The sequence below is a fragment of the Somniosus microcephalus genome, unplaced genomic scaffold (assembly GCF_052327205.1).
Source record: "Somniosus microcephalus isolate GS21.2 unplaced genomic scaffold, FLI_Smic_1.0 scaffold33, whole genome shotgun sequence".
NCBI classification, from domain to species: Eukaryota; Metazoa; Chordata; class Chondrichthyes; order Squaliformes; family Somniosidae; genus Somniosus; species Somniosus microcephalus.
Window position 1 is genome coordinate 1 of NW_028225220.1, and position 72,089 is coordinate 72,089.

Sequence of the window (72,089 nt, forward strand, 5' to 3'; positions counted from 1 at the left end):
CAAAATTCTATAAACACCATTTAAATTTCCCCTTAACCTTCTAAACTTCAGTTAATACAAGCCTAGTTCATGTCATCCCTCCTCATAATTTAACCCTTGGAGCACTGGCAGTGTTCTGGTGAATTTGCGCTGCACTCCTTCCAAGGCCAATATCTTCGTTCTGTTGTGCGGTGCCCACAACTGGACCCAGCTCTCCAGATGTGGTCTAACCAGGGCGCTGTATAGCTGTAGGAAAACCTCCTCCCGTTTACATTTTAGCCCTCTAGATATAAAGGCTAACATTCCATTAGCATTTTTTATTATGTTTTTGTAACTGACCACTGCAGTTTAGTGATCTGCGTACATGTACCCCTCAATTTCTTTGGGCCTTCAATGTTTCTACCTTTTCAGCATTTAGAAATTCACGACTCTATCTGTTTTTGATCGAGCGTAGTTCTTGGCCTTGATCCTCAAATGTCCAATCAGCGAACAACAGCAATCAGCAAACAAACCGAATGCTCAACTATGTAAGCAAAAGAGTGCAGGGCAAATCAGGGTGTCTGGATTTCACGGAACAGAGCTCCATCCAGTCACGCCTTGTGCTGTGTGTATACATCCGGTCACGAGGCACAAGAGCTCAGAGTTAAACTAGACAGTGCTCTGACCAGGCCTCGCCTTGTGCACCGTGTATAGTTCCGGTAACGAGGTACACGGGGACAATTAAACCCTGGAAGTGGTGTAGAGCCAAAACTGGAGTCAGATCTCTACAAACCGCTGTGCTGAATAATGGGCCTTGTAGCGGGATGTGATCTGCTGGAGGCAGTAAATGGGGCGAAATCGTGAATCAGATAAAAAAAACTTTAATTTGAACATGTCAATACAACAAGGTGTGAAATACTGAAGGGAGAGAAAGACAGACTTAGGACTGGTGTCCGGATATTCTTCTCACAGAGAGCGATGGAGGATTGGTCTGGAATCTGGTGTAGATTGATTGAGGAAAATAGAATCATTGACAAGGCAGATGCGAAAAGCCGTCTTTAGGGTCATTCTGGGTTAATGAGCTGTACCGGCTCCAACCGTCATCATCAAACGGATGCATCGTGTGTTGTGTAAAGGCAGGGTGTTCCTGGAGGGAGACGGGGTGGTCGGGAAATTCTCCCCTCGGTGTCCTTCAGTTACAGGGTGAAAGCGAGGGCGCCCTCTGCCGGCCCATCTCGGCCTCTACTTTCTGGAGGAGAACATGGATGCGGCCGGCAGTGGAGCCAACCCAAAGTGGGTGCAGGGAGGACAGAGATTGCTTGACTTCGATTTACTCTTCTCTCTCTATCGATACTTTGCCGCGTTCTCTCTGCTGATACAGTGCGTGTTTGTAACATCAGAGTGACGGCCACTGGGTAAGGTACCAACAACTAAAGCAATATTATAAAAAGCCAGACAGTCACATTATAACCAATAGCGTTAGAGGAAAAACAGCATCATCGGTATTGGACCAGAATGGAACCAATCTGAGAACCAATAGTGTCAGACCTGTCATTAATCAGATGTGTACTCATTTGCAAATATTTTATGGTGAATATCGTGAGTATTGTGATTATTATGATTATTCAGATCACAGATTTCCTAGACTAGTATCCGGAGACTCCCCATGCTCCGGCAGACTGGAGGTCCAGTACGGTGAAACCTGGGGAACAGTGTGCGACCTTCACTGGGATTTGAATGACGCCAATGTGGCCTGTGCTCAGCTTCAGTGTGGAGCCGCGGTGTCCGTGCCAAGAGGGGCTTATTTTGGAGAGGGCACTGGACTTCTACGGAGTGATGTCTTTGAATGTACAGGCAGCGAGACAAGTCTGGTTGGCTGCCCTCTTTCTCCAGTAAATCACCACCAGTGCACCCACAGGAACGATGCCAGTGTGATCTGCTCCGGTGAGTACAGACTTACTGAACAACAGACAACTTCCTCCTTAATATTGGGAAAACTGAGGAAGGTGACATTCCTGTGTTTCTCTCTAACAATATCATATATAAACTAGTCCTTACAGTTTACTATTATTGTTATAGGTCTGGCCGAACACGTCAAAATATCCGCAATAATTTGTCAATAGAAAGTTTCTAAACTTAAAGGTTTCTTCTGAAGTAAGCAGATTTGTTGCTAGTTTATTTACCGCCTGCACTGAACGTATTTTTCTCTTAGACAGTTGATGTCACAATCGGTGTCTAACAACTCGCTAGTCGCGCACTGTCTCATTAAACTTGTGCACACCTCATAGACCATCACGGTAGGTTCATTAATAGGACACCGCCTCATTCACTACGGGTTATCATCATTAATCACACGCTGACATCATTGACCGAGAACATCGTTCAATGTACTTTGACTCATTAACAAATTACAGACTTTATTAACTACAGGTTAACTTAAGTAACAACTCAGAACCCTTGCTAAAAATAAGCTGACTTGATGAACTGTGCATTGACGTCATTAGTTTGGTTCCTTTTTTGTTAACCATCCCTTGATTCTGACTTGATTTGTCGTGCACTGATGTTATGGGCGGTCGATTGTCCTCGTTGCCCAAACACGGACTTTCTGGTCCCTTCACTGCGCTCCTTAACCATCCGCTGACGTCATTAAACCGACACTGTCCTAAACCCCGGGCACCATTTCCATTGCTGATGCTCCTGTGTGATGGTGCCTGCACTGCGGTCATTAGCCCAACATTCACTTGATTAACAGCGCAATGATGTCACCAGCCGTGCACCGTCAACTTTACCGGTACACTGACTTAGGAGACCCGCACTGAACTTCTCAGTGTTGCAGTCACTTTAATTAGCATCAATCGTAGTAACAAGACACTGATCACTTATCTCATTAACTGTTCACTGACCTAGATAATTGACCATTGTCCCCCAAAGTCGGACATTGACTTCATAAACGCGCATTGACCTAATTAGATACTTTGATGTGAACACCAGGCCCTATTAATTGTACCACATGGCAATAGCATTTCGACCCACCCTGTCCAGAGTCACACTTACTGAACAGCGGGGTATCAGGGGGCGGCTGTACTCCCGCACTGGTCAGTACAATCAGGCCAGAGGGAGAAGATTGGGCAGTTATATTATAGAATCAATTCTCTTTACTCCCCACAGCTGATATGATGGGAAACAAATCCATATGATCAGAAATAGGAGATTCCGTACCTCTAGCCTGTTCGGTCATTCTATTAGATCATGACTGATATGTATCTCAACTCTATTTATCTGCCTTTGAGCCATATTCCTTGCTACCCTTAACAAACAAAAATCTATCACAGTGTTGAACATTTCGATTGAACTCAGCATGCAAAGGCTTTCCTTTGGGGAGCAGGTGGAGAAATTCCAGATTTCCACTACCCTTTATGTGAAAAGTTTCTTCGCAATTTCAGTCTTTGACCCAACTATCGTCAGCTGCTTCATAAGTTGCCTTCCCTCCAACATAACGTCAGAAGTGGTGCTGTTTGCTGATGATTGCAGAGTGTTCAGCTCCATTCGCAATTCCTTAGATAATGAAGCAAGCCATGGCCACTTGCACCAAGACGTGGACATCATCCAGACTTGGGCTGATAGTTCGCAAGTAACATTCGTGCCACACAAGGGTCAGGCAATGACCATCTCCAACATGACATACTCTGACCACCTCCTCTTGATATTAATTGGCTTTACCATCGCCGATCCCCCACCATTAATATTTTCTGTGTGGCCATTTACTAGAAACCCTACATGACCAGCCACATAAATGCCGTGTCTAATACAGCAGGTCAGATGCTGGGTATTGTGCAGCGAGTGGCCGCCTTCTGACTCCCCAATGCCTCTTCACCACCGGCAAGGCTCAGGTCAGGAGTTGATAGAATCCTCTCTAGTTGGGTGCAGCTGCAACAATACTCAAGAATTTCGACACTATCCAGATGAAAGCCGTCCACTTGATTGCCTGCCCATCCACCACCTTAAACACCCAGTCCCTCCATCACTTTAAGCACTGTTGTCATTCTGCTGAATCTGCGCTGCATCACCTCCAAGGCCAAGATATCTTTTCTGAAATGCGGTGCCCAAAACTGAGAGCAGTGCCCCAGTTTGGGTCTGACCAAGACTCGGTACAACTGAAACATCACTTCCTCACTTTTATATTCCAAGCCCATTGAGATAACGGCCAACAATCCATTAGTTTTTCAGGAAGAGCTGTCAACTTTGAGTTATCACACAACTTCTTGGGGTCTTGCAGTAACTTTGATTGCTACAAAGAAATAACTATTTGATAAATTACGGACGTGCGATAGTGGTGGATAAGCTTCCCCCATTTTCTATTTTGCCCCTTATATATACTAAAGGTGATTTACATTCTATTTGAATCTGTATTTGTTTCCAAAACAGGGAACCATGGACCCCGATTGGTTGGTGGGGAGAACAGGTGCTCCGGCCGGGTGGAAGTGCTACACGGAGACCAGTGGGGGACTCTGTGTGATGTTTATTTCAGTTTAGAAGATGCCAGCGTGGTCTGTGAGCACCTTCAGTGCGGGGCAGTCACCGCAACCCCGGGAGCAGCTCACTTTGGGGAGGGAACCGGCCCAGTGTGGAAGGAGAACTACAGGTGCCGGGGGAACGAGTCCCGATTGTGGGATTGTCCGGTTTCATCCTGGGATCAGTTTCGCTGCTCACATGGAAATGACACCAGTGTCATCTGCTCGGGTGAGTCCACTCAGTGTATTGAACTGAAATACACCAACTGTTCTCCTGTCGAGCAGAGTCTCACACCAGTGGCACTATTTCTGTAAGTCACTGATTCACCCGTTTTACTGATCAAGATCACCTTCTTCCTCTGACACTAAGCGAGTCTGAGGTGTGTGTGTCGGTCGATTGGACTGAAGTATATTAGCAATGAATCAAAGGCTTTCAATCCAGTGCACGTTTAATAAATACATATCTCGTGTTACGGTGTAAATCTTTGTAAATACAAAGTAACACCCAGCGGTCGCCACCAACAGCTATTGAAACGGCAAAAAGCCCCCGGGACCACTGCTATAGCACGGAAACACTGCACCAGTATTGGAACCGTTATCAATGTTACCGGTTCAAATATGAATCAACATAGAATTCTCCGCACACATCAGCTGTATTTTAACAGAACATTCTGTTAATTTCTTGCCAGATAAATAGTGCGAGATGAGTTTTAATATCCATAAACTGCTCTGTATCTCTGATTATTTCACGAACTTTCCGCACATCACAGTTGTCACGGTGTCCTGGAACACATTTATCCATCAACCAGCCCCAGCTTATAACAGATTATCTGGTCCGTTATCTCATTGCTGTTTGTGGGAACTGACTGAGCGCAAATCAGCTCTCGCGTTTCACACTTAAAACATCGCAACATGTGGACAGGAGGAGGCCCTTCAGCCCCTCCGGCCTGTCCTGCTGCTGTCGCAGTGACAACAAATCAGAAGTACTTCAGTGGCTGTGAAGAGCTTTGGGCCGTCCTGGGAAGCGCTCCATCAATTACACTTCTGTTTGTTTCTCTCCACATCAGCTGAACTGTGAGCAGCCAGAAGCTATTTTGTGCCCGTGCTCCTGCCTTTGATCAGAGCTCATATCAATAGCCAGCCTGGGCCGCCCGCCCTCAGTTAGTTTTTAGCCCCTTTCCCCAGATTAGCCTCCGGAAGCTGCTCGGCATCTCTCTAAAATCAATTCACTGAGAAAAGGTAATGGCGGAGAGGATCACCCTACAAGCGTTGTGGGTAATTATTACAGAAATATAATCATTAAAATTAACAATAACTGTCCGGGTGAGAGTTAGTAAATTATGGGATATTTTGGCTCAGTTTAACCGTTGCTCGCAATGTGTTTCTGTTTGTAGATGAAGGTTGGCCGCCGAGACTGACTAATGGGGGAAGCCGCTGTGACGGGCGAGTGGAGATTTACTACAACGGCAGCTGGGGGAGAGTGCGGGACAACCTCTGGGACCTAAATGATGCCAACGTGGTCTGCAGACAGCTGGGCTGCGGCTCTGCGATAGCCGCTTATAACTCTTCAAAGTACGGAGAGAGTGAAGGGCCCGTGTGGGTGAATGATGTCCAGTGTGAAGGAAACGAGTCTCGGCTCCGGAACTGCAGCTCATTCACATTGAATCCATCTCTCAATGACAGCATCGGCGTAGGGGTCCTGTGTTCAGGTGAACAAATGGTTCAATTTTACAGAACCATCAAGGGGAATATCTAATCTGCTGAGAAAAGTGGTAAATTGGTCACTTGTTCCTCGGTGTCTCTACATCGGTTATTTAACTCAGGGGGTGAGCGAAAAGCGAGAGGATACGGGCTGAACTGGAAAAAAACGAGAACTTGCATTTATATAGCGCCTTAAACGAAAGACAACCTTCGTAAGGTGCTTCACAGGAAGAGAGATGAAGGTATTAGAACAGGCGACTAAAAGCCTGGCCATTTGGGTAGTTTCAAGAGCTGGTCTTAAACCAGGAGAGGCGGAAGGTTTAGGGAGGGAATTCCTGATCTTGGGACCGAGACGGAGAAATTCACGGCCGCCAATTGTGGAGGGAGGAAGTGAATGATGCACAAGAGGCCACATTTGGAGAACAGTAGAGTTCCCGAAATGATTCGGGCTGGAGGTGGTTATAGTGATAGAGGGGGTCGAGTGCATGAAGATATTTGAACCTGAGGATGGTAATTTAAAACTGGAGGCTTTGGCGGACAGGAAGCCAATCCAAAGCAGTGAGCACAAGGATGATGGTGAGTGTGACCTGGTGCGGGTCAGGATATCAGGAGTTTTCGGGTGAGCTGAAGGTTATGGAGGGTGCAGGATGGGAGGACGGCGTTTCAGCAGCAGATGGGCCGAGGCAGGGACGGAGGTGAGTGATGATACAGAGGTGGAAGTCGGCGGTCTTTGTGACGGAGAGCACGTGGGATTGGAAGATCAGCTCGGCGGTCAAATGCGGCCGAGTTTGCAAGTCAGTTCCATTGTGCAGCATAAACGTGCAGACAGATGTGCTGGAGATTCACTGGTCTAAGTTCCATTATGTTGTGTATAAGTATGGAAGGATGTTTTGGCATGGACTGGTCTAAGTGTTATTACACAGCATATGAATGTAGACAGACATTCTGGGCCTGAAATGGTGTAAGTTCCATTATGCTGTACGTACGTTGCATTCTGCAGTATGCAGTGTGCAGCGGAAGTGATAAATAAAGCTGTGGATAAGTCTATAAGCTAGTATTACGGGGGGAGGAATCTGGTGAAATTAACATAAGCCTGAAGATAAAAGAAAGAGGAGGTCTGAGTGAATGTCAGACCAAGGTAACCAATACGGGTAAGATTAACGGTTAGGGAACAGATACACTTATAGAACAGAATTATAAATTGATTGTTAAAAATAAAGTGAGTGGCACAATTAATAAAAACAACTTAATTTGGCTGTACATCTATGTGCACAGCATTCCAAACCAAACAGGAGAACTGGAGGCAATAAATCGAACGATGGAGAAATGAATAGAATGTTATCCTGAAAGGATTAGGGGAAGTGGGGTGGGAGGAGGCTAGTGTGGAGCATGAATACCGGGTTGGACCCCTTGGGTCGAATGGCCTGACTCTGTGCTGTACATTCTGTATAATTGTATGTAATATGTAAGTGCAGACAGATGTTGCGGGATATAATATCATGTACCTGTCACAGACACATTAAAAGCACCATTTTCTTTAGCTGGAGAAGCAGCAATGTTTGGATTGAGTGATGAGATAAATGTATATTTGAAGTATAATCCTCCTGTATTGTTCTCTAACAGGACACGTGCAGTTAAGGTTGTCCGACGGTGGAAGCCCATGTGCTGGGCGAGTGGAGGTTTATTACAGTGGGACCTGGGGCTCAGTTTGTGATGATTCCTGGGACCTGGCCGACGCTGACGTGGTTTGCAAACAGCTGGGTTGCGGGAATGCGGTGGATGTGGAACTTCCTACTGCTTGTGGACCAGGCTCAGGCCCAGTTTGGTTGGATGAACTGAACTGTTCGGGAAACGAATCGTTTCTCTGGGAATGTCCCTCAGCACCGTGGGGTAAACACGACTGTACTCATAAAGAAAATGCGAGGGTGGTGTGTTCAGGTAAGGGAGCTTTCTATCTGCTCATTTCTGCAGGGTTATATGCGAGGCTTTACTCGGGAGATTTTACATAGAATCTACAGCACAGAAACCGGCCATTTGACCCAAATGGTCTGTGCGATATTTTTGCTCCGCACGTGCCTACTCACTCCGTACTTCATCTAACTCTATCTCCATATCCTTCTGTTCAGTTTCCCTCATGTACATATCTAGCTTCAACTAAAGGCATCTACGCTATTCGCCTCAACTACTCTATCTGATAGCAAGTTCCACATTCTAACCACTCTCTGGGTAAAGAGGTTTCTCCTGAATTCCCTGTTGGACAAGCGGCTATTTTATATACAGGTAACCTTGTTCTGGACTCCCCACAATTGGAAACATCTTCTCTATGTCCACCTACCTATTCCCTTCATAATTTTAAAGACCTCTTTGAGGACACCCTTCAGCCTTCTCTTTTCTAGAGGAAAGAGCCGCAGCCTATGCAGACTTATTTGATAGTTCTAAATTTTGCGTTCTGGTATCATTTTTACAACTCATTTTTTGCTCTTTCTCCAGTGCTTGTATATCCTTTTTTAGACCAGTATACTATACATTACTCTAAGTGGGTTCTAAACCAAGTTTCCATACATGTTTTAAAGTAATTTCAAAAATAACAACAGAAAATGCTGGAAAAACTCAGCAGGCCAGGCAACATCCATGGAGAGAGAAATAGAGTCAACGTTTCAGGTCGAAACCCTTTGTCAAGACTGAAAAAGCACAGGAAATGAAACACATTAAAAGGCCAGGCTGGGAAAGGACAAAAGAGAAGTGAAGAGACATTGAGAGGTATTGAAAACGAAACGAGATGGTGATAGGAGTAGTGGAGACAAAAGACGGCTCTAGATTAGGGGGGAAGGGCCAAAACCAAAAGATGTGGATAAAATATAAGTTTAAATGTAATGGGGGCCGAGGTTATGATCTGAAATTGTTGAACTCGATATTGAGTCCGGAATGCTGTAAAGTGCCTAATCAGAAGATGCGGTGCTGTTCCTCGAGCTTATGCTGAGCTTCCGTGGAACATTGCAAGTGCCCGAGTACAGTGAGGTCTGAGTGGGAATGGGGCGGTGAATTAAAATGACAGGCGACCGGAAGCTCGGGGTCACCCTTATGTACTGAACGGAGGTGTTCCAAAAAGCGGTCACCGAATGTGCGTTTGGTCTTCCCAATGTAGAAGAGACCACATCGTGATCAGCAAATACATTATACTAGTTTGCAAGAAGTACAAGTAAATCGTTGCTTCAGCTGGAAGGGCTGTTTGGGGCCCTGGAGAGTGGGGAGTGGGGAGGTATAAGGGCAGGTGTTGCATCTCCTGCGCATGCACAGAAAGGTGTCGGGCGAAGGGGAATGGGTGCTGGGGATGATAGAGGAGTGGACTAGAGTGTCTCGGAGGGAGCTCTCCCTGTGGAATGCTGAAAGGAGGGGGGAGGGGAAGATGCATTTGGTGGTGGGATCACGTTGGAGGTGGCAGAAATGGCGGAGGTTAATTCATTGAATGTGGAGGCTGGTGGGGTAAAAGGTGAGGACAAGGGAAGCCTATCGTGGCTCCGGGAGGGAGGGGCAGGGGTGAGGGCAGAAGTGTGGGAGATAGAATGGACACGGTCGAGGGCCATGTCAACCATGGTAGAGGGGAATCCTCGGTTGAGGAAAAAGGAACTGCCGCCGTGACATTGGCCATCTCCATTTCACTGCTGCCCTCACTAACTCCAACCTACCTCCCACTGAACTTGCAGCACTCCATTCTCTGATCCAACTCTGACATGCCATTAAACCTGCTGACAAGGGTGGTGCTGTTGTTGTTTGGCCAACTGACCTCTACCCAGCGGAACATGAACACCAACTCTCTGACACCTCATCCCACCTCCACCTGGACCATGACCCCACTACCGAACATCAAACCACCGTTTCCAAGACGGTCACTGACCTCATCTACTCTGGGAATCTTCCCCCAGCGGCCACCAACCTCATAGTTCCCCAACCCTGCACAGCCCGCTTCTACCTCCTTCCCAAGACCTAGAAACACGACTGCCCTGCTAGACCCATTGTTTCAGCCTGTTCTTGCCCCACGGAACTTATCTCTTCCTATCTCGACTCTATCTTTTCTCCACTTGTCCAGTCTCTTCCCACCTACATCCACAACTCTTCTGACGCTCTCCGCCACTTTAACATTTTCCAGTTTCCTGGCCCCAACCACCTCCTTTTCACCATGGACGTACAATCCCTCTACATCTCCATCCCCCACCAAGATGGCCTGATGGCACTCCACTTCTTCCTTGAACAGAGTCCAGACCATTCCCCATCCACCACCACCCTCCTCTGACAGGCTGAACTTGTTCTCACATTGAACAACTTCTCTTTTGACTCCACTCATTTCCTCCAAATCAAAGGTGTTGCTATGGGTACCCGCATGGGTCCTAGCTATGCCTGCATTTTCGTGGGATATGTGGAACATGCTTTGTTCCAGTCCTACTCAGGTCACCTTCCTCACCTCTTCTTCCGGTACATTGATGAATGTATCGGTGCCGTTTCCTGCTCTTGCCCTGAGCTAGACAATTCCATTCACTTTGCCTCCAATTTACACCCTTCCCTCACCTTCACATGGTCCATCTCTGACTCTTCCCTTCCCATTTTGGAAGGGGAGGGTGAACAGCCAGTTGTAATGGTGCATATAGGTACCTACGAGGTAGCTAAAAAACGGGATGAGGTCCTAAAAGCTGAACATAGGGAGTTAGGAGGTAAATTAAAAAATAGGGCCTCAAAGGTAGTAATCTTAGGATTGCTACCAGTGGCACGTGCTAGTCAGAGTAGAAATAGATGAATACATGGCTAGAGGAATGGTGCAAGGGGGAGGGATTCAAATTCCTGGGACATTGGAACCGGTTCTCGGGGAGGTGGGACTAGTACAAACTGGATGGTTTGCACCTGGGCAGGACCGGGACTAATGTCCTAGGGGGAGTGTTTGCTAGTGCTCTGGGAGAAGGTTAAAACTAAAATGGCAGGGGGTTGGGAACCTGAGCAGGGAGGCAGATGAAAGGGGATCAATGATAGAAGCAAAAGACAGGAAGGAGACAAGCAAAGGTAGCAGTCAGAGAAATCAAGGGTTTAAATCAAACATGGCAACAGTAAATAATAATTCTAAAAGGTCTAAGAGTGTTAAAAACAAGCCTGAAGGCTTTGTGTCTTAATGCGAGGAGCATTCATAATAATGTGGATGAATTAGCTGTGCAAATAGAGGTAAACGGATATGATATGATTGGGATTACGGAAACATGGCTCCAGGGTGTCCAAGACTGGGAACTCAACATCCAGTGGTATTCAATATTCAGGAAAGACAGGCGAAAGGGAAAAGGAGGTGGGGTAGCATTGCTGGTAAAGAGGGGATTAACACAATTGTAAGGAAGGATATTAGCTCTGATGATGTGGAATCTGTATGGGTAGAACTGAGAAATACCAAGGAACAGAAAACTTTAGTGGGAGCGGTATACAGACCCCCAAACAGTAATGCGAACATTGGGGATGGCATTAAATGGGAAATTAGAGAAGCGTGCAATAAGGGCACAGCAGTTATCATGGGTGACTTTAATCTACACATAGATTGGGCTAACGAAATAAGTAACAATGCTGTGGAGGAGGAATTCCTGGAGCGTATACGGGATGCTTTCCTGGACCAATATGTCGAGGAACCAACTGGAGACAAGGGCATCTTAGACTGCGTACTGTAGAGTCATAGAGTCATAGAGTCATAGAGTTATACAGCACGGATAGAGGCCCTTCGGCCCATCGTGTCCGTGCCGGCCATCAAGCCCTGTCTAATCTAATCCCATATTCCAACATTTGGTCCGTAGCCTTGTATGTTATGGCATTTCAAGGGCTCATCCAAATGCTTCTTAAATGTTGTGAGGGTTCCTGCCTCCGCAACCCTTTCAGGCAGTGAGTTCCAGACTCCAACCACCCTCTGGGTGAAAAAGTTCTTTCTCAAATCCCCTCTAAACCTCCCACCCTTTACCTTGAATCTATGCCCCCTAGTTATTGACCCTTCTACTTAGGGAAAAAGCTCCTCAGTATCCATCCTATCTATGCCCCTCATAATTTTGTACACCTCAATCATGTCCCCGCTCAGCCTCATCTGCTTCAAGGAAAACAAACCCAATCTGCCCAGTCTTTCTTCATAGCTGAAGCGCTCCAGCCCTGGTAACATCCTGGTGAATCTCCTCTGCACCCTCTCCAAAGCGATCACATACTTCCTGTAGTGTGGCGACCAGAACTGCACACAGTATTGCAGCTGTGGCCTAACCAGTGTTTTATACAGCTCCATCGTAACCTCCTTGCTCTTATATTCTATGCCTCGGCTAATGAAGGCAAGTATCCCATATGCCTTTTTTACCACCTTATCCACCTGTTCCGCCGCCTTCAGGGATCTGTGTACTTGCACACCCAGATCCCTCTGCCCCTCCGTCTTGCCTAGGGTCTTACCATTCATTGTGTATTCCCTTGCCTTGTTAGTCCCCCCAATGTGCATCGCCTCGCACTTTTCCGGGTTAAATTCCATTTGCCACTGTTCCGCCCATCTGCCCAACCCATCTATATCGTCCTGCAGACTGAGGCTACCCTCCTCGCTATTTACCACCCTACCAATTTTTGTATTATCCGCGAACTTACTGATCATACCTTTTACATTCATATCCAAGTCATTAATGTAGACCACAAACAGCAAGGGACCCAGCACCGATCCCTGTGGTACCCCACTGGCCACAGGCTTCCAGTCACAAAAACAACCTTCGACCATCACCCTCTGCCTTCTGCCACTAAGCCAGTTTTGTATCCAATGTGCCAAGGCACCCTGGTTTCCATGGGCTCTTACCTTCTTGACCAGTCTCCTGTGCGGGACTTTATCGAAGGCCTTACTGAAATCCATGTATACCACATCCAGTGCATTACCCTCATCCACACACCTAGTCACCCCCTCAAAAAATTCAATCAAATTAGTCAGACATGATCTTCCCTTGACAAAGCCATGTTGACTATCCCTGATTAATCCTTGTCTCTCCAAGTGGAGACTAATTTTGTCCCTCAGAATTTTTTCCAATAATTTTCCTACCACTGATGTTAGGCTCACAGGCCTGTAGTTCCCCAGTTTTTCCCTACTTTCCTTCTTGAATAATGGTACTACATTAGCGGTTCTCCAGTCCTCTGGCACATCCCCTGTGGCCAGAGAGGTCCTGAATATATGTGTTAGAGCCCTCGCAATCTCTTCCTTTGCCTCACACAGCAGCCTGGGATACATTTCGTCCGGGCCTGGGGATTTATCCATTTTTAGGCCTGTTAAAACCGCCAATACCTCCTCCCTCTCGATGTTAATATGTTCGAGCATATCACAGTCCCCCCGCCCTATTTCTATGTCTACATCGTCCTCCTCCATAGTGAAAACAGATGCAAAAAATTCATTTAGAACCCCTCCTACATCTTCCGGCTCCACACACAGATTGCCACTTTTGTCCCTAATAGGCCCTATTTTTTCCCTAGTTATCCTCTTGCCCTTAATATACTTATAAAACATCTTAGGATTTTCCTTTATTTTGCTCGCCAGTGTTATTTCATGGCCCCTCCTTGATCTCCTAATTTCTTTTTTAAGTATCCCCCTGCACTTTTTGTACTCCTCTAGGGCTTCCTCCGTCTTTAGCCTTTTGTATCTGCCAAAAGCACTCCTTTATTTCCTAATCCATTCTCGTATATCCCCAGCTATCCAAGGTTCCCTGTGGTTTTTGGAACCACCCTTGACCTTTACGGGAACATGTTGCCATTGTATGATCTCAATCTCCCTTCTGAAAGCCTGCCATTGCTCCGATGCAGATTTTCCCACAAGTAGCTGATCCCAGTCCCTTTTGGCCAGATCCTGCCTTATCCTATTAAAATCGGCCTTCCCCCAATTTAGAACCTTTATTTCCGGCCCATCCCTGTCCTTTTCCATGACATTTCCATATGTCATGAGAAAGGATTAATTAGCAATCTTGTTGCGCGAGGCCCCTAGGGGCGGAGCGATCAAAATGTGATAGAATTCTTCATTAAGATGGAGAGTGAAGTAGTTGACTCAGAGACTAGGGTCCTGAATTTAAATAAATGAAACTACTGTGATATGAGTTGCGAGCTGGGTAGGATCGATTGGGTGGATAGGCAATGGCAAACATTCAAAGATCGCACAGATAAATTACAGAATTTGTTCATCCCTGTTTGGCATAACAATAAAACAAAAAAGGTGACTCAACCATGGATAACAAGGGAAATTAAGGATAGCATAAAACCCAAGAGAGAACATACAAATTGGCCAGAAAAAGCAGTAAACCTGAGGACTGGGAGCAGTTTTGGATTCAGCAAAGGAGGAAAAAGGAATTAATCAAGAGGTTGAAATAGAGTATGAGAGTAAGCTTCAGTGAACATAAAAACTGACTGTAAAAGCTTTTATAGACATGTGAAGAGAAAAAGATTGGTGAAGTCAAACATAGGTCCCTTGCAGTCAGAATCAGGGGAATTTTTAATGGGGATCACAGAAATGGCAGATCAATTAAATACATACATTGGTTCTGTTTTCAGAAAGGAGGACAATAATAATCTCCAAGAGATGTCGGCGAACATAGGTTCTAATGAGAGGGAGGAACTGAATGAAATCAGTATTTGTAGGGAAATGGTGTTAGGGAAATTGACGCGATTGAAGGCCAATAAATCCCGAGGGCCTCATCATCTACATCCTAGGGTGCTTAAGGAAGTGACCCTCGAAATAGTAGATGCAATGCTGGTCATCTTCCAAAATTCTATAGACTCTGCAACAGTTCCCATGGATTGGAGGGTAGCTAATGTTCCCCCACTGTTCAAAAAAGGTGGTAGAGAGAAAACGTGGAATTATAGACCAGTAAGCCTGACATCAGTAGTAGGGAAAATGCTAGAGTCCATTCTAAAAAATATTATAGTAGAGCACTTGGAAAACAGTGACAAGATCGGGCAAAGTCAACATGGATTTACAAAAGGTAAATCGTGCTTGACTGATCTACTGGAATTTTATGAGGATGTAACTGGTAGAACAGATGAGGGAGAACCAGTGGATGTGGTGTATTTGGACTTTCAGAAGGCTTTTGATAAGGTCCCGCATACGAGATTAGCGTGTAATCTTAAGGCACATGGGATTGGGGGCAAGGTACTGACGTGGATAGATGACTGGTTGGCAGACAGGAAGCAAAGAGTTGAAATAAACGGGTTTTTTTCTGAGTGGCAGGCTGTGACTACTGCGGTACTGCAGGGATCAGTCCTAGGACCCCAGCTATTCACAATATATATTAATGATCTAGACGAGGAAACTAGATGTAATATCTCCAAGTTTGCAGACGACACAAAGCTGGGTGGGTGTGTGTGCTGTGAGGAGGGTGCCGAGAAACTCCAGTATGATTTGGACAGGTTTGGTGATTGGGCAGATGCATGGTAGATGCAGTATAATGTGGATACATGCGAGGTTATCCACTTTGGTGGCCAAAACAGGAAGGCAGATTAATACCTGAACGGCAATAGATTGGGAGAAGTGGCAGTGCAACGAGAGCTGGGCGTCCTTTTGCACCAGTCGCTGAAGGTAAGTATGCAGGTGTAGGAGGCGGTTAAGAAGGCAAATGGTATGTTGGCCTTTGTAGCGAGAGGGTTTGAGTACAGGAACAAGGATGTATTGCTGCAGTTGTACAGGGCCTTGGTGAGCCCACACCTTGAGTATTGTGTGCAGTTTTGGTCGCCTTATCTGATGAAGGATGTTCTTGCCATGGAGGGAGCGCAGTGAAGATTCACCAGACTGATACCTGGGGTGGCAGGAATGACGTATGAGGAGAGCTTGGGCCGATTGGGCTTATACTCGCTGGAGTTTAGAAGAATGAGAGGGGATCTCATTGAAACTTATAAAATTCTAACAGGACTAGACAGATTAGATGCTGGAAGGATGTTCCCGATGGCGGGGGAGTCCAGAACCAGGTGTCATAGTCTAAGGATAAGGGGGAAGCCATTTAGGACAGAGCTGAGGAGGAATTTCTTCACCCAGAGAGTGGTGAACCTGTGGAATTCTCTACCACAGAAGGCAGTAGATGCCAATTCATTAAATATATTGAAGAAGCTTTTGGATATATTTCTTAAGGCTAAAGGGATTAAGGGATATTGGGGGAAGGCAGGGACAGGGTACTGAGTTTAATGATCAGCCATGATCTCATTGAATGGCGGAGCAGGCTCGAGGGGCCAAATGGCCTACATCTGCTCCCATCTTCTATGTTTCTATGTTTCTTCCTCGACTTCTCCATCTCCATCTCTGGGGATAGGTTATTGACCAACATTCACTACAAGCCCACTGACTCCCACAGCTACGTGGACTACACTTCCTCCCACTGCGACTCCTGTAAGGACTCTATACACTCTCCCAGTTTCTCCATCTCCCCTGCATCTGCTCCGTCGATGCCACCTTCCACACCAGTGCTTCCGACATGTCTTCCTATTTCCTCAACCAAGGATTCCCCTCTACCATGGTTGACACAGCCCTCGATCGTGTCCATTCTATCACCCGCACATCTGCCCTCATCCCTGCCCCTCCCTCCCGGACCCACGATAGGTTTCCCCTTGTCCTCACCTTTCACCCCACCAGCCTTCACATTCAATGGATCATCCTCTGCCATTTCCGCCACCTCCAACGTGATCCCACCACCAAACGCATCTTCCCCTCCCCTCTGCTTTCAGCATTCCGTAGGGACCACTCCTTCCAAGACACCCTAGTCCACTCCTCTATCACCCCCAGCTCCCCTTCCACTTTGCCCGGAACCGTCCCGTGCAAGCACAGGAGATGCAACACCTGCCCTTATACCTCCCCCCCTTCCCACTGGCCAGGGCCCCAAACACGCCTTCCAGGTGAAACAGCGATTTACTTGTACTTCTTGCAAACTAGTATAATGTATTCGCTGCTCACGATGTGGTCTCCTCTACGTTGGGGAGACCAAACGTGGATTGGGTGACTGCTTTGCAGAACACCTCCATTGAGTCCGTAAGGATGACCCCGAGCTTCCGGTCACCAGTCCTTTTAATTCACTGCCCCATTCCACTCAGACCTCGGCCCCCATTACATTTTTACTTATATTTTTTATCCATAACTTTGTTTTGGCCCTCCCCCTTTTTTTCTCTCCCACATGGCAGCTGCCTCCCATTCTGCCAGCGCATTTCACATCTAATCCAGTGCCGTTTATTGTCTCCACTATTCCTACCACCATCTCGTCTCGTTTTGAATACCGCTTAATGTCTCTTCACTTCTCTTTTGTTCTTTCCCAGCCTGGCCTTTTAATCTGTTTCATTCCGTGTGCTTTTTCAGTCTTGACAAAGGGTTTCGACCTGAAACGTTGAGTCTATTTCTCTCTCCATGGATGTTGCCTGGCCTGCTGAGTTTTTCCAGCATTTTCTGTTGTTATTTCGGATTTCCGGCATCTGCAGTATTTTGCTATCGTTTAAAGTAATGTCCTTGCTTTTCAATTAAATTCCACTTGAATTGAACCTCCTTGCTTTGTTTGCGTTCTTATGCCCTTGTTAACTTCCATTGCTAGTTTTAATTATTAGTTTAAGTGTATCTTTTGTTCCTCTATCTCAATTAAGCGTTTATTTTCCAAAGATTTTGTGGCCTCCTTATGCTGCTTATGAAAATGCACCACCTAACACTTACCGATAAAAAAATTAATTTACCATTTACACACCCATTCTGCAAGTTTATTAATATCTTCTAATATTTTGTTGCAATCTTCCTCGGTATTAACTATAGCCCCCAGATTGGTGTACTCCATTTATTTAAAATTGTACTTCCAAATCCCAAGTACAAATCGTTTATGCAAATGATGAACAGTAGCAGTCCCTGCACCGATCCTTGGGGAACACCAGTTCTGAGCTTCCACCAGTCTGATAAATACCTTTAACCCCAACTATCTGTTTTCTGTTTTGTAGCCAGCGAGCTATCTATTCTGCTACTTGTCCTCTGACTCCACATCGCCTGACGTCAGTCCTGTTTCTATGACGTGCTAACTTATCGAAGACCTTTTTCAAATCCATGTATATTGCACCCACCACATTACCCTTGTCTGTATTGTCTGTAACTTCTTCTTTAATTCAATAACGTTGGTAAAGCATGACTTTCTCTTAAAATCCGTGTTGACTATTCTTTATTACATATAAAAGCAAAACACTGTAGTTGCTGGAAATCTGAAATAAAAACAGAAAATACTGGAAATATTATGCAGGTCAGGCAGCATCTTTGGTGACACTGACAGAGTTAACGTTTCAGATCGATGGTTTTTCACCAGAACTGGAAAAATATGTAACAGGTTTTTAAGCAAGTACAGTAGTGGGAAAGCTGGGAGTGGAGCAAAGAACATACGCAAAGTCAGGGGAGAATAAATGACAAAACTGGTGATAGTGCCAAGCAAAAGGAAATGGTAATGGGACAAGTAACGAAACTAAAGTTGGGTCTAGTGGAGGTGTAAATGGGAACAGCAGAATCATCAGCAATGGCTGCCATCTGAAAGAAATACAGCAAAGTTATGATCTGAAATTGTTCAACTCAATTTTGAATCCGGAAGGCTGTAATGTGTCTAATCAATAGACGAGGAGCTGTTCCTTGAGCTGACATCGAACTTCCAATTTCAGCAATTGCTGTGTTTTTACTATCCGGTCTGACCCCATATGATCAGCATCCCATACGCCCCTAACTCAGTGAATTTCGAGATCGGCACAATGCTGCACTAATCTTCCATCACCATCACCTCCGTGCCCACTTATCTGGCCAGAATCTGCCCCCGCACAGAGAATGCTTCCTACCATTTTCAGAATTCTCGTTCCCCCTATACCCGTTGCTCTGGCCTCCTACCGTCTCTAGTTCCTTTCATTGGGAACTGCCAACGTGACATCGGCCGTCTCAGTTTCTCTGCTCCACTCACTCACTCTAATCTACCTCCCTCTGACATTGCAGCAATCCATTCTCTCGTACCTAATCCTAATATTGTCATTAAACCTGCTGGCAAGGGTGGCGCTGCTGTTGATTGGCGAACCGACCTCTAACTTGTAGAGTCTGAACGCCCAGTCTCTGAAGCCACCTCGTACCTCCCCGTGGACCAAGACCCCACCACCGAACATCAAGCCATCATTTGAAAGACGGTTGCCGACCGCATCTTCCCTCAATGGCCTCCAACCTCATAGACCCCCAACCCCACACAGCCCGATTCTACATCCATCCCAAGATCTACAAACAGGACTGCCCTGGTAGACCCAATGTTTCAGCCTGTTCTCGCCCCATGGAAATGATTCCTTCCTATCTCGACTTTTTTTCTCAACTTATCCAGCCTCTTCACGCCTGCATCCATGAATCTTCTGACACCTTCCACTACTTGAACAGCTTCCAGTTTCCTGGCACTACCCATCTGCTTTTCGCCATGGACTCTACACATCCATCCCCCACCAGGACGGCCTGAAGATTCTCAGCTTCTTAATTGAATGGTGGGTCAACCAGTTCCCATCCACCACCATTCTCCCCTGCCTGGCTGAAAATGTTCTCACATTGAACAACATCTCATTTGACTCCACTCACTTCTTCCAAATAAATGGCATTGCTCTGGGAAGCCGTAGCTGTGCTTGTCTTTTCGTGGGATATGTGGAACATTCTTTGTTCCATTCCTAGTCAGGCCCCATTCCTCACATCTGATTCTGGAATGTTGGTGACTGTATCGATGCCATTTCCTCCTTTTGTGCCGAACTGGCAAATGTCATCAACTTTGTGAACAATTTCCAGCGCTACCTGGCCTTGACATGGTCAACCTGAGACTCTTCCCGCCCTCGACATCTCTCTCTCCATTTCTGGGGATAGGCTATCGACCAATATCCGCTATAAGCCTACTGACTCCCACAGTTAACTTAACTACATTTCCTCCCAGGCAGCTTCCTGTAAGGATTCTATTCCATTCTCCCAGTTTCTCCATCTCCATCGCATCTGTTCTGATGATGCCACCTTCCATCCTAGTGTTTCCGATATGTCTTCCTTTTTCCTCAACTGAGGATTCCCCTCCACCATGGTTGAAAGGGCACTCGAACTGTCCTTTCCATTGCCCGTACCTCTGCTCTTACCCCATTCCTCCCTCGCAGAACCACGATATGGTTCCCCTTGTCTTTACCTTCGACCCCACCAGCCTCCACATTCAACAGATCAACCTCCAACATTTCTGCCACTTCCAGCATGTTCCCACCACCAAACACATCTCCCCTCCCCCTTCAGCATTCTGAATGGACTGTTGCTTCCGCGACACCCTGGTCCAATCCTCAATCACCCTCAACACCCCGTCCCCTTCCCACAGCACCTTCCCATGCAAGCGCAGGAGAATCAATAGCTGCCATTTTACCACTTCCCTTCCCACCATCCAGGGCTCCAAACATTCCTTCCAGGTGGAACAGCGATTTACTTGTACTTCTTTAAATTTAGTATTGAGCATTCGCTGCTCACGATGCGGTCCCCTCTACATTGGGCAGGCCAAACGCAGATTGGTGTTCGCTTTGTGGAACACCTCCACTCAGTCTGCAAGCTGACACCAAGCTTCCAGTTACCTGTCATTTTTATTCTTTGCCCCCCTCCCACTCTGACCTCGCTGTCTTCAAACTCCTACACCAGTCAATGAAGCTCAACGTAAACTCAAGGAACAGCACTTCATCTTTCGGTAAGGAAATGTACAGAGTTCAGGACTCAACATTAAGTTCAGCAATATCAGATCATAACCTCTGCCCAAATGTTTTCTTGCAGTAGCTATTGCTGATGATTCTGTTACTCCTATTAATACCTCCTCTCGACACATATTGGTTTCTTTTGCCCCATTACCATCTCCTTTTGCCTTGCACCATCATCTCTTTTGTCTCTCAATCTCTCCTGCCTTCCACTCTATCACGGACCTTCCCTTTTGTTCTTTCTCCCCTCCCCAATTTCCCGCTCCTGCACTTGCTTAAAACCTGTTACATCTCTAACTTTATTCAAGTTCTGACGAATGGTCATCGTCCTGAAAATCTAATTCGGTTTCTCTCTCCGCAGATGCTGCCTGACCTGCTGAGTATTTCCAGAATGCTCTGTTTTTATTGTTTGTTTTATTTTCGATTTCTAGCTGTATTTCCATTAAATTTCTGAAATAATTATCGACACTAGTGAACACAACCGGTGCAATATGTGTTGTGCAGTATGAACACACAGAGTTACCAATCGAACCACCTGGACATTTCTTGTTTCATTGACAGAGCACAAAGAGATGCGGCTGGTGAAAGGAAAGCATCGCTGTGAGGGAAGAGTGGAAGTGTTCTACAATGGGACCTGGGGAACAGTGTGCTCGGAGAAACTGGATCGACATGATGCAGAAGTGATCTGTAAACAGTTACAGTGCGGCCCCCTCATATCTATTGAGTATAACACTCGGTTATTCGGAGCGGGATCCGGAACCATTTGGCTCGATGAGATGGAATGTAAATCACACGAGTCCTTCCTCTGGCAGTGTCAGTCAGACCCGTGGGGGGAACACAACTGTTATCACAGGGAGGATGCAGGTGTTGTTTGTTCAGGTAACACAAGGAACCGTTCAATGTGCGGGTGTCATTTAAAACATTGCTGTCCAATAGAGTCAGCATATTTCTCTTCTCAACAGAAGTCAAAGTGACGGAGAGGCCCCACAGCTCAAGGGTCTGCGATCGAGAATCTGATCCTAAACATGAACATTCACCAGGTGCTTCCTCCTCTTCATTATATCAACTATCTAACTTGTACTCCAGGCTTGTACTAAATAAATAACAATAAATGATTCTCTGTGATAGACTCGGGACAACCATTGCGCCTGGTTGGAGGCAACACCAACTGCTCCGGGAGAGTGGAGATATTGTCCAATAACAGCTGGGGCACGGTGTGTGATGACTCCTGGGATATGGCCGATTCCAATGTTGTCTGCAGACAGCTGGGTTGCGGCCCCGCTCTATTGGCCGCAGGAGGGGCCGCAATTGCCCAGGGGGCCGGCCTTATCTGGCTGGATGAGGTGAAGTGCACCGGAAGTGAATCCTTTCTGTCCGACTGTCGTTCCTCACCGGCAGGTCAACATGACTGTGATCACAAGGAAGATGCCAGTGTGATTTGTTCCGGTAAGGGTCGCAGGGCGTTTTCTCGTTCTGTGATCATTACTCATGGATTGCGGAAATTAAGAACAACGTTTATATTTTCAATATAAAATCCTTATATTTGAAGTTGATGAACTGTTTGTACAATATATTCCACAGGACTCGATTTGCCTCCTACTGCTTCTCCGTCCACACCTGCAGGTGCTTACCATTATTAGCACTATTATTAGTATTAATGTTAGCGTTCGTATTAGTGGTATTGGTGTTATTGACATTTTCTTGGTTGTGTTAATTTCTGTAGATAATGTGAGCAGTTCCAAATTGACTGGAACATTTTTAAAATACAAGGCGGACTGTGTCTGTGTTAAACCTTTCTGTAATCTTGTGATTAAGGACAGGGAGGAAAAACCACCTCCATCCCTGTTGCCGTCTGCATAACCCTCGGAGTCCTTCTAATCTGTGAGCTGATCGCACTGATGACGGTAATACAGAGAAAGTCCACAAGAAGAGGTGAGGCTCATATCTTGCCGCTGAATTAACACTTGATCTCAGATCGCTTCATACCCGGGCGAGTCTCCAGTTCACTTCATTTTCCATAGAGTGTCATGTTGTCTTGTTAGCAATAAATCTGAATTCGCTTTTGGCGAATTGTTCCATTCAATGTGCTGCTCGAATGAGTAAAATGTGACATTTAAAAGGGAGAGTTATTTAAAGTGTCCACATTCACTGTCCCAGTTCATCAGCCGGTACATGAGATTCCTGAAGAATTTAATTGCTGCAACAATGGGACAGAAAGTTTATTGAACTGTCTGGGCTGTGCGCTCAGTTATTTATTGGTCTGTAGTGCTTCCTTTATCCATTGGGTGTCCGTTCCACCCCTTCAGTTTCTGGGTCCGGATGCCCAATCTCGAACGCTCTGACCGGGTTCTGTCCACCATGTTGAGAGGTGACAGTTTTATAGGACTTTCTGCATTCTCCGGTGATTACTCTACATCCCAACACAACTATTCCACACCTATCTCACCCGCCCAGCACACTCCTGTACTGTGTATACAGCAAGGCTCCTCTCACACTGACGGGACATGCCAAAGAACCATCAGCTCCTTACTCGCGCTTCCAAACTGATGCTGTCCGCAGAGATCAGTCAACTTCACCCAGCTTCTCTTCAGCTGAACTCCCCGTGTGGCCCCGTAACCGAGCGATCAACTGGAGCTCATTTCTCCTGATATCCCCTCATTCCCTCTTCCCGAGGTCAATACAACTGGCCGCAGTCTGCTGGAAGTGAACATGTGTCTGCACAGAGACACAGACACACACACGGAATCACACACACAACTAAACTCCTCCACATTCACGCTAACTGATTCTGTCCCTTGACTATCACTATATCAGTTATTTGGATTTTTCCGCAGATGAATTCCCGTGAAACGCGCGTGAAGTGAATCAAAATGTTAATCTCCCCGCCCTCCCTCCAACAGGTGCTGTCACTCGCGGCAGGAAGTCACCTGCTTGTTTGTACCAAGCAATTTATGAAGAGATTGAGAATATTCCACCTGGCCAGGATTCCGCTCAGACCCAGGGTTCAGGTCTGTATTTTCCGTTTGATATTGAATCTTCACTGGACAAATGTTGCCTTCCCTTAAATACCCCTTTTAATGGTCAATGTACTGACTGGACACGATCAGCAGTCCGCTCACTGTCCCCATGTGAAGGAATCCTATCACAGTGAGAGTGTCTCTGTGTCCGTGTGTATAGTGAGAACAGCAATGGTTTGGGAAGATTCCCACTGGTCGGTATTTTTCACAGAATGGGATTTTGGGTTGTTTGTAAATAGAGAGCAGAGACGCTGTTTCTATTTCCCACCCGGCTCCACACGGACTCCTTCAGATATCTGAGCCCAGGAATAATAAACCCATCGGCTGATTGTATTTCTTATTTTATATTCACTCAAACATGACATGCAGTCACAGATTGATTGAAACCATCTTCATTCCTTCACTTATCGCCTTTCGTTTGGCCAGATATTCCGATCCCTACGTGTGTTTACGCGCTGTGTACGCACCCGCAGGGACATCGGAAATGCCGGTTTCATGCATGGTCTTGACAGATCCTCCACCTGCCCTGGAGAAGGGCCTCCGCGAGCAGAGAGTTCCGCTTTCTGGAGACCCTCCGCCCGCAGAGTATAGGAATAGGAAGATAGAACAGTTGAATGCGTGGCTAAAGGGATGGTGCAGGAGGGAGGGCTTTAGTTTCCTGGATCACTGGGTCTGCTTCTGGGAAAGGTGGAACTTGTACAAGTCGGACGGTTTACACCTGAACCAGAGGGGGACCAATATCCTTGCGGGGAGGTTTGCTAGCACTGTTGTGGGGGGGGGGGGGGGTTAAACTAACTTGGCAGGGGGATGGGATACAGCGTGGAGCTATAGTAGGGGGTGATTTACGGAGGAAAAAACAAGTCAGCTGGGAAGGCAGAGCAAATATGTGAAGGCAAAAGGGAATATGGCAAGGCTGGAAGGCATTTATTTTAGTGCAAGGAGTCTTGCAAATAAGGTGGATGAACTGAAGTTGTTGTTGAACACATGGGAGTACGATATTGTTGCTATCACGGAGACATGGTTGAGGGAGGGTCAGGACTGGCAGCTCAATATTCCAGGGTATAGAATCTTCAGGCGAGACAGAGTGGGGTGTAAAAGGGGAGGGGGTGTTGCAATATTAATTAAGGAGTCAATTACTGCTGTAAGGAGGGATGATATATTAGCGGGTTCCTCTAATGAGGCCATATGGGTAGAACTTAAAAACAAAAAGGGGGCAAGCACTTTGCTGGGAGTGTACTATAGGCCCCCAAACAGCCAGGGGGAGATAGAGGAACAGATATGTAGGCAAATCTCAGAGAAGTGCGAAAATAATAGGGTAATAATAGTGGGGGTTTTCAACTTCCCCAATATTAATTGGGATAGTCAGAGTGTGAAAGGCTTAGAGGGTGCAGAATTCTTAAAGTGCATCCAGGAGAGCTTTTTGAGCCAACATGTAGAAAGTCCTACAAGAGAGGGGGCGGTACTGGACCTAATTCTAGGGAATGTAGCCGGGCAAGTGGTGGAAGTGTCAGTAGGAGAGCATTTTGGCGACAGTGACCATAATTCGGTGAGATTTAAGGTGGTCATGGAAAAAGACAAAGACGGCCCAGAAATAAGGGTTCTAAATTGGGGGAAGGCCGATTTTAATATGATAAGGCAGGATCTGGCCAAAGTGGACTGGGAGCAGCTACCTATAGGAAAATCCACATCAAAGCAGTGCGAGACTTTCAGAAGGGAAATAGAGAGAGTACAACACCAACATGTTCCCGTAAAGGTCAAGGGTGGGACCAACAAGCAAAGGGAACCTTGGATGACAAGGGATATACAAAAATGCATTAGGAAAAAAAGGGGGGCTTTTGGCAGTTACTAAAGACGGAGGAAGCCCTAGAGGAGTATAAAAAGTGCAGGGGCATAATTAAAAAAGAAATTAGGAGAGCGAGGAGGGGCCATGAAATAACACTGGCGAGCAAAATAAAGGAAAATCCTAAAATGTTTTCTAAGTATATTAAGGGCAAGAGGATAACCAGGGAAAGGGTAGGACCCATTCGGGACCAAAGTGGCAATCTGTGTGTAGAGCCAGATGATGTAGGCGGGGTTTTAAATGAATTTTTTGCATCTGTGTTCACTATGGAGAAAGACGATGTAGGCATAGAAATCGGGCAAGGGGACTGTGATATACTTGAACATATTAGCATCGAGAGGGAGGAGGTACTAGCGGTTTTAGCAGGCCAAAAAGTGGATAAATCCTCAGGCCTGGACGAGATGTATCCCAGGCTGCTGTGGGAGGCAAAGGAGGAGATTGCAGGGGCTCTGACACAAATTTTCAGAACCCCTCTGGCCACAGGGTATGTACCAGAGGACTGGAGAACAGCTAACGTAGTACCATTATTCAAGAAGGGTAGCAGGGATAAACCAGGGAATTACAGGCCAGTGAGCCTAACATCTGTGGTAGGGAAATTATTGGAAAAAATTCTGAGGGACAAAATTAGTCTCCACTTGGAGAGGCAAGGATTAATCGGGGATAGTCAGCATGGCTTTGTCAAGGGTAAATCATGTCTGACCAATCTGATTGAATTTTTCGAGGGGGTGACTAGGTGTGTGAATGAGGGAAATGCTGTGGACGTGGTATTCATGGACTTCAGTAAGGCTTTTGACAAAGTCCCGCATAGGAGACTGGTCAAGAAGGTAAGAGCCCATGGGATCCAGGGTGCCTTGGCACGTTGGATCCTAAACTGGCTGAGTGGCAGGAGGCAGAGGGTGATGGTCGAAGGTTGTTTTTGTGACTGGAAGCCTGTGTCCAGTGGGGTACCTCAGGGATCGGTGCTGGCTCCCTTGATGTTTGTGATCTACATAAATGATTTGTATGAGAATGTAAAAGGTATGATCAGTAAGTTCGCAGATGCCACGAAAATTGGTGGGGTGGTAAATTGCGAGGAGGAAAGCCTCAGGATACAGGATGATATAAACGGGTTGGTCAGATGGGCGGAAAAGTGGGAAATGGAATTTAACCCTGAAAAGTGCGAGGGGATGCATTTTTGACAGAAAATAAGGCAAGGGAACACACAATGAGTGGTAGGACCCTAGGAAGCACATAGGGTCAGAGGGACCTTGGTGTACATGTATATAAATCCCTGAAGGCAGCGGAGCAGGTAGATAAGGTGGTTAAAAAGGCATATGGGATACTTGCCTTCATTAGCCGAGGCATAGAATATAAGAGCAGGGAGGTTACGATGGAGCTGTACAAAACGCTGGTAAGGCCACAGCTGGAGTATTGTGTGCAGTTCTGGTCGCCTCACTATAGGAAGGATGTGATTGCTTTAGAGAGGGTGCAGAGAAGATTCACCAGGATGTTACCTGGGATGGAGCGCCTCAGCTATGAAGAAAGACTAAACAGGCTGGGGTTGTTTTCCTTGGAGCAAAGAAGGCTGAGGGGGGACCTGATTGAGGTGTACAAAATGATGAGTGGCATAGATAGGGTAGATAAAGGGGAACTTTTCCCCTTAGTAGGGGGGTCAATAACAAGGGGGCATAGATTCAAGGTAAGGGGCTGGAGGTTTAGCGGGGATTTGAGGAGGAACATTTTCACCCAGAGGGTGGTTGGAGTCTGGAACTCGCTGCCTGAAAGGTTGGTAGAGGCAGGAACCCTCACAACATTCAAGAAGCATTTGGATGAGCACTTGAAATGCCATTGCATACAAGGCTATGGACCAAATGCTGGAAAATGGGATTAGATTGGATAGGGCTTGATGGACGGCGCAGACACGATGGGCCGAAGGGCCTCTTTCTGTGCTGTATAACTCTATGACTCTATGACTCTATGACAGAAAACCCAAACAATTCTTACACCTGGTAAAAGCAGGCCTGCTTTAACCAGGATAAGTATTAAAAAGTAAAAAAAAACAATGTTTTCACTCATTTATCATGTAAAAATACTTTCAAAAAAGGTCAGTTTATTTTTAGCCCCGTAAAAAACTTTAATTATTTTGTTCCAAAAATATAATTAAAAAAAAAATATTTAACTTATTGTAATTTCAACTAATTTTCAAAAGGTGATGGCTTATTTTAAAATGTATTTAAAGTTTTACTATGTTTCCGGACTGTCTGTCAAGTGTATGAAGGGAGATTTCCTTCTTTGATTGGCTCCCTGGTGCCCACATGGTCCCAGGTACACTTGCGAACCGCATGTGCCTCTGGGATACGTGGGCCCGGCGCCCTTGGAGTTGGAGAAGCCCAGGAGCAGAACTATATTCACCTCAGGAGCCCTCAGGTAAGCCCGTGGAGTTTTTTCCAGATCGGCAGCCTCCGCACGCGGGAAGTCTCTGATCAGAAAATATGGCCCAAAATTGGCCTCGAAATTGCGGTTGCAGTCCTGCCGCGGGCGAACGACTCTGAACCACAACGAAAGTAGCCATGATGTGGAGATGCCGGTGTTGGACTGGGGTGGACAAATGTAGGAAGTCACACAACACCAGGTTATAGTCCAACAGCTTTATTTGAAATCACAAACTTTCGGAGCGCTGCTCCTTCGTCAGGTGGATGAAGGAGCAGCGCTCCGGAAGCTTGTGATTTCAAATAAAGCTGTTGGACTATAACCTGGTGTTGTGTGACTTCCTACAAGAAAAGTATGCAGCTACCTGCTGCCTCCAGACCTTTGCTCTGTTCCGCTCCTGGGCCTGCAGGCATCTACATGCGTAAATGCCCCATATCCCAGGGGCGCAAGCGGTTCGCAAGCAGTGTGCCAGTCCAATCAATCTCAATGGGGAATTCCTATTTTGCGTATGGGAATTCCATTTTAGTATGGAGTCTCGGTAACCAGAATGGTCCAGATTTCCTGGTGCCGATGACCGAGTACGCGGTGTGTACGCAGCCTCTAGTGCCCCGCAACCTCTGGGTTTCCACGATGCACATGCGCGAAAACCCAGAACATGCGATCTGTCAAGTATCAGCTCGACAGATCCACCGCATCCCCGGAAATGAACATTCGCTGGGGAGAACTGGGCTATTTACCCAACTACTGCCCAGCGAATGCCCGTGAAATTTACACCTGGTAAAAGCAGAGATAACAGCGTAAGACTTTCAGTAAATATTAAAATATTTTCTAATCATTTAAAAATAATAAACGTTTAAAATTAGTTTAGGTTATTTTAAGCCCCTTTAAATCATTTAAATTTATATTTTGCAAAATTAAACTTTGGCTTTATATGTTTTAGTAAATTGCATTTTAATTCATTTTGAATGTGTAATGATTTGATTTTAACTGGTGTGTAATTGTCTTTTTTATGGGATTCCTATCATGATTATGGGGATTCCCCTTTATGATTGGTTGGGCCGGCCCACGTGATCGCAAGGTATTTGCGAACTGCGTGCGCCCCGGGATACGTGGGCCTTTACACAGGTTTGCGCGGAGAGGCCCAGGAGCGCAAGTGTCCGAATATCCGTGACCATCAGGTCGGTTCGCACTATTCTTGCGGCTCGGAGGCATTCGCCCGCGGGAAGCCTGCGACCGCAAATTGAAAGCGCAGTTTCACACCACTTAAATAAAAATAAATAATCAGAGGTTCCAAATTAGTTAAAATACAATTTAATTAAACATTTAAAACAATTTTTCTTGTAGATTAAATATAAACATTTTTAATGGGGCAAAAATAACCTAAACTAATTTTAAATATTTACATTACTTTAAAAAATGTATTTCAAGAATTATTTAAACCATTACGCTGGTAAAAGAAGGCCATACCACTGTTTTTACCAGGCCTAAGGGCTTTGTGGGCATTCGCTGGGCAGTAGTTGGGCAAATAGTCCAACTCTGCACCAGTGAATGTCAATTTCCTGCGGATTCGAACGATCTGTAAAACAGAATCTGGACAGATTGCAAGTTGTGGGTTGTCGGGCATCAAACGCGTAACCCCGGAACTTGCGGGAAACTTACGATGGTGTGTGTACGCCGTCATATGTCACGGAAAATCCGGGCCATTATTTCCAGTATTAGCTGACCTTGGATTCTCTGTCACTAACATTTCATTTTATTCCCTTTAAACAATCCCATAAAAACTCGCTGCTTTTATGAGGCGACAGCCGCATTGTCCCAGATTCCATTTCTCTCGGAGTCTGGATTCCTGTATCTGGAACATGTTCCTCGCAGGAAATCCTAACCAGGGATTGGTTGTTTCTATCCGACTTATTCTAACAGGTTGTATTGTTATGTATAACTTTAATTTACAAATTGTTCTTTAGGATATTAGAACAATAACGCTTATCGAATCGGTGAAACCTTTGTCTTGGGCTATTGTTAGGGAGGGATTTAACCGTTAACATAAATCATTTGGTTAAAAAACAGATGGATGAACGAATCGGATATTGTCCTCCTTGCACTATTTTCTGGCCCATGAGTGGGGCGGGGGCCAATTTTTGCAGTCACCGCTGGCGGTTTTAGAGTCTCTGTAAATGAAAGAGATGGTGGGAGGGTGGAGGGATCATGATCAGGAAACCCCGTTCACTCGCTCTGTATTAACAACTATGTTATAGACTATTCTCTCTGCTCTGATACCTGAGATATTGCCTGTACTAATGGGCTGTAATGTATATTATTGAGTCTGACAGCTGGGAGGCCGTCACTTATGATCCATCCGTAGTTTCCCTGATACGGTAATGTGGGCCTTCCTCCAGAACCGCTGCAGTCCTTGTGGTGAAGGATTCCCAAAATGGTGTCAGTTACCAAATTCCAGGACAGTGTCACAGGGGTGATGAAGCGATTATAGGGCTGGAAATTGCTGTCAGAGGCTTCCCGCGGGGGAATGCCTCTGAACCACAAGTAAACTCAGCACCTACCTGGTGCCCCTGGACCTTCGGACACTTGCGCTCCTGGGCCTCCTGGCATAAGCCTGTGTAAAGGCCCACGTATCCCAGGAGCACTTGCAAGCGCCCCTGTGATAAGGTGGGCCAGCCCAATAAATCACAAAGGGGGATTCTCATTCTTATGGGGATTCAATTTAAAGAAAGACTTGCATTTATATAGCGCCTTTCACGACCACTGGACGCCTCAAAGCACTTTTCAGTTAATGAAGTACTTTTGGAGTGCAGTCACTGTTGCAATGTGGGAAATGCGGCAGGCAAGTTGCGCACAGCAAGCTCCCACAAACAGCAATGTGATAATGACCGGATAATCTGTTCTTGTTATGTTGATTGAAGGACAAATATTTACATACGGAATCCACTTAAGCATAATAGGAATCCCCTAAAAAAGTACATTTTAACAAAACTGAAATAAAAATAAATCATCACATGGTCAAAATTAATTAAAATAAAATGTAATTAAACATTTAAAAGAAAATTTAATTTTTGAAAAATAAATTTAAACTTTTTTCAAGGGGCAAAAAATATCGGAAACTAATTTTAAACGTTTATATATGTTTAAATCATTTAAATAAATGTATTTTACTATGTATTTAAATGCTTACACTGGTACAAGAAGGCATTACTCTTGCTTTTACCAGGTGTAAGTGTTGTGTTTATTCGCTGGGCGGTAGTTGGGCAAAGAGCCGAGCCCTGCGCCAGCGAATGTCCATTTCCTGCGGGTGAGCACGATCTGTCAAACAGAATCTTGACAGATTGCAAGGTCTGCGTTTTTGTTCAAGTGCATCACATGTGGAAACACGGAGCTTGTGGGACACTTATGACCATGTACATTGTGTGTATGCGATCATAGGCCCCGGAGAATCCGGTTTATGTTTTCTGCTCCGATATCCTGAACAACCTCTCCAATAACCATCCATTATTTGTGTTTGACAGTTTATGGTTCCACTGACTCCCTCAATCAGATTGAATATTACACCAGTGACGTTTTAGGTGACACTGACCCGGGATCAGAAAATGCTGAAGGGAACGCCTCCAGTATTCAGGGTGGGTACATTTTGATCTGAACCGTTGATTCTGTAAATTCTGTAACCTTGCTGCCCTCAGTGCTTCTTCCAAGTGGTGTTCAACATGGAGGAGTACTGATTCAGCAGCTGAGGGAGGGTGGTTGGTGGTAATCAGCAGCTGGTTTCCTTGCCCGGCTCGACCTGAAGCCATAAGACTTCATGGTTCTGGAGTCAATGTTCAGCACTCCCATTACCAATCCCTCCCGAATGTATAGCACTGTACCGCCACCTCTGGTGGGTCTATCCTGCCGGTGGGGCATGACATAGCCAGGGTCGGTGTTGGAGAGGTTACCTAATGGCTTTAATGTATGTTTCTGTGAGTATCACTATGTCAGGCTGTTGCTTGCTAGTCTGTGGACAGCTCGCACAATTTTGGAACAAGTCCCCAGATGTTCGTGAGCAGAACTTTGCAGTGTTGACTGGGCTGGGTGTGCCGCTGTCGTGTCCAAGGGGGATCATGATCAGGAAACCCCGCTCACTCTCTCTTTACTAACCGACTGTGTTATACACTATTTTCTCTGCTCTGATACCTGAGGTATTGCCTGTCCTAATGGATTATACATTATTGTGTCTGACTGCTGGGAGGGCCGGCATTTATGGTCCATCCCTAGTTGCCCTGATAAGGTAGTGGTGGGCCTTCCTCTGAACCACTGCAGCCCTTGTAGTGAATGATCTCCCACAATGGTGTCAGTTAGGAAATCCCAAGATTTTGTCAATGGGACGATGAAGGTATTATGTTGTCTGCTCCGATGTGCTAATCAATCACTCTAATAACCATCCATTTTTTGTGTTTGACAGTTTCGGGTTCCATTGACTCCCTCAATCAGATTGAATATTACACCAGTGACATTTTGGGTGACATTGATCCGGGATCAGAAAATCCTGAAGGGAACTCCTCCACTATTCAGGGTGGGTAAATATCCCAATTACTACAATCATTTGTTGGACTTCACACAGTTTATTACCTAAAACCAACAACTAAAGACATCAGAGCTTACTCGCCGAAAAATGACAGTGTCAAGGATCCGTAGTACTAGACAGTGATTTTTGTTACAAAATATTGTGGAAATACTTTGGATTTGAAACAAAATCATATCGATTTCCCCCAATGGTATAATGGAAGGAAACATTCAGTTCATTGTGTTTCCTCACACGGCTCCATGGGCCGTGAAATGTGAAATGTGTGTGCAGCTTGGGTGGGTGATTCAATGCGATATTTGTGACTTTAACACGGAGACTAAACTACCTCGACACGACACGGTCCAATCATTCCCCCAGATAACCCCACTTCACCCGAAGACCACATTGGTCCACTCTCCCGCCCTGCAAGGCCCGGGTAGATTGATTTATAATAATATCATTCTGAGTACTCAGTGCTGGCATTTGGTTTCAGTGGAAATCTCTATTTCCTCCCAGGTCCGGTTCCGGGCGATTATGACGATGTTGAGACTGGAGTCACTGACACTCAGGGCGGTCACTTTCTGCTGGACGGTGGTCCTGATGATCTCCTCACACTCAGAAGTGCCGGCGGTGATCTCTCCACTCTCGGTGAGTTACATCTCTGATATTCCCGCAGTCACCAGCCCTCTGTGTAGGAATGGACTGGCGCTGTTTTAAATTCCCTTTTAATCGGCGGTGACACAGAGTGATGGTTGATTTAAGACCATGTTGTGATTACAGGGAATGAAGTGTTCTAGAAAAGAGATCCTGATGCTGTTCAGTGTGGATTATCTTCCTTGTTAATATTCGCACCAGGAATCATTCCAGTGCTCAAACTGAACCGCCCGATTGTCGGATATTAGACGCACCTCGTCTGCTGTCACCCAGCGGTAAAACCCAGCACGGGGGTGTGGGTAGAAAACAATTCTCTTCCACTCACAGACGAACAAAGTCCAGCCCCTTCACCAAATTGACAGATATATGTGACCCACACTGATGCGGGTTTTACCGCCATCATTAATCCATAATCTGTCTCTCCCACAGTGTACAGCTCTCAGACCCGCACTGATCCCGGTTTACCTGTTCCTTCCACTCCTGGTAACAATGACCATGTTCACTGGGACACGTTCACAACCCCGGACATTCCGCCACCGATGGGCAGTGATTGTGTGGCTCAAAATGTTACATCTACGTCAAGCCGGTAAGAGCAATGTTTTATTATCTGTTGCATTGTTTGTGTCCCAGTGCTGGGGGAGTGTCCAGTCCCGGGTGGATTCTACTGTGTGACAATGGGCTGTGAGTTCAACCGTTAGTGATACTGAAACTAGCAGAGAGAACATGCTGTGCATTTACTGTGGAAATAAATACCCCATTATACTGGCTGTAATTAATTCAATTCTGTGATTGTGGGGAGTGTGTTTAACGGCAAATGATACTGAAACTGTCAGAGAGAAGATGTTGTTTATTTATTATTTAAATAAAAGGCTAATTGAAGTGAAGTATCAGAGAGAACATTCTGAGTAGTGAAAAAGACTCCATTTGATTGTATGGTGTGTTGGTGAATTGTTTAATCCTCTCTCGCTCTCTCAAGGTGTTTTTTTTCCTTTCAGAGAGAATTAAGTGGAAAATCCTGGTTGCGATGTCTCGGGGCGTGTCACAGTGTAGCGGGAAATAACCTGTGTTAAATCTGAGCGAATATCCATTAACTTAACGAACAGTGTGAACATGCTGAATGTGCTTTTCTTCACGATATAAACATCAATGTATTTGATCAATCGCCATGTAAATTTGTTTTGAAATACATAGATTTAGCTTTTCTCTATATTCTGGCTGCGTTCTGCTTAATTAAACATTATAAAAGAGGAAGAATGTATTCGGATCATTGCTCTGTCTATAGTAATACTGTAAGACACTGCTCTGCGTGGATTAAGGAACTGTGTAAAAGAGATTAAGAACATCTGTTTATTGCTGAAGGTTTTATATAAACTTCATTTTGTAACCGCTTCACTTTTACATCCTCCATTTAAGATTGTTCAGAACCCGCAGGGGGTCAAAGGAATAGTCTGTCTGTTTTATCTCCCTTTATTGTAACTGGTCCCTGCACCGCCATATACTCGATGTACAGAGACTGCTGCAGTCTCCTACTGGAAATGGTGATGTACATTGCGTTGAAAAATAAAAATGCATTTATTAAACATTATTTGAAATCTGTGCCTTTGTCGATGTTCATGTTTTTATTATGTCCCATCAGTAAACACACACCAATCCCTAGATACAGCACAATGTTGTTTTGCTGCACGACACTTGTCCCTGGGAATTCGGCGTATGGCAGGAGACCAGGAGAATCAGATCAGAGTTCCACAGCCACTGTTTTTGGACTTTAATTCTAAAAGCTAAATATTTCAGTTATTCAGCCGCAGGGAGAAATGGTCACTCAATCAGAAAAACGCCTGTACCGTGCAGTGTCCGCCAGCAGGTGGCGATGCTTATTCCATCAGTGTGACCACTGCAATGGCAAGTGTCCACCAGCAGAGGGCGAAAATTATTATATATAAATACAGGAAATGCTGGAACCACTCAGCAGGTCAGGCAGCATCTGTGGAAAGAGAAACAGTTAACGTTTCATGTCAGTGATAACTTCAGAAATTTAAAATGTCAGAGATTAACCGCTTTTAGTAAATAAAGAGCCAGGGAAAAGGGGGCATGAAAAGATCAAAAGGCTGAAGGTCTGTGGTAGGATGGAGGGCAGGAGTGATTCAGTGAATCCTCGCTTCCCTCACTCTGAACCATGTCCCTGTGAACTTGCAGCATTCCATTCTCTCAGGTACAAACCTGACATTATCATTAAATCTGCTGATAAGGGAGTCGCTGTTGTTGTGTGATGAAAATAGCGCCACCTTGTGGGGTCTAAACACAAAGGCCCACAATTTGCGAGCGGAGGCTTCCCGCGGGTGGATGTCTCCGACCTGTGAAAAATCTCCGCATTTCCCTGGTGGCCCGGGAGGTTTGGAGGCTCGCGATCCTGGGCTTCTCCGGGTCCGCGCGGGCAGAGGCCCAGGGATCTCAGGTGCGCATGCGGCTCACAAGCGCCCATGGGATCACATGGGCCAGCTCAACCAATAAAAGAAGGGAACCCCCATTCATATTTCTGGGAGTTTCGTGCGTACGGAGCTCCCATAAGTGTGAATGGGATCACTTTAAAAATACACAAACACATAAAATAAATAAATAAATTACATATTTAAATTTAATTAAAATGCCATTTAATTAATTATTTTAAACGAAAGTTTTAACTTTTTGAAAAAAACTAAATGTATTAACGGGCTAAAAATCAACTTACATTATTGCACAGTTTTTTTTAATGTATAAATGAGTGATAACATTTTATTTTGCTATTTTTTAAAACTCTGATTCTGGTAACAGCAGGCCTCACACCTGCATTTACCAGGCATAAGAACTTCACAGGCATTCAGCGGGCGTAACTTGGGCAAATAGCGGAAATCTCCACCCGCAGAGACCCATCGCCCTGGGATACAGAGGACCTTTCAAGAAGATTCCGATCAGAAAATGCTGGAAATACTCAGCAGGCCAGGCAGCATCCGTGGAGAAAGAAACACAGTTAACGTTTCAGGTCTGGGACCCTTCATCAGAACTGGAAAAACCTGGAGATGTAACAGATAATAAGCAGGATCAGAGACAGGGGGGCGGGTTAGGAGGGGAGGAAGGAATTGAAAGAACATCCTGTACTTTTGTAAGAGGCAGAAAAGATAAAATGTTGCAAATTGGAATGGCAAAAATCATACTGCATGAAAAATGGGGGCAGGGATAATTATCTGAAATTGTTGAACTGAATGTTGAGTCCGGCAGCCTGTAAAGTGCCCAATCGAAAGATGAGCTGCTGTTCCTCGAGCTTGCGTTGATCTTCATTGGAACAGTGTAATAGGCCGAGGACAGTGAGATCAGAGCGGGAGTGAAGCGGTGAATTAAAGTGACAGGCGACCGGATGCTCAGGGTCACCCTTACGGACTGAACGGAGGTGTTCCACAAAGCGGTCGCCCAATCTGCGTTTGGTTTCCCCAATGTAGAGGAGACCGCATCGTGAGCAGCAAATACAGTATATTAAATTGCAAGAAGTACAAGTAAATCGCTGTTTCAGCTGGAAGGGGTGCTTGGGGCCCTGGACAGTGGGAAGGGAGGAGGTAAAAGGGCAGATGCTTGCACGGGAAGGTGCCGGGAGAAGGAGAAGGGCTGTTGGGGGTGATTGAGGAATGGACCAGGGTGTCGCGGAGGGAGCGGTCCCTTTGGAATGCTGAAAGGGGAGGTGAGGGGAAGATGTGTTTGGTGGTGGGATCACGTTGGAGGTGGCGGAAATGGCGGAGGATGATCCATTGAATGTGGAGGCTGGTGAGGTGAAAGGTGAGGACAAGTGGAACCCTATCGTGGTTATGGGAAGGAGGGGAAGGGGTGAGAGCAGCAGTGCGTGAAATAGAATGGACACAGTCAAGGGCCGTGTCAACCACGGTAGAGGGGAATCCTCGGTTGAGGAAAAAGGAAGACATGTTGGAAGCACTGGTATGGAAGGTGGCATCGTCAGAACAGACGCGACGGAGACGGAGAAACTGGGAGAATGGAATAGAGTCCTTACAGGAAGCAGGCTGGGAGGAAGTGTAGCCCAGGTCGCTGTGGGAGTCGGTGGGCTTGTAGTGGATGTTGGTCGAAAGCCGATCGCCAGAAATGGCGACGGAGAAGTCAACGAAGGGAAGGGAAGAGTCGGAGATGGACCATGTGAAGGTGAGGGATGGGTGGAAATTGGAAGTAAAGTGAATGAACTTATCTAGTTCAGGGCGAGAGCAGGAAATGGCACCAGTACAGTCATCGATGTACCAGAAAAAGAGGTGAGGGAGGGTTCCTGAGTAGGGCTGGAACAAAGAATGTTCCACATATCCCATGAACAGGCTGGCATAGCTAGGGCCCTTGCGGGTTCCCATAGCAACACCTTTAATTTGGAGGAAGTGAGTGGAGTCAAAGGAAAAGTTGTTCAACGTGAGAACAATTTCAGCCAGGCGGAGGAGGGTGGTGGTTGATGGGGACTGGTTGGGCCTCTGTTCAAGGAAGAAACGGAGCGCCCGAAGTCCGTCCTGGTGGGGGATGGAAGTGTAGAGGGATTGGACGTCCATAGTGAAAAGGAGACGGTTGGTGCCAAGAAACTGGAAACTGTTAAAGTGACAGAGGGCGTCGGAGGAGTCGCGAATGTAGGTGGGAAGAGACTGGACAAGGAGAGAAAAAATAGAGTCGAGATAGGAAGAGATAAGTTCCGTGGGGCAAGAACAGGCTGAACAGACGCGATGGTGTCTACCAGTGCTGTCCTGTTTGTGGATCTTGGGAAGTAGTTAGAATCAGGCTGTGCAGCGTTGGGGGACTATGAGGTTGGCGGCCATGGAGGGAAGATCTCCAGAGGAGATGAGGTCAGTGACACACTTGGAAACAATGGCTTGATGTTTGCTAATGGGGTCATGGTCCAGGCATGGGTTGGAGGAGGTGTTGGAGAGCTGGCGTTCAGCTTCCACACGGTAGAGGTCGGTTCGCCAAACAACAACAGCACCACCCTTATCAGCAGGTTTAATGATAATGTTAGGGTTGGATCGGAGAGAATGGAGTGCTGCAAGTTCAGAGGGAGGTAGGTTGGAGTGAGCGAGGGGAGCACAGAAATGGAGACGGCCGATGTCACGTCAGCAGTTAGCAACGAAAAGATCTAGAGAGGGTAAGAGGCCAGAGGGAGGGTCCAAGTAGAAGGAGCATTTAGAAAGCGGGAGAAAGGATTGGCCATGTTTTCACTATCCCCTCTGACCTTCCCCTCTCTGACCCCGAACGATCAGTCCTCAGCAAAGGCCTGAGCTTCATCCCCTTATGCCGCTAACTGAATGAATTTTGAGCTCGGCACAATGCTGAGCTCTTCTTCCGTTGCCTTCATCTGCGTGCCCACTTCTCTGGCCAGGAGTCTTCCCCCGCATGGCTGATCCTTTCTCCCGCTTTCTAAATGCTCCTTCTACTTGGACCCCTCCCTCTGGCCTTTACCCTCTCTAGATCTATTCATTGCTAACTGCCGACGTGACATCGGCCATCTCCATTTCTCTACTCCCCTCTCTCACTGCAACCTACCTCTCTCTGAACTTGCAGCACTCCATTCTCTCCGATCCAAACCTAACATTATCATTAAACCTGCTGATAAGGGTGGTGCTGCTGTTCTTTGGCGAACCGACCTCTACCGTGCAGAAGCTTAACGCCAACTCTCCAACACCTCCTCCTACCTTCGCCTTGACCATGACCCCACTAGCAAACATCAAGCCATTGTTTCCAAGTATGTCACTGACCTCCTCTCCTCTGGAGATCTTCCCTCCATGGCCACCAACCTCATAGTCCCCCAACCCCGCACAGCCCGCTTCTACCTCCTTCCCAAGATCCACAAACAGGACTGCCCTGGAAGACCCATCGTTTCAGCTTGTTCTTGCCCCACGGAACTTAGCTCTTCCTATCTCGGCTCTATTTTTTCTCCCCTTGTCCAGTCTCTTCCCACCTATATTCGCGACTCTTCCGATGCCCTCCGTCACTTTAACAGTTTCCAGTTTCCTGGCCCCAACCGTCTCCTTTTCACTATGGATATCCAATCACTCTACACCTCCATCCCCCACCAGGACGGGCTTCGGGCGCTCCGTTTCTTCTTTGAACAGTGGCCCAACCAGTCCCCATCCACCACCAACCTCCTCCGCCTGGCTGAACTTGTTCTCACATTGACCATGTTCTCCTTTGACTCCACTCACTTCCTCCAAATTAAAGGTATTGCTATGGGAACCCGCATGGGCCCTAGCTATGCCTGCCTGTTCATGGGATATGTGTAACATTCTTTGTTCCAGTCCTACACAGGTCCCATCCCTCACCACTTTTTCTGGTACATTGATGAATTTATTGGTGCCATTTCCTGCTCTCGCCCTGAACTAGATAAGTTCATTCACTTTACTTCCAATTTCCACCCTTCCCTCACCTTCACATGGTCCATCTCCGACTCTTCCTTTCCCTTCCTTGACTTCTCCGTCTCCATTTCTGGCGATCGGCTTTCAACAAACATCCAGTACAAGCCCACCAACTCCCGCAGCTACCTGGACTATACTTCCTCCCACCCCGCTTCCTGTAAGGACTGTATTCCATTCTTCCAGTTTCTCCGTCTCTACCGCATCTGTTCTGACGATGCCACCTTCCATACCAGTGCTTCCGACATGTCTTCCTTTTTCCTCAACCGAGGATTCCCCTCTACTGTGGTTGACACGGCCCTGGACCGTGCCCGTTCTACTTCCCGCACTGCTGCTCTCACCCCTTCCCCTCCTTCCCAGAACCAAGATAGGGTTCCCCTTGTCCTCACCTTTCACCCCACTAGCCTCTGCATTCAGCGGATCATCCTCCGCCATTTCCACCACCTTCAACGTGATCCCACCACCAAACACATCTTCCCCTCACCTCCCCTTTCAGCATTCCGAAGGGACTGCTCCCACTGTGACACCCTGGTCCACTCCTCAGTCACCCACAACAGCCCTTCTCCTTCACCTGGCACCTTCCCATGCAAGCGCAGGAGATACAACACATGCCCTTTTACCTCCACCCTTCCCACTGTCCAGGGCCCCAAACACCCCTTCCAGGTGAAACAGCGATTTACCTGTGCTTCTTGCAATTTAATATACTGCATTCGCTGCTCACGATGCGGTCTCCTCTACATTGGGGAGACCAAACGCAGATTGGGCAACCACTTTGCGGAACACCTCCGTTCAGTCCGTAAGGGTGACCCTGAGCTTTCGGTCGCCTGTCACTTTAATTCATCGCTTCACTCCCGCTCTGTTTTCAATTCAATTCAATTCAATTCAAATGCTTTATTGGCATGAAAGTTTACAGAGAACCATATTGCCAAAGCTTACATAGCAAAAAGGTACAGCAGGATGGCCTGCGGGCCCTGCGCTTCATCCATGCATGGCGGCCGAACCAATACCAATCCACAACCACCCTCCTCCACCTGGCCAATCTCCGTCTCACATTAAACAGCTTTTCCTTTGACACTGCTCACTTCCTCCAAATAAATTTGTCACTGGTTAACCCACATGGGTCCAAGCTATGCCTGTCTTTTAATGCTATAGAAAATAACGAATATATTGCAGTGATATTCCATTGCAATATTCTAATGCATTGCAAATTACTATTATACTGCAAAGCCATATTCTATTGCAATGTGCTACGTCATTGCAAATGACTATTATATTGCAAGGTAATATTCCAATGCAAAGTTCTATTGCATTGCAAGTCAATTTTATACTGCAAAATGTTATTCCATTGCAATGCTCTATTGCATTGCAAATGATGATTATATTTCAAATTGATATTCCATTGAAATATGCTATTGCATTGCCAATTACAATTTTATTTTAAAGCGATATTCCATTAGAATGTGATTTAGCATTGCAAATGACTATTATATTGCAAATTTATATTCCATTGCATTTTGCTATTGCATTGCAAATGACTATTTTATTGCAAAGTGATATTCCATTGCATTTAAAATGACGATTAAATTGCGAAGCGACATTGTATTCCAATGTGCTATTGCATTGCAAATGATTATTATATTGCAAAGTGATATCCCATCGTAATTTTCTATTGCATGCAAATTACTATTATATTGCAAAGTGATATTCAATTGCAAAGTTATATTGCATTGCAAATAACGAATATTTTGCAAATCGATATTCCATTGCAATTTGCTATTGCGCATTACAAATGACGGTTATATTGCAAAGTGATATTCCATTGCAATGTGCTTTTACATTGCAAGTGACTATTACTTTGCTAAGTGATATACCATTGCAATGTTCTAATGCATTGCAAATGACTATTACTCTGCAAACTGAAATTACTTTGTAATGTGCTGTTGCATTGCAAATGACGATACTATTGCAAAGTGATATTCCATTGCAATGTTCTATTGCATTGCAAATGATGATCATAACGCAATGCGATATTCCATTGCCATGTTCTATTGCATTACAAATAACGATTATATTGCAGTGATATTCCATTGCAATGTTCTAATTCATTGCAAGTTACTATTATACTGCAAAGCCAAGTCCCATTGCAATGTACTACTTCATTGCAAATGACTATTATATCGCAAGGTAATATTCCAGTGCAAAGTTCTATTGCATTGCAGATCACTATTATACTGCAAAATGTTATTCCATTGCAATGTTCTATTGCATTGCAAATGACAATTATATTTCAAATTGATATTCCATTGCAATATGCTATTTCATTGCCAATTATGAATTTATTTTAAAGGGATATTCCATTACAATGTGATATTGCATTGCAATTACTATTATATTGCAAATTTATATTTCATTGCAATTTACTATTGCATTGCAAATGACTAGTAGATTGCAAAGTGATATTCCATTGCATTTTGTATTGCATTGCAAATGACGATGATATTGCAAAGCAACATTGAATTCCAATGAGCTAGTGCATTGCATATTCAATTGCAAGGTTATATTGCATTGCAAGTAACGATTATTTTGCAAATCGATATTCCATTGCAATTTGCTATTGCGTTGCAAATGACAATTATATAGCAAAGTGGTATTCCTTTGCAATGTGCTTTTGCATTGCAAGTAACTGTTACATTGCTAAGTGATATACCATTGCAATGTTCTATTGCATTACAAATGACTATTATATTGCCAGGTAATATTACATTCCAATGTTCTATTGCAATGCAAATGACTTTTATATTGCAAACTGATAGTCCATTGAAATGTTCTATCGCATTGCAAATGATGGAATTATTGCAGTGATATTCCATTGCCATGTTCTATTGCATTACAAAAGACTCTTATATTTTAATGTAATAATCCATTGCCATATGCCTTTGCATTTGAAATGGCTATTATATTGCAAATGGATAGTCCATTGAAATGTTTTATCCCATTGCAAATGACGATTATATTGCAGTGATGTTCCATTGCAATGTTCTCTTGCATTGCAAATGACTAATATATGGCATGGTACTATTCCATTGCAATGTTCTATTGCATTGCAAATGACAATTATATTGCAAAGTGATATTCCTTTTCAATGTGCATTTGCATTGCAAGTAACTATTACATTGCTAAGTGATATACCATTGCAATGTTCTATTGCATTACAAATGACTACTATGCTGTTAAGTGATATTCCATTGCAATGTTCTATTGCATTGCAAATGACGATCGTATTGCAAAGTGATATCCCATTGAAATATTCTATTGCATTTCAAATGACTGTTATATTGCAAGGTAATATTCCATTCCAATGTTCTATTGCAATGCAAATTACTATTATATTGCAAACTGATATTCCATTGCAATGTTCTATTGCATTGCAAATGACGATCGTATTGCAGTGATATCCCATTGAAATATTCTATTGCATTTCAAATGACTATTATATTGCAAGGTAATATTCCATTCCAATGTTCTATTGCAATGCAAATTACTATTATATTGCAAACTGATAGTCCATTGAAATGTTCTATTGCATTGCAAATGATGAAATTATTGCAGTGATGTTCCATTGCAATTTTCTATTGCATTGCAAAAGACTGTTATATTTTAAAGTAATATTCCATTGCCATATGCCATTGCATTTCAAATGGCTATAATATTGCAAAATGATAGTCCATTGAAATGGTTTATCGCATTGCAAATGACGATTATTCTGCAGTAATGTTCCATTGCAATGTTCTCTTGCATTGCAGATGACTAATATATTGCAAGGTCATATTCCATTGCAATGTTCTATTGCATTGCAAAAGCATAATATATGGCAAAGTGATGTCCCGTTGCAATGTGCCATTGCATTTCAAATGACTATTATATTACAACGTGATATTAGATTGCAATATTCTATTGCATTACAAATGACTACTATATTCTTATGTGATATTCCGTTGCAATATGCTATTGCATTGCTAATGATTGTTACATTGCAAAGTGATATTCCATTTGAATGAGGTAATGCATTGCAAATGACTATTATATGGCAAAGTGATATTCCATTGCAATGTTCTATTGCTTTGCAAATGACGATTATATTTCAAATTGATATTCCATTGCAATATGCTATTGCATTGCCAATTACGATTTTATTTTAAAGCAATATTCCATTACGTGATGTTGAATTGCAAATACTATTATATTGCTAATTTATATTCCATTGCAATTTGCTATTGCATTGCAAATGACTGTTATATTGCAAAGTGATATTAAATTGCATTGTTATATTGCATTGCAAATGACAATTATATAGAAAAGTGACATTGCATTCCAATGTGATGTTGCATTGCAAATGGCTATTATATTGCAAATTTATATTCCATTGCACTTTGCTATTGCATTGCAAATGACTATTATATTGCAAAGTGATATTCCATTGCAATGTTATATTGCATTGCAAATGACTATTGTATTGTAAAGTGATATCCCATTGCAATTTTCTATTGCATTGCAAATGACTATTATATTGCAAAGTGATATTTAATTGCCATGTTATATTGCATTGCAAATAACAAATATTTTTCAAATCGATATTCCATTGCAATTTGCTATTGCATTGCAAAAGCATATTATGTTGCAAAGCGATATTCCATTGTAATGAGATTTTGCATTGGAAGTGACTATTACATTGCTAAGTGATATACCATTGCAATGTTCTATTGCATTACAAATGACTACTATGTTGTTAAGTGATATGTCATTGCAATGTTATTATGCATTGCCAATGACTGTTACTCTGCAAACTGAAATTACATTGCAATGTGTTGTTGCATTGCAAATGATGATAATATTGCAAAGCAATGTTCCATTGCAATGTTCTATTGCATTGCAAATGACTAATATATTGCAAGATAATATTCCATTGCAATGTTCTATTGCATTGTAAATGACTATTATATTGCAAACTGATAGTCCATTGAAATGTTTTATCGCATTGCAAATGACAATTATATTGCAAAGTGATATTACATTGCATTGTTATATTGTTTTCAAAATAGTTGTGTTTTGGAAAATGATATTCCATTGCAATTTGTTTTGGCATTGCCAATGATGATTATATTGCAAAGCGAAATTACATTGCAATGTGCTATTGCATTGCCAATGACTATTATATTGCAAAGTGATATTCCATTGCAATCTACTATAGCATTGCAAATGACTGTTATATTTAAAATTGATATTCCATTGCTATGTTCTATTGCATCGTAATGTGCTATTGCATTGCAAATGATGATTTTATTGCCAATTGATATTCCATTGCAATATGTTACTGCATTGCCAATTACAAATTTGATTTAAAGCGTTATTCCATTACAATGCGATATTGCTTTGCAAATTACAATTATATTGCAAATTTATATTCCATTGCAAAGTGCTATTGCATTGCAAATGACGATTATATTGCAAATCGATATGACATGACAATTTGCTATTGTATTGCAAATGACAATTATATTGCAAAGTGATATTCCATTGCAATGTGCTTTTGCATTGCAAATGACGATCACATTGCAAAGTGATATTCCATTGCAATGTTCTGTTGCATTGCAAATGACTATTATATTGAAAGGTAATATTCCATTGCAGTGTTCTATTGCATTGCAAATGACTATGATATTGCAAAGTGAAATTCCATTGCAATGTGCTGTTGCATTTCAATTGAGTATTATATTACAACGTGATATTAGATTGCAATCTTCTATTGAATTAAAAATGACTACTGTATTCTTAAGTGGTATTCCATTGCAATATGATATTGCATTACAAATGACTATTACATTACACAGTGATATTAGATTGCAAAGTTATTTTGCATTGCAAATAACCATTACTCTGCAAATCGATATTCCATTGTTCTATTGCATTGCAAATGACGATTATATTGCCAACTGATAGTAGATTGAAATGTTCTTTTGCATTGCAAATGACGATTGTATTGCAGTGATGTTCCATTGCAATGTTCTATCGTATTGCAAATGATGGTTATACTGCAAAGCTGCATTGCATTACAAGGTGTTATTGCATTGCAAATGACTATTAAATTGCAAAGTAATATTCCATTGCAATGTTTTATTGCATTGCAAGTGACGATTATATTTCAGAGTGATGTTCCATTGCAATGTTCTCTTGCATTGCAGATGACTAATATATTACAAGGTAATATTCCATTGCAATGTTCTATTGCATTGCAAATAACTATTATATTGCAAACTGATAGTCCATTGAAATGTTCTATTGCATTGCAAATGATGATTATATTGCAGTGATGTTCCATTGCAATGTTCTATTGCATTGCAAAAGCATACTTTATGGCAAAGTGATATTCCATTGCAATGTGCCATTGCATTTCAAATGACTATTATATTACAACGTGATATTAGATTGCAATCTTCTATTGCCTTACAAATGACTACTATATTCTTATGTGATATCCCGTTGCAATATGCTATTGCATTGCTAATGATTATTACATTGCAAAGTGATATTCCATTAGAATGAGGTAATGCATTGCAAATGACTATTATATGGCAAAGTGATATTCCATTGCAATGTTTTAATGCTTTGCAAATGACGATTATATTTCAAATTGATATTCCATTGCAATATGCTATTACATTGCCAATTACGATTTTATTTTAAAGCAATATTCCATTACATTGTGATGTTGCATTGCATTTGCTGTTACATTACAGTTTTATATTCCATTGCAATTTGCTATTGCGTTGCAAATGATTATTATATTGCAAAGTGATATTAAATTGCATTGTTATATTGCATTGCAAATGATAATTATATTGAAAAGCGACATTGCATTCCAATGTGATGTTGCATTGCAAATGACAATTATATTGCAAATTTATATTCCATTGCAATGTTATATTGCATTGCAAATGACTATTGTATTGTGAAGTGATATCCCATTGCAATTTTCTATTGCATTGCAAATGACTATTACATTGCAAAGTGATATTCAATTGCAATGTTATCTTGCATTGCAAATAACGAATATTTTGCAAATCGATATTCCATTGCAATTTGCTATTGCATTGCAAATGACAATTATATTGCAAAGCGATATTCAATTGTAATGAGCTTTTGCATTGCAACTATTACATTGCTAAGTGAAATACCAGTGCAATGTTCTATTGCATTACAAATGACTACATTGCTGTTAAGTGATATTTCATTGTAATGTTCTAAAGCATTGCCAATGACTATTACTCTGCAAACTGAAATTACATTGCAATGCATTGTTGCATTGCAAATGACGATAATATTGCAAAGTGATATTCCATTGCAATGTTCTTTTCATTGCAAATGACTAATATATTGCAAGGTAACATTCCATTGCAATGTTCTATTGCATTGCAAATGACTATTATATTGCAAACTGAGAGTCCATTGAAATGTTCTATTGCATTGCAAATGACGATTATATTGCAATGATGTTCCATTGCAATGTTCTATTGCATTGCAAAAGCATATTATATGGCAAAGTGATATTCTATTGTGTCCTATTGCATTGCAAATGACTGTTATATTTTAAATTAATATTCCATTGCCATGTGCCATTGCCTTTCAATTAACTATTATGTTGCAAACTGAGAGTCCATTGCAATGGTCTATTGCATTGTAATGTGCTATTGCATTGCTAATGATGATAATATTGCAAAGTGATATTCCATTGCAATATGCTGTTGCATTGCAGATAGTGATTATATTTTAAAGCGATATTCCATTACAATGCACTATTGCATTGCAAATGCCTATTATATTGCAATGTTATCTTCCATTGCAATGTTCCATTGCATTGCAAATGCCTATTATATTGCAATGTTATATTCCATTGCAATGTTCTATTGCATTGCAAATGACAATTATATTTCAAAGTGATATTACATTGCATTGTTATCTTGTTTTCAAAATAGTTGTGTTTTGGAAAATGATATTCCATTGCAATTTGCTTTGGCATTGCAAGCGTCTATTATATTTCAAAGTGATATTCCATTGCAATGTACTGTTGCAATGCAAATGCCTATTATATTGCAAAGTGACATTTCATTAAAATGCGATATTGCTTTGCAAAGGACTATTAAATAGCAAATTTATTTTCCATTGCAAAGTGCTGTTGCATTGCAAATGATGATTATATTGCAAAGCGAAATTAAATTGCAATGTGCTATTGCATTGCCAATGACTATTATATTGCAAATTGATATTCCATTGCAATCTACTATTGCATTGCAAATGACTGTTATATTTTAAATTTATATTCCATTGCAATGTTCTATTGCATCATAATGTGCTCTTGCACTACAAATGATGATTATATTGCCAATTGATATTCCATTGCAATATGTTATTGCATTGCGAATTACAAATTTTATTTAAAGCGATATTGCATTACATTGCGATATTGCTCTGCAAAAGTCTATTATATTGCAAATTTATATTACATTGCAAAGTGCTATTGCATTGCAAATGATGATTATATTGCAAATCGATATTACATGGCAATTTGCTATTGTATTGCAAATGACAATTATATTGCAAAGTGATATTCCATTGCAATGTGCTTTTGCATTGCAAATGACAATTATATTGCAAATTGATATTCCATTGCAATGTTCTGTTGCATTGCAAATAATTATTATATTGAAAGGGAATATTCCATTGCAGTGTTCTATTGCATTGCAAATTACTATTATATTGCAAACTGATAGTACCTTGAAATGTTCTTTCGCATTGCAAATGACGATTATATTGCAGTGATGTTCCATTACACTGTTCTGTTGCATTGCAAATGACTGTTATATTGCCAACTGGTAGTAGCTTGAAATGTTCTTTCGCATTGCAAATGACAATTGTATTGCAGTGATGTTCCATTGCAATGTTCTATTGCATTGCAAATGATGGTTATATTGCAAAGTGGCATTGCATTACAAGGTGCTATTGCATTGCAAATGACTATTAAATTGCAAAGTAATATTCCATTGTAATGTATTATTGCATTGCAAGTGACGATTATATTTCAGTGTGATATTCCATTGCAATGTGCTATTGCATTGCAAATGATGAACATATTGCAAAGTGATATTCCATTGCAATGTTCTATCGCATTGTAAATGATTGTTCTATTTTAAATTGATATTCCATTGCAATTCACAAGATCCTGCAAATCCATTGGCAGAATAGGCGCACCAGTGTAAGTGTTCTTGCTCAGGCCAACATTCGCAGCATCGAAGCTTTGACCACACTTCATCAGCTCCGATGGATGGGTCACATTGTCCACATGCCCAATACGGGACTCCCAAAACAAGCGATCTACTCAGAGCTCCGACACAGCAAGAGAGCCCCAGGTGGGTAGAGGAAACACTTCAAGGTCACCCTCAAAGCCTCCTTGAAAAAGTATAACATCCCCACCGAAACCTGGGAATCCCTGGCCGAAGACCACACAAAGTTGAGGAGAAGCATCCGGGAAAGCGCCGCACACCTCAAGTCTCTTCACCAGGAGCACGCAGAAGCCAAGCGCAGGCAGTGCAAGGAGTGCACGTCAACCCAAGCACACCACCCAACCTCCCCTTCAACCACCGTCTGCTCCACCTGTAACAGAGATTGTAGGTCCCGCATTGGACTCATCAGTCACCTGAGAACTCATTTCTAATGTGGAAGCAATTCATCCACGGTTCCATGTACTGCCTCAGAAGATGCTAAGTGATATTACATTGCAATGTTCTATTGCATTGTAATGTACTATGGCATTGCAAATGATGATTATATTGCAATGTTCTATTCCATTGCAATGTTCTATTGCTTTGCAAATGATGATTATAATGCAATGCGGTATCCCATTGCAATGTTCTATTGCATTGCAAATGACAATTATATTGCAGAGATAGTCCATTGCAATATTCTAATTACTATTATACTGCAAAGCCATATTCCATTGCAATGTGTTACTTCTTTGCAAATGACTTGTATTGCAAGGTAAAATTCCAATGCAAATTTCTATTGCATTGCAAGTGAATATTATACTGCAAAGTGATATTCCATTGCAATGCGCTATTGCATTGCAAATGACTATAATATTGCAAAATGTTATTCCATTGCAATGCTCTATTGCATTGCAAATTATTATTATATTGCAAAATGATATTACATCACAATGTTATATTGCATTGCACATAGTGATTTTTTGAAAAGTGTTATTCCATTGAAATTTTCAATTGCATTGCAAATGAGAATTATATTGCAGTGATATTGCATTGCAATGTTCTATTACATGGCAAGTGACGATTATATTCCAAATTGATATTCCATTGCAATGTGCGATTGCATTGCCATTTACAATTTCTTTTTAAAGCGATATTCCATTAAATGTGACATTGCATTTCAAATGACTTTTTTATTGCAAATGTTTATTCCATTGCAATTTGCTATTGCATTTCAAATGACTATTATATTGCAAAGTGATATTCCATTGCATTGTTATATTGCCTTGCAAATGACTATTATATTGCAAAGTGATATTCAATTGCAATGTGCTATTGCATTGCAAATGTCTATTATATAGCAAAGTGATATTCAATTGCAATGTGCTATTGCATTGCAAATGTCTATTATATTGTAAAGTAATATTACATTGCAATGTTCTATTGCATTGCAAATGATGATTCTAATTCAAAGTGATATTCCATTACAATGTGATAATACATTGCAAATGACTATTACATTGCAAATTTATATTCCATTGCAATTAGATATTGCATTGCAATTGACTATTATATTGCAGAATGATATTCTATTGCATTGTTATATTGCATTGCAAATGAGGATTATATTGCAAAGCGACATTGCATTCCAATATGCTATTGCATTGCAAATAACTATTATACAGCAAAGTGATATTCAATTGCAATGTGCTATTGCATTGCAAATGTCTATAATATTGCAATGTTATATTACATTGCAATGTTCTATTGCATTGCAAATGATGATTATATTGCAAAGCGATATTCCAATGCAATGTTGTATTGCATTGCAAAGGACGGTTATATGGCAAAGCGATATTCCATTACAATATGCTATTGCATTGCAAATGACTATTATATTGCAAAGTAAAATTCCATTGCAATGTTTTATTGAATTGCTAGTGACGATTAAATTTCAAAGTGATATTCCATTGCAATGTGCTATTGCATTGAAAGTGACTATTATATTGCAATGTGATATCGCATTGGTACATGAGCAGTGGTGTACATTCAAGGAGATATTTCACAACTTTCAAGACAAATATATTCCACTGAGGAAAAAGGGGCGTAAAAGAAAATACAGCCATCCATGGCTAAGTAAAGTAATAAAGGATAGTATCCGACTGAAAACAAGGGCATATAAAGCAGCCAAATCTAGTGGGAGGATAGCAGATTGGGAAGCATTTAAAAGCCAGCAAAGAATAAGTCATAGTCATAGTCATAGAGTTTTACAGCACAGAAAGAGGCCCTTCGGCCCATCGTGTCTGCGCCGCCCATCCATCCCTGTCCAGTCTAATCCCATTTTCCAACACTTGGTCCATAGCCTTGTATGCAATGGCATTTCAAGTGCTCATCCAAATGCTTCTTGAATGTTGTGAGGGTTCCTGCCTCTACCACCCTTTCAGGCATTGAGTTCCACATTCCAACCACCCTCTGGGTGAAGAAGTTCCTCCTCAAATCCCCTCTAAATCTCCTGCCCCTTACCCTGAATCTATGCCCCCTTGTTATTGACCCCCTTACTAAGGGGAAAAGTTCCTCTTTATCTACCCTATCTATGCCCCTCATCATTTTGTACACCTCAATCAGGTCCCCCCTCAGCCTTCTTTGCTCCAAGGAAAACAACCCCAGCCTGTCCAGCCTCTCTTCATAGCTGAGGCGCTCCATCCCAGGTAACATCCTGGTGAATCTTCTCTGCACCCTCTCCAAAGCAATCACATCCTTCCTATAGTGAGGCGACCAGAACTGCACACAGTACTCCAGCTGTGGCCTCACCAGCGTTTTGTACAGCTCCATCATAACCTCCCTGCTCTTTTATTCTATGCCTCGGCTAATGAAGGCAAGTATCCCATATGCCTTTTTAACCACCTTATCTACCTGTTCCGCTGCCTTCAGGGATCTATGTACATGTACACCAAAGTCCCTCTGACCCTCTGTACTTCCTAGGGTCCTACCACTCATTGTGTATTCCCTTGCCTTATTTGTCCGTCCAAAATGCATCACCTCGCACTTTTCAGGGTTAAATTCCATTTGCCACTTTTCTGCAAATCTGACCAACCCGTTTATATCGTCCTGTAGCCTGAGGCTTTCCTCCTCGCAATTTACCACCCCACCAATTTTTGTGTCATCTGCGAACTTACTGATCATACCTTTTACATTCTCATCCAAATCATTTATGTAGATCACAAACAACAAGGGACACAGCACCGATCCCTGAGGTATCCCACTGGACACTGGCTTCCAGTCACAAAAGCAACCTTCGACCATCACCCTCTGCCTCCTGCCACTCAGCCAGTTTAGGATCCAACGCGCCAAGGCACCCTGGATCCCATGGGCTCTTACCTTCTTGACCAGCCTCCTATGCGGGACTTTGTCAAAAGCTTTACTGAAGTCCATGTAAACCACATCCACAGCATTTCCCTCATCCACCCCCCTAGTCACCCCCTCGAAAAATTCAATCAGGTTTGTCAGACATGATTTACCCTTGACAAAGCCATGCTGACTATCCCCGATTAATCCTTGCCTCTCCAAGTGGAGACTAATTTTGTCCCTCAGAATTTTTTCCAATAATTTCCCTACCACAGATGTTAGGCTCACTGGCCTGTAATTCCCTGGTTTATCCCTGCTACCCTTCTTGAATAATGGTACTGCGTTAGCTGTTCTCCAGTCCTCTGGTACTAACTAAAAGATTAATTAAGAATGGGAAGATAGATTATGAAAGTAAACTAGCAAAAAATATAAAAACAGCTAGCAAGAGTTTCTCAGTTTTTTAAAAAGAAAAAGGGTGGCTAAAGTGAATGTTGGTCCCTTAGAGGACGAGACTGGGAAATTAGTAGTGGGAAACATGGAGATGGCAAATATGCTGAACAAATATTTTGTATCAGTCTTTACAGTAGAGGGCACTAAAAATATCCCAACACTGGACAAACAGGGGGCTATAGGGGGGGAGGAGCTAAACATGATTAAAATCACTAAGGAGACGGTACATAAGAACATAAGAAATAGGAGCAGGAGTAGGCCATACGGCCCCTCGGGCCTGCTCCGCCATTCAATAGGATCATGGCTGATCCGAATCTAGACTCATGTCCACTTCCCTGCCCTCTCCCCGGTAAGATAGTGGGACTTAAGGCGAATAAATCCCTGGACCTGATGGCTTACATCCTAGGGTCTTGAGAGAAGTGGCGGTAGGGATTGCGGATGCATTGGTGGTAATTTTCCAAAACTCCCTGGATTCAGGAAAGGTCCCAGAAGATTGGAAAACTGCTAATGTAATGCCCTTATTTAAAAAGGGAGGTAGACAAAAGTCTGGAAACTATAGACCAGTTAGCCTAACATCTGTGGTTGGTAAAATGTTGGAGTCCATTATTAAGGAAGCAGTAACAGGACACTTGGATAAGCATAATTTAAACGGACAGAGTCAGCATGGTTTTATGAAGGGGGAGTCATGTTTGACAAATTTGCTCGAATTCTTTGAGGGCGTAACAAACAGAGTGGATAAAGGGGAACAAGTGGATGTGGTGTATTTGGACTTCCAAAAGGCATTTGACAAGGTGCCACACGAAAGATTACTGCACAAGATAAAAAATCACGGGATTGGGGGTAATATCCTGGCATGGGTGGAAGATTGGCTATCTAACAGAAAACAGAGAGTGGGGATAAATGGGTCATTCTTGGGTTGGCAATCAGTAACTAGTGGTGTTCTGCAGGGGTCAATGCTGGGACCCCAACTCTTTACAATCTATATTAATGATTTGGAGGAGGGGACCAAGTGCAACGTATCCAAGTTTGCCAACGATACAAAGATGGGAGGGAAAGCAGTGAGTGAGGCGGACATAAAAAAACCTGCAAAAGGTCATAGACAGGCTAAGTGAGTGGGCAGAAATTTGGCAGATGGAATATAAATGTTGGTAAGTGTGAGGTTAAGCATTTTGGCAGAAAAAATCAAAGAGCAAGCTATTATATAAATGGAAAGAAACTGCAAAGTGCTCCAGTACAAATGGACCTGGGGGCCCTGGTGCATGAAACACAGAATGTTAGTATGCAGGTGATCAGGAAGGCCAATGGAATCTTGGCTTTTATTGCAAGGGGGATGGAGTATAAAAGCAGGGAAATCTTGCTGCAGTTATACAGGGTGCTGGTGAGGCCACACCTGGAATACTGCATGCAGTTTTTGTTTCCATATTTAAGAAAAGATATACTTGCTCTCGAAGCAGTTCAGAGAAGGTTCACTTGGTTGATTCCGGAGATGAGGGGGTTGACTTATGAGGAAAGGTTAAGTAGGTTGGGCCTCTACTCATTGGAATTCAGAAGAATGAGAGGCGATCTTATTGAAACATATAAGATTGTGAGGGGGCTTGATCCAGTGGATGCGGGGAGGATGTTTCCACTGATTGGTGAGACTAGAGCTAGGGGGCATAATCTTCGAATAAGGGGCTGCCCTTTCAAAACTGAGATGAGGAGAAACTTCTTCACTCAGCGTGTAGTAAATCTATGGAATTTGCTACCTCAGACAGCTGTGGAAGCTGCGACATTAAATAAATTTAAAATGAGATAGACAGTTTCCTAGCTGATAAAGGAATTAGGGGTTATGGGCAACGGGCAGGGAAGTGGACGTGAGTCTTGGTTCGGATCAGCTATGATCCTATTGAATGGTGGAGCAGGCCCGAGGGGCCGTATGGCTTGCTCCTGCTCCTACGTATGTTCTTATGTTCTTATGTTATGTTCTTATGTATTGATTGGAGGATGTGAGCAGCCTCTGGACCAATGGGAGGTTAGGAGTCACTGTGTGGGGATTGGATTAGGTGAGCAGGCTCTGGGCCAATGGCAGGGCAGGAGTCAGTGTATGTGGATTGGAGGATGTGAGCAGCCTCTGGGCCAATGGCAGGGCAGGATTCAGTGTATGTGGATTGGAGGAGGGGAGCAGGCTTTGTGCCAATGGCAGCTTAGGAGTCAGTGTGTGGGGATTCGATTAGGTGAGCAACCTCTGGGCCAATGGCAGGGCAGGAGTCAGTGTATGTGGATTGGAGGAGGGGAGCAGGTTCTGGGCTAAAATCTAGCCAGGGTAAAATGGAACCAAAGACTGACAGGAAAAACTGTAACAGAACAATGGGTGATCTTTAAGGAGGAGATGTTCCAAGTACAGGCTAGGTACATTCCAACAAGAGGGAAGGGTGAGGGAACCAAAGCAAGGGCTCCTTGGATGGCGGGGGAGATAGAGAAGATGATGAAACAAAAAAAGAGAGTCTACAATGCATGTCAGGTGAATTCTTCAAGGGAGAACCAGACCAAATACAGTAAGTTGAGAGGGGAAGTAAAGATGAAAATAAGATTGGCAAAGAGAGAATATGAGAGCAGAATGGCGGTTAACATAAAAGGGAACCCAAAACTCTTCTACCAGCATGTAAACAGTAAGCAGGTAGTAAGAGGCGGGGTGGGGCCTATTAGAGACAAAGAAGGTGATATATGCTTAGAGGTGCAGGGCAAGGCTAGAATACACAATGATCACTTTGTATCGGTGTTTACTAAGGAGGTGGTGCTGACAAAATATCAGCAGAAGTGGAAAAGGTAGAAAGGGGTGAAAATTGATAGACAGGATGTACTAGAAAGGCTGGGTATGCTTAGAGTAGATAAGTCACCTGGTCCAGATGGCTTGCATCCCAGGTTGCTAAGGGAATTATGGGAGGAGATAGCAGAAGGGCTTGCCATAATTTTCCAATCTTCCCTAGATGCGGGGGAGGTGCCTGAGGATGGGAAAGTGGCAAATGTGACACCATTGTTCAAGAAAGTGTGTAAGGACAATCCTAGTAACTACAGGCCAGTCAGTTTAACATCAGTGGTGGGTAAAGTTTTAGCAACAATAATCAAGGAAAAAATTAACAGGCACTTGGAGAGGCTTAAGCTAATTAAGGAGTGCCAACATGGATTTGTAAAAGACAGATCATGTTTGAAGAAACTAATTGCATTTTTTAATGAAGTAACAGGGAGGATTGATGAAGGGAATGCAATGGATGTTGTCTACATGGATTTTAGGAAGGCATTTGACAAAGTACCACATAAAAGGCTGGTTAACAAAATTGAGGCTCATGGGAATAGGTGGGTCAGTGGCAGCTTGAATAAGGAATTGGCTTAAGGACAGAAAACAGAGAGTTGTGGTAAATGGCTGTTTTTCAGACTGGAGGATGGTAGACAGTGGTGTTCCCCAAGGGTCAGTGCTGGGGCCACTGCTTTTTTGATATATATAAATGACCTGGATATTGTAATACAGAGTAGAATTTCTAAATTTGCCGATGACGCCAACTTGGAGGTGTGGCAAACAGTGAGGATGATACCAATCGACTGCAACAGGACATAGAAAGACTAGCAGAATGGGCAGGCAAGTGGCAGATGGAATTATTACAGATAAGTGTGAGGTGATGCATTTTGCCAGAAGGAACAGGGAGAGGCAGTATACACTTAACGGCACAGTTTTAAAGAGTGTGCAGGGACAGAGGGACCTGGGAGTTAATGTGCATAGGCCCCTGAAGGTGGCCGGACATATTGAGAGAGTGGTTAACACAGCATATGGGATCTTGGGCTTCATTAATAGAGGTACTGAGTACAAAAGTAGAGAAGTTATGCTGAACCTTTATAAAGCGCTGGTTAGGCCACAACTGGAGTATCGTGTCCAGTTCTGGTCACCACACTTTAGGAAGGATGTGAAGGCCCTTGAGAGGGTGCAGAGATTTACCTGAATGTTTCCGGGGATGGGGGATCTTAACTACAAGGACAGGTTGGAGAAGCTGGATTTGTTTTCATTAGAGCAAAGGAGGTTGAGGGGTGATTTGATAGAGGTGTACAAGATTATGATGGGTTTTGGTAGGCTAGATGTGGAAAGGCTGTTCCTACAAGTTGATGGTACAAGGACTCGGGGACACGGATTTAAGGTTTTGGGCAAGAGATACAGGGGGGATGTGAGGGAAAACTTTTTTATGCAGCGAGTGGTGATGATCTGGAACTCGCTGCCAATGGAGACACTCAATGCTTTCAAGGGGGGACTGGATAGGCACTTGAGGGAAATGAACTTGCAGAGTTATGGGGATAGAGCGGGGGTATGGGACTGACTGGCTTGCTCTAGAGAGCCGGCACGGACTCGATGGGCCAAATGTCCTCCTTCTGTGCCGTTATGACTCTGAGACTCTTTCATTCAGTCGTTCATTCAATTATTAATTCATTCTGACATTCAGTCATTCCAACCATCATTCTTTCAATTTGTCAATTCAGTCATTTCATTGAGTTAAAGATTTCTGTGTCGTAGATTGCTAGCTTTTCACTGAACTTTCAATTTTTAATAAAAACAGAAAATGCTGGAAATACTCAGCAGGTCATTTTTAGTCTGCCTTGTCACATTGTGATATCTTTCAACAAAAGTGCTTACTTCACTGAGTTCCAGCTTTACCTGTTGTGGATTATTGGCCCAAACACTGTGGCCAGCAGCATCGTTCCCGAGTATCTTGATAGGCCACCAGTTCACCATTAACTTGTGGTATATTTCAAAGGCGGTATGGCGGTACACTACAAGATACGGCCATTATTTTTTTAACTGTATCCAACTCATTTTTATCCGTTCTTGTCAGTTTTTGTGTTTGTTCAGCAGAATGCTTATTACAACAACAACAACTTGTGCCTTTAATGTAGTGAAACCTCCCAAGGTGCTTCGCAGGAGCAGCAAATAAATCTTGACACTGAGCCACATAAGGATAAATTAGGGCAGGTGACCAAAACCTTGATCAAAGCTAGGTTTTAAGGAGCGTCTTAAAGGAGGAAAGAGAGGTAGGGAGGCGGAGAGGTTTAGGCAGGGAATTCCAGAGCTTAGGGCCGAGGCAACAGAAGGCACGGCCATCAGTGGTTGAGCGATTATAATCAGGGGTGCTCAAGAGGCCAGAGTTAGAGGAGCGCAGATATCTCGGGGGGGTTGTATGGCTGGAGCAGGTTACAGAGATAGGGAGCGGCGAGGCCATGGAGGGATTTGAAAACAAGGATAAGAATTTTGAAATCGAGGCGTTGCTTAACCGGGAGCCAATGTAGGTCAGCGAGCACAGGGGTGATGGGTGAATGGGACTTGGTGCGAGTTAGGACATGGGCAGCCGAGTTTTGGATGAACTCAAGTTTACGTAGGGTTGTATGTGGGAGGCCAGCCAGGAGTCTGTTGGAATAGTCAAGTCGAGAGGTAACAAAGGCATGGATGAGGGTTTCAGCAGCAGATGAGCTGAGGCAATGGCAGTCGGGTGAGGTTACGATGCTGGAAATAGGCGGTGTTAGCTGTGGCGCGGATATCCCACTGACTATCTTGCTTACCTCTACAAGACCAGCTCTCAGTCACTTCCTTTGATGAAGAAATCCGTAATTGCCAAGCATTTAACATCTTGTTGGCAATGCAGTGAAGGAAAATCACATTTAATCCCACTGATTTCATGGTGTGCAATTCTTGTTCATCTCCTCACACTGCTTCCAACTCCAGTGACAGTCTTGTACCCGTTCGCTCCTCACTGTTGTTTTATCCGGCTCCGAATGCTCTCTTCATGCAGCCCAGCTTTGAAGGGATACATTCTAGAATTGTCCCTCAGGAAGGCTTTTTAAAGAGTGAATGTTCCGCACGCCCCATTTATAGAAATCCTAGTGACAGCACTGATGTGGGTTTCTGTCCTTCCCTCCTAACTGTGAATGGTGGCGTGACTTGCTCACTCTCTGAGCTGCCATTCAGGGGCCTGATGACTTCTCTGTCCACTCCACAAACAATTACAAAATGAGTTCTACCCTTACTCGTGAAACACACGCAAGTTCAGCAATAGGATGCGCTGAAAAGTTCGTCCCATGTGTCAAAATGAAACCGATTTCATGGTTATTCAAACTAAACACCTTTAGCTCTTGCTGCCTCCTGTTAGATCCATGCTGGGAGCCGGGCCTGTCAGTGACGGTGCCTGTTCATGCCAGCCCGGAGCTCTTTCAACATCATCTTCCTGCTCATTGGTACGAGGCTCCCAGAGGATGTACCAGCTAAATGAAAGGTTGCGACCTTCCGCCCCCCACCACCCCCTCCCCGTCTAAAACTGGATAGCTGAAGGTGTGATATTTATTGTTGGTGAGAGTTCATTGAGAACTTTACTAACTAATGCCCCCCCACCACATCATGGGACAAATAGACTTCTGCTTTTATAAGCAGAATTATCGCTCATCCTTCATCGTCGCTGGGTCAGAATCCTGGAACTCCCTCCCTAACAGCACTGTGGGAGCACCTTCACCACACGGACTGCAGCGGTTCAAGAAGGCGGCTCACCACCACCTTCTCAAGGGCAACTAGGGATGGGCAATAAATGCTGGCCTTGCCAGTGACGCCCACATCCCATAAACGAATAAAAAAATAATCTGGGTCTATGTCTCAGCCGCCCTGGTGTGAAAGCAGGCCCGTTGGCCCCTCACCGTACGGGCGCTGATCTGAACAACTGCTGTGCACATTAGACCGGTGGATCTAAGAGAGAGAGCGAGGGGCAGGTGAGAGGCCTCGGCTTGGGTTCATTGCTCTGATTCTATCCTATTGCGGTTGCACAGACATCCCAGCGGTTAATGTGTCAGTCAGTCACTGACAGTGACGGTGAAATGTAGTGAGTGCTCCGTTTCCTCATCAAAAGAATTCTCGTTCCTTTCAACATTTTTTTCAGATTTAAATTTGGATTAGGATGTACAAAATAAGAACAATTTGGGTTGGAGAACCACTTAACAGTTATAAAGAAAGAAAGACTTGCATTTATATAACGCCTTTCACGACCTCAGAATGTCCCACAGGCCTTACAGCCAATGAAGGACTTTGGACTGTGTAGTGTATGTAACTGTTCTACCTTTAAGAGAACTATTGTATGTAACCATCCACCTTTAAGAGAACTATTTTAGGTGTGGCACTACTTTATCCTGGCTGCTGTATACTGTAATAGCGACGGTGACCACACCGGTATATAAGTGCTGTGGCAGAATTTATTGGGCAGATTCGCCCTGACCTTCGAATAGTAAAGTCCTGTTTAAGTTACTCTTGTAGTCTGTGTATTACTTCGCTATACAACCCACAGACTTTACAGTGGCGACGAGTTCGATCTTACCCTGCAGCAACAATACTTCTGAAGAAGTAAACGAGCGTCGAGAAGAGGCACCCACCCTCGTCGTTTTGCTGAAAGAAAACTCGAGTCTGCAGACCAAGAAAGGAGGAAGATTTCAAACACGAAGTCTTCCATCAGCAACAGGCACGGATTGTCCCTTCTGCCACAGTGGTGAGTGAGCCGATCAACACGAGAAGCAAGTCAGCCATGGTGACTGTGAGTAAAGGGAAAATAGAAACAAATAAATGGAGGATAAGGGCGGTGCACTCGACCACGGTCGAGGGGGAAAGGAGCCGGACAGAAGTCGGGCCCAGAGGCGCTGAGACTGGGGCAGCGTGGAGCAGAAGCTGCAGTACAAGCGGGCTGGGGAGCATCGTGAGACGACTAGACCGCGACGGCGAAAAAGGCCGGGCAAATACCGCGACCACGAGGCGCTGCGACCGGGATCGTAAGGCGCGGGAAGATATTAACATAAATAAGCCACGGAGAACTCAGCCACAGCCGGGGAGGAAAGCACCGGACTGCGAGAAGCTGGGAGGCGCGATTGGGGTGATAAAGGCAAGACAGTGACTGAGGCCACGAAGCACTGCGGCCGGATCGTAAGGCGCGGGAAGAGATAAAAATAAATAAACCGCGGAGAATGCAGCCGCTGCCGGGGAGGAAGCACCGGACTGCGAGAGGCTGGGAGGAGCGATTGGGTGAAAAAGGTCGGACAGTGACCGAGGCCACGAAGCGCTGCGACTGGGATCATAAGGCGCGGGAAGAGATAAAATAAATAAATCACGGAGAACTCAGCCGCAGCCGGGGAGGGAAGCACCGGACTGTGAGAGGGCTGGGAGGCACGATTGAGAGCCGCGCAAGCGGGAGAGACAGAGCCCGAGCAAGAGCCGCGCGAACGGGAGAGACAGAGCCCGAGAGAGAGCGAGCGAGAGCCGCGCGAGCGGGAGAGACAGAGCCCGAGGAAGACTGAGCGAGATCCAGCCCAGCGGCTGAAACTGTTCGCCGTCAACGGGTTGTACCCAGCACCAGAGAGACAGAGCCCGACCGAGGGAGACTGAGCGAGATCCAGCCAGCAGCTGAGACCGTTCGCCGCCAACGGGTTGTACCCAGAGCCGGTTGCCCGGCCGAGAGAAGGGAACGCGCTGAAGCCGAAGAGCACGCTGCGAACCCCGAAAGCCAGCGGCCGTCGCCCGAGGGGAAAGCTTACCCCTCCCGCCAGGGGAAGAAAAGTGGGAACCGCCATCTTGAAAGTGGGCGGGGAAAGAAGATAAGCGCGGAAAACCGCGGGAAGCCGCCAGTAGGCGGAGAAAAAGACAGAAGCGGGAACCGCCATTTTGAAAGCGGCGGGGAAAGAAGATAAGTGCGGGGAAACCGCCATCTTGGAAAAAAAAATAAAAAGAAAAAAGAAAAAGAGTTAAAGAAATATTTCGTTGTTGTTTATCAGGGAGGTGAAGATGCCTAAGCGTGGTAACATCAACGATTTCGATTCTGAGGTAGAAGATTGGGCCACGTATGTAGAACGCATTGAGATATATTGTGAGGCCAATAAAATAGAGGATGATGATCAAGCTATAACCTTGCTAAACTCGATGGGGTCGAAGACATACGGGCTATTGAAGCATCTTCTAGCACCAGTTAAACCAGTGGATCAAACCTTCGGTAATATTGTTACTGTTCTGAAGGATCACTTGAACCCCACACCGCTGATGTTGGCGGAACGATTCAAATTTTATGCGAGAACGCAACGGAAAGAGGAAAGCAACGCGGAATACTTGGTCGAACTGCGTAGGCTAGCGAAATACTGCCAGTTTGGAGGAAATCTGACAGAGGCATTGCGAGACTAGTTCGTGTGCGGGTTGTTGAAGGAAGGAACGCAAAAGCGACTGCTCGAAGAGAACGACCTTACACTGGATAGGGCTGTCCTTATTGCAGCATCACACGAAGCCGCAGCGAAAGGAACTGCGGAAATGCAGCTGAAGGCAGCGGTCCTCAGTGTGGATCAAATTACTTTGGGTGCAACGAAATGATATCGTTGTGGGAAGACAACACACGACCAGAACCAATGCTGGTTTAAAAACCAGGACTGTAGGAAATGTGGCAAACTGGGTCACATAGCCAAAGTATGCCGGTCAGGGAAGAAGACCAACAACAACAAAAAAAGCCATCACAGGAAAAGTACAACAAAGTACACAAGGTGGTTGAGAAGAGTTCAGATGAACAGAATTCGGATTCAGACCCAAGCGGCCAGGAACTGGGTAGTCTGAGAATTCATAATGTGAGTAAGGAAGCTGACCTACAAACTATCTGGGTCATGCTAAAAATAGCCGGAGTCCAAGTGAGAATGGAATTGGACACTGGATCAGCCCTATCAGTCATAAATCGAAGGGATTACAACCGGCTATTCTCACATATACCCTTGAGAGATACCAAGTTCGTATTGCAGACATACACGGGGCATAAGGTATACCCCATGGGAAAGATAAGAGTCAAGGTGAGAGACAGGGGCAAAGAACACCCCGGAATGGACTTATACGTAGTACCTGAGGGAGGACCACCACTTCTAGGACGGGAGTGGATCAAGAAAATAGACATGGAATGGCACTACCTCAAAGCAATAACGAGTGAGGACTCGGGGCAGACAATCAGCTCAGACTCTGAAACGGATGACGATAAGACCAGCCCAAGCATGAAAGACAAGGCTAAAATGAACTTGCTGACTAAGGTTGGTAGAACGAATGTGGGCATAAAGGCTTATGCTCCAGAGGAGAACAAAGTTTCAGAACAGAATTCCTCTGAACAACAACATAGCTTGACAGAGAATTCTGAGTCTGTTCAAGTTACAGACATATATATTATTGAGGAACATCGAGCTCGAATGCAAACTTATTTCAGATTACGACAGCAATTAGAACAATTGAATTGCTGTCTCGAGCAAGAGATGAAAGCAATGAAAAAGTTCTATGATACCGAATGGGAGAATCTGGAAAGACAACAGAAGCAGCTGGGGAAGAAAAGGGAGCTCTCAAAAGTCATTGGAAGAGCTGAGGTGGCAACCCAGACTGAGAAGTCTGCAGCAGAACAGCCCTTGGATGCCAAAAGTACGCTGATGCACGGCAATGTAGAACAACAGAATACTGAAACAGCTACTTCAGTAGAGGGATTGAATAGTCCGATCAACCAATCTCCGAATGAAGTTGAAGTATTGAAATCACAAATGAGGTCATTAGTAAAAGACTTGCAGGAAGCCCAGAAAAAGCGGGATGAATCTGAACGCATGATGAAGTCTCTTCAGGACAGATGTCGGGATTTGGAACATAAGTCGGCTGACGTCCTGCTGGGTAAGGAGGAAATAGAAGACCCTCTCGCTGGCTCAGCTCAGGACGACACCGAATATTACCATGATCTGTTGAGTGACACTGACTATTACGAGGACCTGGTCTGCCCAGCTTGTGCCGAGAACTCCCAAAGTGCCGAAATCAGGATGAATCACTTAAAGTCTAAGGAACATAGGGAGATGGTGGCGTTACAGCTGGCAGCTGACAATGGAGCCCCGAGAGTCTCCAAGAAGAAAAAAGGAAAAGACGAAGCAGAAGATGATAACCATCTGAACCATTATTACCTCTACCCGATCACACACGTGGTCCCCCGAACGGAGCCAAATCAGTTGGAAAGTAGGAAAATTTCCCAAGGCAATCCAACTGTTTTTTGTTTGTTTTAAAAAGTCAGCAATGCTGGTTCAGAAGTGATGGAAGTAAAGCTGTTAAGTCTAGGGAAGGACTATGGGATGAGTCCCTCTAGCAAGGTGACCCGACTACACCACGGAGGCGTGGTCTGGACCGAGTCAAGAAGATCAGAGACTGAATCTGTGAACTGTTTCCCACAGAGACTGAATCTGTGAACTGTTTCCGCAGAGACTACCTCTGTGAACTGTTGTAACATGAAGTTGGATATGTTATGATGTTATGTTAATGGGGAATAAGTATGTTGTAAGCTAGAAAGGGAGGATTGTAGTGTATGTAACTGTTCTAAATTTAAGAGAACTATTGTATATAACTGTCCACCTTTAAGGGAACTATTTTAGGTGTGGCACTACTTTATCCTGGCTGCTGTATACTGTAATACCGACGGTGACCACACCGGTATATAAGTGCTGTGGCAGAATTTATTGGGCAGATTCGCCCTGACCTTCGAATAGTAAAGTCCTGTTTAAGTTATTCTTGTAGTCTGTCTATTACTTCGCTATACAACCCACAGACTTTACAGACTGGACTCACTGTTATAATGTAGAAATGTGGCAGCCAATTTATGCACAGCAAGCTCCCACAAACAGCGATGTGATAATGACCAGTTAATTTGTTTCAGTGATATTCATTGAGGGATAAGTATTGGCCAGGACACCGGGGAGAACTCTCCTGCTCTACGATATAGTGTTATGGGATCTTTTACATCCACCCGCGAGAGTAGACTGGATCTCGGTTTAACGTCTCATCCGAAAGACGGATGACCCACTATGAAATGAAACGGCCCCTGGGAATCTGTCTAAAAATGCATGAGACAGCTTCAGGCTCTGATTTCGGATCTGGTTGGTATTTGCCCAGCTGTAGCATCGCTTCCTGTGCTCACAATCTCTGTAAAACCAACCCTGACCCTAATGCTGTAAGCGCAGGGTTAATCAGACTGGCCTGAAGCCGACTGACGCTGTACTGCTGCTGAGCTCTCTTCATTGTGTGGCAATGCTAACCTTTCACCTTTGCTTGTTAAGTTAATTTAGATGCGGTGACCACTGAACTAAGGCTGATCTCGAAGCAGTGGTCAGTTTAATCACTTCAGTAAACCTAAAGGCATCCCAGTGCAGACTGATCCAGATATTTCACAGAACTTTAATCAGTTGATAACAAGTGTGTGAAAAACAAAGGAAACCCTCTGGGGATACATCCTCCTTTTTAATGGGGTTTCTGTAGAAGCAGAAGATTGGCTGGTATGGAATGTCACCGAATCAAAGACACATTTACAATCAATGGTTTCACCTGGTGGAATAGCAGAAACTAGCGATAAGATAACAGAGTAAGGAGTCTCATTAACACAACAGAAAAATAACTCTAAGCAAACAAAACTAAAATTATTGATAAGGGGACAAGCTGATTAAGATTCACCTTATATGGGGCTGTAATTAAACTTTTGTACAATCTTAATGCAGAAACATGTGGGTAGTCACATCGAAGGGGTAAGAAAAAGGTATAAAAGGTGTGTGTTTGTACAGATACCACAAGGTCTGATCAACCTGTACACTGAGCTCGAAGCTGTGACACGTTTCAGTCCCCGACTAAAGCAGCAAGCCTCAGGAAAAATCATAGAGCAAGTTATTATCTTAATGGCAAGAAACTGGAAAGTACTGTAGTACAAAGGGATCTGGGGGTCCTGGTGCACGAAACTCAAAAAGTTAGTATGCAGGTGCAGCAAGTGATTAAGAAGGCCAATGGAATGTTGGCTTTTATTGCTAGGGGGTTGGAATATAAAAACAGGGAGGTATTGCTGCAGTTGTACAAGGTATTGGTGAGGCCGCACCTGGAATACTGCATACAGTTTTGGTGTCCATACTTAAGAAAAGACATACTTGCTCTCGAGTCAGTACAAAGAAGGTTCACTCGGTTAATCCCGGGGATGAGGGGGTGGTCATATGAGGAGAGGTTGAGTAGATTGGGACTCTACTCATTGGAGTTCAGAAGAATGAGAGGCGATCTTATTGAAACATATAAGATTGTGAAGGGGCTTGATCGGGTGGATGCGGTGAGGATGTTCCCAATGATGGGTGAAACTAGAACTAGGGGGCATAATCTTAAAATAAGGGGCTGCTCATTCAAAACTGAGATGAGGAGAAACTTCTTCACTCAGAGGGTGGTAGGTTTGTGGAATTTGCTGCCCCAGAAAGCTGTGGAAGCTACATCATTAAATAAATTTAAAACAGAAATAGATAGTTTCCTAGAAGTAAAGGGAATAAAGGGTTACGGGGAGCGGGCAGGAAATTGGACATGAGTCTGGGTTCGGAATGGTCATGGCCCTGTGGGTAGTGGAGCGGGCCCAGGGGCCGTGTAGCCTTGTTCTGCTCCTACTGTGTTCTAATTCTGTTAGATTTCAGGAGATGGTTTTATTCCTGTTCCTGGCTGGGGTGGAGATCGCCTTTACAGAAGGTAAGTACTGTAGAAAATATAGGGACAGAGTGATCTCCTGGAAGAATTTCGATCGCCTAGATGGGTCGGAGAGGAATTTCCCAGATTTTTTTCTCCCAAATTGGCCATTGGGTCTTTATCTGGTTTTTCGCCTCTCCCGGGAGATCACATGGGTTCGGGTGGATGCAGAGTGATAGAAGATTTGAGGTTAGGATCAGATCAGCCATGATCTTATTGAATGGTGGAGCAGGCTCGAGGGGCCGATTGGCCTACTCCTGCTCCTATTTCTTATGTTCTTATGTTCTTATGTTCTTATGTTGTAAATGCTGTCTTTTTTAAGTGTATGTTTAAGTACTATTGCCTGTGCTGTAAGCTTAATAAATCTCTGGCCACTGATTTTCAATGTTTAAGAACCCTGTTGATTTGAGGAATGAATTATGAATGAGATCCTCTCCTCCATCAATGCACTGAGCGTCTTTCTGTCATTTGCTGCTGGTGATCAGATTCGCACCTTTAAGCAGTTCACATTGTTCTGAATGAACTCGTATAGATCTCTGGCCCTGCTTGTTCCAAAATCTGTTCTCGAGTACTTCTCCAAAATGTTGTAAAGTTGCCCTGTGAGAAAAACAGCAGAATGTTTGATGACATTACACTCAAACCAGCTCGCAAAGGTTTTTCACATAATTTCTCACCTCCTCTCCTTAAGGTACCGCCGCTTGCTGGGGTACAATCCCACGGGCGTTAGCCGTAGCCTCCCTCCCCCGGACCAGTGTGTTAATCTGTGCATGGACAGTAAGTAGTGGCAGGCTATTCAGCCACTTGGGGCTTCACATATGCACCTGAATCTACCTTTAACATGTCTATCTGTCCACACAAGCACGCACACACACGCGCACACCCCCCCACGAACACCCACACACTCACGAACAAACATACACACACCGACGAACACACCCACAGACCCACAAACCCACACACATACCCACACACCCAAGAACACACACACACACATACCCGTACCCACCCACACCCACTCTCACACCCACACTCACAGCCACACCCACACCCACACCCACACCCACACTCACACGAACATGAACACACACACACGAACACACCCATAAACACGAACACGCATGAACACACACACACCCATGAACACAAACACACGCGCACCCACGAACACGCACGCATGCACAAACGAACACACACACACCCAAGAACATGAACACACACGCACCCACGAACACGACACACACACATGAACACACACACACCCACAAACATGAACACACACACACGCGCACACACCCACACTCCCACATGCACACACGAACCCACACACACACCCACCCACACAAGAACACCTACACACACACACCCACGAACACACACCCACGAACACACACCCACGAACACCCACCCACCCACGAACACCCACCCACACGAACACACACTCACGAACATACACTCACCCATGAACACACACAGACACGAACACACAACCACCCACGAACACACAACCACAAACACACACCCATGAACACACACCCACCTACGAACACCCACCCACGAAAACACACCCACGAACATGCACCCACAAACACACACACCCACAAACACACACCCACGAACACACACCCACCTACGAACACCCACCCACGAACACCCACCCACGAACACACACCCACGAACACACACACCCACGAACACACACACCCACGAACACACACACCCACGAACACACTCACACACACTCACGAACACACACACACCCATGAACACCCACCCAGGAAAACACACCCACGAACACACACCCACGAACACACACACCCACGAACACACCCACCCATGAACACACACACCCACGAACACAGACACACACACCCACGAACACACACACACCATGAACACACACCCATGAACACACACCCACGAACACACACCTACCCACGAACACACACCCACCCACGAACACGCACGCACACACACACACACAACTACTTACAAGCAAGTATATACTAATCAAGACCAGGAGCTGGGCTGATTTTGGCCCATTCCCCCACACCCGATAAGAATGATGATGTGAATTGTAGCAACTCACCAAGGCCCTGCATTAACTCTGCTAACAAAGCACGAAGCAGGAATGGAACCTGGGATCCTCCTCTAAACCCCAGTCTCACGTTGGGAGATTAATTTTCAACTGAGCCATTACAGCAGCTCGCCTTCACACAAGTGCTGAAGGTCTCGGTAAACTGGTGGTGTAGGTATTCCTCATCTTTCCCCGAGTGATGCCACTGGATGGCTTTATTGATGGGCTCTCTACTGCTGCTCTTGCATGTCCTCGAGAGTTAGAACAGTCATAAAAGCATTGACAACTACACATTGACCTAACATTTGAGCAGCTGTGGCATCTGTTCCTGATCACTATCCAATGGCGTCGAGCAGAAAATACCAAAAACTGCTGCTGTCTCTGAGCTCACACCGTACACTATCCATCTTCTAGTTTGGTTGGTACTTACCCACTGTGACATATTTCATTTGCAAAAACTGATGCATTTCATATATGCTTCTCATCAAGGCCCTGTCCCCAAAAGTAAAGTACACCACGTCCCTCTGTGCCTGAGCAGCTGCCATTATCTGAAGGAGAGCTGTGGAAAGAAAGCATGATTTCAGAGTCATAATAATTACAGCACAGCAGGAGGCCGTGAGGCACCTCAGGTCTGTACTGGTGCCCGTGCTGCAACTGCAGCCTTCTACTCTAATCCTGCCCTTCCTCTATACCTTTACCGTCTACCTTTTCAAATACTGAATCCAATTCCCATTTAAATGATGTGTGGGGCTCTGCCACAGCAGCCACACGTGGTAAAATGTTCCAGGTTCAAATAACCCTCTGCACGATCAAAAATTCTTCTGATCCTAGTGCTGACGCCCTCTTATTCCCCATTTCTTTGCCAGCGTGAGCAATCTTTCTCTGAGTACCTTGGGCCATTTTATGTTAAAGGCGCTATATAAATTTGTGTTTCTAGAATTGTTCCCATGGATGCAAGCACCTGGCTCTTTGTCTCTGGTGGATTTTTATTTTCCTTTCAGGACACAGCAGAAGATTTGCAGCATTATCACAGTGCTGTTTGTGGGAGCTTGCTGTGCACAAATTGGCTGCTGCGTTTCAGACATTACAACAGTGACTACACTCCAAAAAGTTCTTCATTGGCTGCAATGTGCTTTGGGACGTCTGGTGGTCGTGAAAGGCGCTATAGAAATGCAAGACTCTCTCCTCTTCCTGGGCGCTAATGCCACCCACTTCCTCCAGGTGGCAGTGCTGAGACCACCACCTTCCACTGAATCGACAGCGCCACCAGCAGCAGCGTGCTGGTACTACAACTGCAGTATTTACCCAACTTGTAAAACTCACAGGGAGAAATTCGGTAGCTTAGCGCCTGGCGGGGCGCTAATGGGGCACTGAGGCAGTAGCACCGCGGTGAGGTGAATCCAGCAGCGCATGCCAAATTCGACATCCCACCCCGTAGCACCGCCGCTACGATTAGCGCTGGTGACTTCAGCAGCAGGCAAACCGTAACATCAGTGAGTGTGCAACGCTCACTGGGCGCCCAATCTGCCAAATTAAGCATCATCCCCTGCTTTAGTGACTCGCCCAACAGCGGAACTGGGAGGAGGCGTGAAGCAGGCATATGTCGGCTCCAGGGGCGCTATTTGAAGGGATCAGTCACAGCTGTCAGGTTCGTGCTGTTTCAGTTTGCGATTGTGCAAGAGTTTAATTCAGCCATTTAAAAGTTCTTTAGTATCAGGAGGGTTGTGGCTACTAAAAATTAGTTACATTTATTCTGACAAAATTTCAAAGTGCTACACATCGTTACATTAATGGGGGCTGTACTGGCAGTCAACCTCACCCTCCAGGGTCTACAGCGCATGGAGCAGAGGAAGCGAGAAAGATTGCAAGATGTGGCCTGAGGGAGGAGGAGGGCCAGCAGGGCTCTCAAGAGGAGGCCTTACCCTCCGAGGGTATTCCGAGAGCACTTCTCCTACCTCCAATTAAGCGAGGAGCAGTGCATTAGAAGGCTCTGCTTCAGCAAGGATGTGGCCACCTCCTGCAACCAGACCTCGAGCCTCAGATCAGGTCGACCATGGCTCTCTCAGTGGCAGTCAAGGTCACCGTCGCCCTCAATTTCTTCGCCAGCGGTTCCTTCCACTGTGCAACAGGAGATATAGTGAACATCTGCCAGTTCGCAGACCATCACTACATCCGGGAGGTCACAGAGGCTCTCTACAGTAGGAGAAGGGACTACATTTCCTTCCCCATCACCAGGGAGGAGCAGGACAAACGCGCATGTGGCTTTGCCGGGATAGTGGGCTTCCCCATGGGGCAGGGCACCAATGACTGCACCCACGTGGCTTTGCGGGCACTGCATAACAATCCTGAGGTCTCCATAACTGCAAACACTACCACTCACTTAATGTGCAGTTGTTGTGCGACCACAGACAGTGAACCCTCAATGTGAATGCCCGCTATCGTGGCAGCACCCACGATGCCTTCACCCTGCACGAGACCGGTGTGCCAGCACTCTTCCAGCCACCACGTCAAGCTCGCGGCTGGCTGGCTGGAGACGAGGGCTATCCGGTCTCCACCTGGCTCATGACTCCCCTCCACAACCCAACACTCCTGCTCAGCACTCATATACTGAGATCCATGCTGCCATCAGGAACATCATCGAACAGACCATTGGAGTGCTCAAGCAACGGTTCCAGTGCCTTGGCCGCTCGGGAGGAGCCCTTCAGTACTCGGCTGAGCTGGTGTCCCATTTCGTTGTGGTCTGCTGCATGCTCCACAACTTGGCCATCATGAGGGCTCAGCTGTTGCCACCAGGGACTGCGAAACAACCTCAGGAAGAGGAAGAGAGAGAGGGGGAGGAGGACGAGGACGAGGAGGAAGAGAAAGAGGAGGAGGAGGAGTAGGAGGAACAGGAGCGAGGGAGGAGGCAGCCACTCAATCTGCCTTCTGGAAGGGCGGTCTGTGATCGCCTCATCAGACTGCAGTTCCAATAAATAAAACCCCAGATCCCCGTTGCTCACCACATCCCCATCATTCCATCCCTGTCGCAGGTCACATCACAGCACAACGCTGAAATGAGCGACATCACAAAATCATCCAAAGCCAATTAATGATAATCAGTGAACACATATTTGCAACAACAATATTAACTATTCACCCTCGTGCAATCCCTTAGTGCCTCTTGTTACTGTGCCTTTGCCTACCCTAGTGCCCCTACCAAATGTTGGCCCAGCGGCTGCAGCACGGTGGGTGGAAGGCTGCTGAGTGTCCATGCGGGAGACTTCAGATGGCCTTGTGGATCGCACTCGACCAGCTCTGGGCCTGGAAGGCCCGGCTGTAGACTGCACCACCTCAGCATTGGCGGCAGCAGTCTGGGCTGGCTGGATGACAGGCAGCAACAAGGGCAATGGCGGAGTGCCAGTGGTGGGAGCAGGAATGCTGTCATCCTGAGAGAGGACAGTAACTTCCTGCTCCACTGACACACTGCCACTCCCCCGAGGCAACACCTCAGCATCACTGCCAATCTGCTGGAGCACAGATTGCTGGCCTGCTGCGACACCATGAAAGCTCTGGTGGACGGTGGTCGACCCAGTCACGATGGCAGCAGTCAG

General features: G+C 44.6%; 1 protein-coding gene across 1 annotated transcript; it reads left to right on the forward strand.

Annotated features, from left to right (window-relative positions):
* Positions 1-1,587: 1,587 nt before the first annotated feature.
* Positions 1,588-33,947, forward strand: LOC147083869 (scavenger receptor cysteine-rich domain-containing protein DMBT1-like; the record flags this gene model as incomplete). Its single annotated transcript, XM_085980085.1, has 12 exons — positions 1,588-1,902; positions 4,384-4,698; positions 5,864-6,178; positions 7,794-8,108; positions 21,450-21,812; positions 22,017-22,334; positions 22,470-22,511; positions 22,704-22,820; positions 23,789-23,896; positions 32,602-32,712; positions 33,220-33,351; positions 33,787-33,947. Coding segments are annotated over 12 exons (2,612 nt in total), but the record flags the coding sequence as incomplete, so codon positions are not given.
* Between the last annotated feature and the right edge of the window lie 38,142 nt (positions 33,948-72,089).